General features: G+C 45.8%; 4 protein-coding genes, 1 long non-coding RNA gene and 1 other non-coding gene across 6 annotated transcripts; 4 read left to right on the top strand and 2 right to left on the bottom strand.

The window, feature by feature from the left end:
* Positions 1-1,860: 1,860 nt before the first annotated feature.
* LOC125508050 (rubredoxin) lies at positions 1,861-2,833 on the top strand. Its single transcript, XM_048672611.1, has one exon. The coding sequence runs from the start codon at positions 1,955-1,957 to the stop codon at positions 2,573-2,575; it is 621 nt and encodes a 206-aa protein (XP_048528568.1). The 5' UTR covers positions 1,861-1,954; the 3' UTR covers positions 2,576-2,833.
* Positions 2,834-6,412: 3,579 nt separating this feature from the next.
* Positions 6,413-8,737, top strand: LOC125555724. Its single transcript, XM_048718584.1, has 2 exons — positions 6,413-6,823; positions 8,186-8,737. Exons 1-2 carry the CDS (start codon positions 6,453-6,455, stop codon positions 8,190-8,192), a joined length of 378 nt encoding a protein of 125 aa, XP_048574541.1. The 5' UTR covers positions 6,413-6,452; the 3' UTR covers positions 8,193-8,737.
* Positions 8,738-48,467: 39,730 nt separating this feature from the next.
* On the top strand, positions 48,468-51,877 carry LOC125508049 (ubiquitin-related modifier 1 homolog). Its single transcript, XM_048672610.1, has 5 exons — positions 48,468-48,821; positions 49,508-49,797; positions 49,889-49,967; positions 50,069-50,151; positions 51,491-51,877. The coding sequence occupies exons 2-5, from the start codon at positions 49,775-49,777 to the stop codon at positions 51,606-51,608; spliced, it is 303 nt and encodes a 100-aa protein (XP_048528567.1). The 5' UTR covers positions 48,468-48,821; positions 49,508-49,774; the 3' UTR covers positions 51,609-51,877.
* A 978-nt stretch (positions 51,878-52,855) lies between these two features.
* Positions 52,856-52,928, top strand: TRNAA-CGC. The gene has a single exon. It is a non-coding gene; the product is annotated as a tRNA-Ala (tRNA).
* Positions 52,929-53,411: 483 nt separating this feature from the next.
* Positions 53,412-54,341, bottom strand: LOC125555723 (osmotin-like protein). Its single transcript, XM_048718583.1, has one exon. The coding sequence runs from the start codon at positions 54,269-54,271 to the stop codon at positions 53,564-53,566; it is 708 nt and encodes a 235-aa protein (XP_048574540.1). The 5' UTR covers positions 54,272-54,341; the 3' UTR covers positions 53,412-53,563.
* Positions 54,342-56,825: 2,484 nt separating this feature from the next.
* LOC125508048 lies at positions 56,826-62,498 on the bottom strand. The gene is made up of 3 exons (XR_007283188.1): positions 59,658-62,498; positions 57,251-58,102; positions 56,826-57,148 (listed from the first exon to the last, which is right to left on the bottom strand). It is a non-coding gene; the product is annotated as an uncharacterized LOC125508048 (long non-coding RNA).
* Between the last annotated feature and the right edge of the window lie 9,591 nt (positions 62,499-72,089).

Here is a 72,089-nt window from a genome sequence, read left to right as displayed (position 1 = left end):
TACTACGTTCCCCAACACTACGCTGACCGCCCCCTCCTCCCCTCCAAACCTATATATACGCTGACGCCTCCTACAGTTCTTCTAGTTCTAGTTCTAGTTGATCCTAGTTGACTAATTAGAACTTGACCTAGTTTCTCTAATCCTCATAATTAGAAGTCCACTGTGGTTCTAATCGCCTCTCTCTAATTCTCCGGTGATGATTAGCTCTAGGCGGCGAAGCGCTGCCGAATCATGAAGACCGTATGCTTGCAACCAAGTAGAGAGGTCGTGCTTTCGATCTTCTGTTCGAGGGATCGTTCGAGGGGTCGTTCGAGGGCAGTTCGCGAGATCGTCATCATCAACGGGTCGAGTTTCCTTGTGTGTTTTGGCTTGTTTTGTTGCTTTCTATTGGTCTTTTTGGACGACTCGCCCTGTTGACTGCTTGTTCAAAATGTCCGCCCTACTGCAGCATTGGAGTCCTCTCGTTTAAGCTGGAAATCTCGACATCGTCTCCATGATCATCTCCATGACTCATGCTTTTGCCATCGCACTAAGTCTTGCCCCTACTCCATCTGCACTTCCTAGACCATAGCTTATTCTTCCTTGGATGTCATTTTGGTGGTTGTTGTGCCTTTTGGCCAGACCTTTGTGGTCTGTACTTGGCATGTGCCAGATTTTAAGTTGCTATCTCTAATGCCTGTATGTGGTTGACTTATCGTGATGATTGCATTTATAAAGATGGGCTCCAGGGGAAATACCCTTTGGTTCCTAGGTGTGTATACACCCAGAAATTGGAAAAAAATAGTAATTACAAAAAATTCAAAAAGTTCATAAGTTTTCCTAGAATAAACTTGACTTTTTTGCACTAGTATGTAATTTTCCGCCAACCAAAACCCAACATTGACTTCAGGGCGAAGAAAACAAAAAATTTGGTCAAAATAGTGTGGATAGTGTCTTGTATATAGCAATATTTTTTGTTTTATGTTTTTGCATGGAAGTCAACATTAGGTTTTGGTTGATGAAAAATTACATACTGGTGTAAAAGAAAGTCAAGTTTATTTCAAAAATACTTTTGAACATTTTTGTCTTTTCTTGTATTTTTTCCAATTCTTAGGGGTATATACACCTAGGGACCAAATATCCGCACCCCGAGGGTCAGTTTGGATGTACGGTGTGTTCGTATTTGGTCAACATCCTGTCTCCCCCTTCTCAGTTTTTAAGACTACCAATAGTGAGGGGTAACTTAGATTAGTAATATGCATATGTTAATAGTCTATGTTACTACCTCTATAGTGGGGAGTAACATATGTTGGTGTCATGCAACACTTAATTTATTAGCTTGTAGACTTATCTTATCTTGATATGTGTGATGTTACCCATAGTATGAGTAACTAGCTATGTTACTCAAATCATCTTTTTCATTAAATCATTGCTACATCAACAAATTTGCTGAGCTGGACTCTATGTTAATACTGAAGTTAGTCCTACTATGGGCAGTCTAAAAAAGAGGTCTGGACTTTTTTTAATACTATAAGCGTACTATTTTTTTCGAACGGATGCCATGTTTATAATATAATTCTAAAATTTTAACCAGAGCCAAACACCTCAAAAATATTTGGAACCATAGTTTTTCAAGAATACCACAGTATCCTGAAAAACTTAAGAAAATACATGGCAAACAAACACACCCTTAGGGGTGTTTAATTTGAAATTCACGGGAATATTGGTCGGTTGGCCCAGCTTGTAACTTATTTCAGTCTAGCAATTTTGAGGGCAGTCCCGAAATGTTTCTCCAAAGTGCATGTGACGGGTCCAGCCCTGGTGCACACATACCTTATCCTCCCACTCCCCGCTTTGCCTTAGCATCAACACACCAAAGCATATCCTCCGGGATGGATTCCCTCCCCTCACCTCCATTACCTTGGACCGGAGAGAGAGAGAGAGAGAGGAAAGAGAAAATAAGGGGTTAGCTAAAATGGCAATGGCCACAGCAAGGCTAATCCACCCATGCATGGTGGTGTCCAAGAGCCCAAGAACGCCACCAGCACCCTTCCTCCTCCACACCAATAAGCCGCTGACCACCGCACTGAGCTCATCGTTTCACTTCACGCTCCACTCCGTCGACGTCTCCAAGGACGACAAGCCGCTGGACGCGGCGCTCGAGACCAAACAAGAAGATGCAACCGCCGCCGCCGCCGGCGACCTGGCGACGCCACTGCCGGGGGAGTTGGACGCGGAGGAGGACAGGCCGAAGCTTGACCCCCGCCGGTTTGAGGAGCAGTTCGCGGTGCTGAACACGGGGGTGCACGAGTGCCGGTCCTGCGGCTACCTGTACGACCAGGCGAAGGGAGACCCGTCCTACCCGGTGCCCTCGGGGCTGCCGTTCAACAAGCTGCCGGACGACTGGCGGTGCCCGACGTGCGGCGCGGCGCAGTCCTTCTTCGACAGCAAGAGCGTCGAGATCGCCGGGTTCGCGCAGAACCAGCAGTTCGGGCTCGGCGGCAACTCGCTCACATCTGGCCAGAAGACGCTACTCATCTACGGAAGCCTCCTTGTCGGCTTCGCCTTCTTCCTCTCCGGCTACTTCTTGCAATGATTACCGAGCTAGGCGCCATCCTTTGATCCATTCCAGGAGGCTTCTTGCAATTAGTGAAGAGGAGAAACTAAGTAAGGCTGTTACCGGGTTAATCTTGATAAGTACTGTCCTAAATTTGTGTGTATAGATACCTATTGCTTCTGCTACCAAGCGCCCAGCGAGGGGCGATGTATAGCAGAGGGGAAATGGGACATTTGTTTTGAGGTGCTGGCTATAATTTTCTTGTGAATGCAGTTCGCGGACAAATTTGGACTAGAATTGCTTCGAGTGGTTAGGCCTGAATCCCCTCTCGCAAGGCCACTGTTGAATATTTGAGCATTTTTTCATAAAGTTTAATTCAGAAAAATGGTAAATAAAACATGATAATCAAAACACAGATGATAATCGAATCAAGAAACAGATTCATGGAACTAGTCTTGCAATCGAAAACCAAAAGAATAAATATCATATCCACATCGATTCTGCTAGTAAAAAGCAAACCCTAAAACAAACGGATAAAAAAGCATACGGATCAGGTCCCGCGTCGCCCCCCGCTCGGGCGACTCGAATGGCTCTCCAACCCTAGCCGCCGCCGGGGCCTAGCCCATCTTTCTCCCCTCCTCCCGCCGCCGCCGGAGGCAGCCGCCGGCTTGCGCCCAGAGGCCGACGGCGGTGGCGGGGGCTCTTCCCCCCTTCCGCGACTCAGGGGTGGCGGGGCCCCAACATGCGTGGAGGTGCGGCCGATCTAGAAGCGACGGCGTTGGATTCGACGGCGGCGGCGGTCGGCCCTGCCTCGGACCACGGGCGGCTGCTGCGGTGGCGGGCCTGGATCAGGCGGCGGCGCGATGCGGTTTTCGGCGGCATGTCAATTGGCTTTAGATCGGCGGCGGCGTCGAGGGCCTGGTGGACTGCTTGGCGGCACCCATGGCAGATCTGTTCTGGCCGGTGTAGCCAGTAGTGGTGGCCATCTTCTTCGTCGGCGGTGGCCGGCCAGAAGCTTGGTGATTGGATTTCGAGATCCATCATCTAGTCTCGGCTGCGAGTTGGGGAGACATGGTTGCCGGTGAAAACCGAGCCGATGGTAGGCGATGGCGGCGTTCTACGTCGTTACCTTGATGAAGGCATCGCCCTGTAACTACTGTCGACCCACTCGTGCTGCTCCGGGGGAAACCCTAGAATCTGGTGTTTCAGATCGGAAGATGGCGGCACTACGGTGTCGTTTCTCTCTTGGGAGCATCGTTTGTGGAGTAGCGTTGGAAGTCAGAGGCGGAAGGTGGAGCGGCTTCGTCTTGCATGGAGCTTCGGTGGAGATGTCAAGTCATGCCTGACTGACAGGTGCTACGCTTTGTCATGCCTGGTCGCCAGGTGCTACGCACGACAGATCTTCCAAGGACTTCAAGTTGTGTCGGCTGGTGGTACTTGGCAGCATGGCGCTGATGTGTATCAGTGATGACCGATGTTTGCGCGCAGGGAGGGGTGCCGTTGGGCGCCGTGGTGGCGTCGACGATAGCTAGACCGAGCAAGGTTGATGCATTAGTACAATTCTGAAGGTGGAGCGGTGGCAGTTGGCAGCGGCGGCCTCTGAGAGCACGCCGGACCAGTGTGTGCCCCAGCTCCGGCAAGTGGCTAGGTTGGGGTCTCAAGTCTTAGATGTTAGGCTTGGCTGCGATATCTGTTTGGTATTAGGCCCAGGCTATCTGCGCCCCTTCATCAACTGGATAGGTGTAGCGACAGTTTGTTGCTTAGACGACGACCTTAATCTTACTGTTGTATCACTTTGTAAGATCTTGTAAAAATAATTAATAAAGTGACTATATGCATCGTCCAGATGCAGAGAATGGGGCCATCCTCCTTTTCTTAAAAAGAATACGGTGCAACAGAGGAAGTGTTTGTTTCACAGCGTCATGTTGTGAAGAAGATCATCAACGTCGGGAAGAAATCATTGTTGGGAAACTCGTCGTCCATTGCCACGGTGAAGAAAGTCCAGCAGTTATACGGAGGTGCTCCCCAAAAATTGATCGCCACTCTCATGTAACGGACCACAATAGGTGGGATTTAGAAGGCCTACTATCTCACTCCTCGATGCACGCCGAAAAGTAAAATGGGAGAACGTTAGGCGGCGCAAGGCTTGAAATCGGAAGGCACTCACGTTGGGAGAGACGAAGTAACATATTACTTCTATAAAGAATGGTGGAGTATCCATCTTCTTGGGCTCGTCGAGGGCGAAGAGAGCCTTCCAGCGTCCATTGTCAGGTGGCTTGCGGCCGGAGGCTCTAGGGGCCAGTGCGAGCCGTCCAATCTCCCCGGACGGCTCGTGCCCTAGCGACCCGACTCGTAGGTTGATGACGGGTGGATCGAGGGTGCGTGATCGCTACAGCCGGCCAGTAGGTTGACGACGTGTGAAGCGAGAGCGCGCAATCGCTACAGTCGGTACATGTCCATGACGGGTGGACTAAGATCGTCATGCGGTGGACCCGCCTTCATGGGTGGTGGCCTAAAAGTGCACATGATTTAATTGTAGCTTTTTTAAAATAAGAGTATCGATCCACAGGGAGCACATGAAATGGTATTTTATCTCTCGTAGTGACTTATGAAATTGTACCTGCAAGTAATTGTAGACTCAAAGCAAAGTAAAGGCAGAGAATGAATATTGGTTTTGGTGAAGTGTGGACTTTGACTTTAAGTCAGTAATATAAACAAAAAAAATAGTAGAAAAAGTGACATGTGAACTGAAAGATGTGTAAGGCGTTCTCAGGGTGTCGGAAATTTTTATTGGTATGTTTCTAGCGCTATCTATACAATAATATAGTATTTATAATACCTAAATAGTTCATCCCCACTACTATATTTTTCTTGACATACAAGCTATCCACCTCATTAATCTGCCACATCAGCTTTTTTCAATCAAATTATTAATAGACCGGCCTCTCATGCATTCACATCATCGTTTTCCCTGCTACTGAGGCTAGCGCACTTGATCAGTTGTGGACCTTAATGAAGGGCATGTCTTAATCTTTCTTAAAAAAATCTCTACAGTAAAGGCACCCACGAGTTGGAATTCCGAAGCACGGCCAAAGGCTGGCCTCCTCCGCTTCCCCTTCCTGTATAACTATCTTTGTTTCATGCCTTCTCCCCTTCAGTTCTCGACCCACTTCCTTTTCATATGTATATATGTTCACCTCATCTGCACATCGCTCCCTCGCCTCCTCTCACACCTGGTCATTGCCTCCTGATCATGATTCTTATGATTGATGACGCCTCAACCTGATTGTAGGGATGTCGGGGATCTTGCTCTCCTTTGAGCGTTGGCACTCGATGCCTGTAACACCCCGGGTGTCATGCTACAATGAACTCCTGTTAATGGTGCCATGTCATCATAATTAAAATTTGCTAATCCTCACGTTGTTCCAAACCGACCTCAAATTCAAATTTCAAATAACAAGTCAAATTCTTATTTCTTCAAACTGTCAAATAAAAATGTTCTAGGGTTTGCAAATATTCACTAAGTATTTAACATGTAGGAACCAACCTTAAATGGATTTTTAAATTGCCCTAGGCATAATTTAATTGGACAAGCAACACTTATTATGCCCATTTAAATATAAACCTATTTTCAAACATTTCCAAATAACCTCAATTTTCTTGGACAACACCAAAATATCAGCAGGTAATTATGTGGGAAGTTTAGACTGTAACTAAAACCATTTAATATCTAAACTAAATACAAAACAATAGCTATAAAAGAAAACAGTAAACAAAATGTAAAATATAAAAAAACTAAGCTACTGGGCACTTGGCCCATCTGGCAAAATGGGCAGTGCAGCCCAGCCCAGCAAAACCCCCCAGTTCTCTCCTTCCTACTGCTCACAGGAGCGTGGTGGACACCTGTGCGTCGTCCATGGCGCGGCTACCGCACGCGTCGCCTATCCCGCATGCCGCCAAGCTGTATAAGACCCTCCCCACCCCGTACTCGAACCCTAGCTCCATTCCCCTCGCTCTCTCGCTCACCATCTTCGATTTGGACGCGCCCGATTACCCAACCGCCATGGTCGTCGTCTTAGCCATGGCCACCGTGGTCCCCGCCGGCTTGGAGCTTGTGCGGCAGCTCCATCGTGGTCGTCTGCATATTCTACTCTACCGGATCAAGGCCGGGGAGCATCATCCGCGACGCTCGCGCCTTCTTCCTCCGCCATGGCCGTCCGACGCCGTCGTTCGATCCGCATCATCCCGGCAACCTCCGGTCTCCCCGAGCTCTCCATCGGTCTCACAGTGAGCTCCTCTTTGGATTCCCCCGCTTTCCCCCCTTCCTCCCGTTGTTGTTTGCCGCCGTGCACCGTCGCCACCCCGGCTTGTGTGAGTTCGCGCTCACCGTGGCTGCACCCACCTCCACGCGTGCGCCCGCGAGCCCCTAGCAGCGCTCGTCTAGGCGTGATGCGCTTCCACGCGCGCCCGGGCCACGCCCCTGCGCCGCGCGCATCTGCCGCCGTTCGCTGGCGCGGTGCTGCGTCGGCGCCTGCCTGCTGCTCGCTGACCTCTGCTGCCCTCTGCTCCGCTGTAGCTGCTGCCTGACTGTTGCGCTGCCGTAGCCGCTACCGACGCCGCTGCCCTGCTCCCCAACGCGCGTCCGCGTGCTCCGGCCACGCCCGAGCCCCGTCCTACTCGCCGCCTACGCCTACTGCCGTGGCTGCCACGCCCGGCGCTGCTCCCGCTTGCCTGCACGTTATTGCAGCTGCGATACTGCTTGCTACGCCCGACCGCCCACGCTCGGCTCTTTCCATCGCTGCTCTGCCTATACTGCTAGGTACTGTAGCTGCTAGTTAGCTTTACTGATATTACACGGACTAGAACTCTAAACAGCCCCTAAACAGCGTTAAGACAAGTCCTAACATAGGTAAAAATAATAAGAACGTTAAGACAAGTCCTAACATGGGTAAAAATAATAAGAACGGAAAGTAGATGTAACAAGCTTCATTTTATTCCATTGAACCTGCTTCAGATAATGCGTGGATTAATTCCTACAAAAATCACAAAGTTCAATGTTTTATTAATAGAAAAACCGAAAAACAGCTTTATTTTCATAGCTGCTTTAGAGTTGTTGATGATCAAGCAAATGAACTCTAATATGGATGTAATTGGTACTAACATATAAATCACAGAAAAATGCTCAAAATTGATATAAGACACAAAATCATAGGAGGTACAGATCCATAGTTGTAGCCTTCTGGAAACAGCTAAAAGATGTTTAAAACTGACGAATTCTCAGACTTTGTAAAATTTCAGGGATTTTTAGAATATTGTTTAAACTTTGAAAAAATCATATAAAATTATACATAGCTCGGATGAAAATGTTTTCTACATGAAAATTGCTCAAAAAGATGAGACGAATCCGAATACGCGGTCCGTTCGTCCGCCACACGTCCCTAGCATAGCGAACTTGCAACCGTCCTTCTCCGGTCCGTCTGTCAAAAACACTGAACACCGGAAATATTTTCTCGAATGTTTTCCCCCTTCGTCGGTATCACCTATCCTTGCGATAGATCACCCCTAGCACCGCATATTGCCATGTTACACTTTGTGATGCTTTGTTTACTTTGTATTTACTATTTCTTCCCCCCTCTTTTTCTTCGGTAGACCCTGAGACCGGCGCTGATGCCATCGAGTTCGACTACGTTGTTGACGACCCCTCCTTGCCAGAGCAACCAGGCAAGCCCCCCCCCTTTGATCAATCAGATATCTCCCACTCTCTTCTCTCTTATTCTTGCATTAGGTTTGCTACTGTTGTTGATTCGGTAGCTCCTATTAAGTTGCATAGCCTGTCATTGTTGCTAGAATTGTTGATACCTTTACCTGCTATCCTAATGCTTAGTATAGGATGCTAGTATTCCATCAGTGGCCCTTCATTCTTGTCCGTCTGCTATGCTATATTATCGGGTCATGGTCACTTCGGGAGGTGATCATGAGTATATACATACTACACTATTATACATGATACATGGTGGTGACTAAAGTCGGTTCGGCTCGTAGAGTGCCCACAAGTGATTCCGATGTGGGGGCTGAAAAGACAGGTGGCTTGTAACGCCCTCGATGCAGCTATATATCCCACATGTCGAAGCACGACTTAGAGGCATAACCGCATTGAAAGCAATGTGACAAATGAGGTAATCTTCAGAACAACCCATATAATACATTAAGGGGAAAGATACATAGTTGGCTTACAATCGCCACTTCACACAATGCATGAATAAAGCATTACATCAACCAGATACAATCAAGGTCCGACTACGGAACCCAAAATAAAAGAAGACTACCCCAAAAGCTACACAGATCCCCGATCGACCCCAACTGGGCTCCACTACTGATCAACTAGAACGAAACAACACAAAGGACAAGATCTTCATCGAGCTCCTCCTTGAGCTTGGTTGCGCCACCTGCTCGGTAACATCGGCACCTGCAAACTGATTTTGGAAGTAAACTGTGAGTCACGGGGACTCAGCAATCTCACACTCTCGCGATCAAGATTATTTAAGCTTATAGGAAGGGTAAAAGGTATGAGGTGGAGCTGCAGCAAGCGACTAGCATATATGGTGGCTAACATACGCAAAAAGAGAGCGAGAAGAGGAGGCAAAGCACGGTCGAACAACTATGATCAAGAAGTGATCCTAGAACAACCTACGTCAAGCATTACTCCAACACCGTGTTCACTTCCTGGACTCCGCCGGAAAGAGACCATCACGGCTACACATGCAGTTGATGTATTTTAATTAAGATAAACTTCAGGTTTTCTACAACCGGACATTAACAAATTCCCATCTGCCCATAACCGTGGGCACGACTTTCGAAAGTTCAAATCCCTGCAGGGTGTCCCAACTTAGCCCATCACAAGCTCTCACGGTCAACGAAGGATATTCCTTCTCCCAAGACAATCCGATCAGACTCGGCATCCCGGTTACAAGACATCCTCGACAATGGTAAAACAAGTCCAGCAAAGCCGCCCGAATGTGCCGACAAATCTCGATAGGAGCTGCACATATCTCGTTCTCAGGGCACACTCAGATAGGTCAAGCTACGAGTAAAACCAGCCCTTGAGTTTCCCCGAGGTGGCCCCGCAGAATGCCCGGTTCAGACCAACACTTAGACAAGCACTGGCCCGGGGGGTTAAAATAAAGATGACCCTCGAGAGAGCGACTCCCAAGGGAAAAGTAGGTGGTGGTGAGGCAAATGGTAAAACCAAGGTTGGGCCTTGCTGGAGGAGTTTTATTCAAAGCGAACTGTCAAGGGGTTCCCATTATAACCCAACCGTGTAAGGAACGCAAAATCCGGGAACATAACACCGATATGACGGAAACTAGGGCGGCAAGAGTGGAACAGAACACCAGGCATAAGGCCGACCCTTCCACCCTTTACCAAGTATATAGATGCATTAATTAAATAAGAGATATTGTGATATCCCAACAAAATATCCATGCTCCAACAAGAAACAAACTCCAATCTTCACCTGCAACTAACAACGCTATAAGAGGGGCTGAGCAAAGCGGTAACATAGCCAAACAATGGTTTGCTAGGACAAGGTGGGTTAGAGGCTTGGCTTAACAATATGGGAGGCATGATAAGCAAGCGGTAGGTATCGCAGCATAGGCATAGTAAAAGAGCGAGCAACTAGCAAGCAAAGATAGAAGTGATTTCGAGGGTATGGTCATCTTGCCTGAAATCCCACAAGGAAGAAGAACGAGTCCATGAAGAAGACAAACGGATGTAGACGAACGGGTCCTCACAAACGCGACGTTATCGGAACTAACCCGAAGAAGCATCACCGGAAAGAAGCAAACAACATAGTAAACAACCATCACATAAACATGACATGATGCACAACCAATTATGATGCATGTCCGGTTTAATGAAGCATGGCATGGCAAAATGCACAAACAATCCTACAAATTAAGTGGAGCTCAACATGCAACTCCGTTGCATATTGACGAAACACCACATTCAAGTTATTTAGTTCGATCTCGTTTATGTACCCAACAATATTAAATGTTGTTAAGCATGTCAAGAGGTGAAACAAAACAAAACTACACCATCTAAACAATTTAAATGGGGCCGGATATAACAAATAACGAATCCGGTAAATCCCCATATGCATTAGTAATTTATAGCAACAACAATTTAAACATTTTAATTGTTGTTATCATGATGCGGATGACATGAACAAGTTTATACAAGGTTTATTAAAGTTAACAAGAGCATTAAGAAGCATTTGTCACCGTGATGGAAAGAAAAGGTGCCACGGCGACGAATCCGAAAATGATGCCACGACAACATATCGGTTCCGGTAGATCACGGAGATACCGGTGTAAAGGAAGGGTGGCGGGAGCGGGCAAAAGATGGTAGGGTGATCCCGGTTACCGGGTTCCCACGGATGGACGGCATGGCAATGAGGAGGACCGAGCAAGTGACAACTCGGACACGGTGCAAACATAGGGTGCAACTCATACAACACATGCAAACGTTCTCGGACGGTCGTCTCGGGGTTATACCTTCGAAGCGTGCGTTATCGGAGGGGTTCGAGTTCGATGCGGTGTAGGGGAAGTAGATGTTCTCGGGACGTTCGTAGTGGAAGAAGTCATACACGGGCGCAGTGGGTAGTAGTGGTACTATCGATCCTCGGCGACGAAAGTGGAAGTAGGGGTACACGGCGACGGTAGTTGTACACGGTTCTTCGGCCACGGTCATAGTCGTACAACATTTTCGTAGATGTTCAGGGTCATGACGAGAAACTTGACGTCCATAGAGGCTTCGAGGGTCGACGGTAGTGGAACGCGTTTTCGTAGGGGTTCAAGTCATCGGTAGCGGTACTTGATGAATCCCGAACCAGTCTTGGCGTCTTTGCGCGTAGGGGTACTTGATGATGGTTCTTGGCGATTTCGAAGACGGCGGAAAATGAACTTGGCGATCTGAAGGGGTACTTGACGACGGTACTCGAGGTCCTCGTACATTTTGACGACTCTGGAAGATGAATTTTGCACCCACGGGTTGACGGCAACAGTGTTAGGCAGCGGAGATCGCGCACAACATTGCACGGGAGAAGATGTGCACGACAGCTGGAGGTCATCCAAAGGAGGCAGGGGCCATGGCGCCAAGGGTGAGCGGCGACGGAGCTTGAGCAGGGATGGCGAGACGGCGGCGACGGACTTGACTGAAAAGGACGACGCGGCGCGAGCTTGCAGGACACCGGGAGGGTTCAGCAGGGGCGCGGGGTAGCTCGCAGAAGCTCCGGCGAGGGCACCGATGGCCGGTGACGGGCGAAGCGATGCCGGGGGGGCGGGGTGCAGAAGATGGCGACGAGGAGAAGCCAGAGGAGAGGCGGCGCGGGAGGTCCGGCGCGGCGTCCTTGCGAGGCAACGGTGTGGAGGAGGCGAGGTCGGGTCGAGGCGCAGGGGTCGAAGGCCGGAGGAGGGCGATGGGGATCGAGTAGGGGAAGTCGGGGAGAGGGCCGCGCATGCGTGCGTGTACTCTGGCGGCGCAGGAGGAGAACGAAGGGAGAGGGAGATGGGATCGAGGGAGAGAAGGGATGGGGATCGAGCAGGAGTCTGGCGGCGCAAGGGAAAGAGAGGGGATCGAGGGAACGGGCTCCCTGGCGGCTAGGGTTAGGAGGGCATAAGGCTGGGCCATGGTGATGGATGGGCCGACCGGTCTTAGGCTGTAGAGAGGCCAAGGTTGGGCCTGTTCGGCGAGAGGAAGCCCAGGGAAGGACTGGCACTAGTGGGCTGCTGCTCTACTCGCTGCTGCTTTCTTTTCTTTTCTATTTCTTTAGACAGAAATACAAAAAGGAAAGAGCAGGGGAAATAGGAGAGGAGCTAGAGAAATATAAAAATATACTCATGATCCCAAAAATGTGCTCTATTTAACAAAATTGGTTTGGAGATTTTTAAAGGAAGTAGAAATAATTCAAGTTTGAATTAAATTCAAACTTGAACCATTTTAAACCCTAACCAAAACAATTCCAATTAAGAAGAAATTTGACAGAGAGGCTAGGTACATGGTGTTAGAATATTGGAGAAGAGATGAACATCAAAAGAGAAGGGAAAATGGCACTTGCACAAATGGAAGAAAGGGAAGGAAAGAGGAGTGATGGTGCAAGAGCCACACATGGAGCATGCAACAACACAACATGCATGAATATGACAATGCACATGATAATTATGAGAATGCAAACAGACAAAAGCACAAATGCAATATGACAAGGCAACAACAACGAATAACTGGAGGACACCTGGCACATCGGTCTCGGGGCGCTACATGGCTCCATCCAGGTAGTGGTGGGCCTGAGTTTCCGACGGCCCCCGACTGTTACTTTGTGTGGAGGGACATGGCAGGTTGAGACCACCTAGGAGAGAGGTGGGCCTGGCCCTGGCCGCGTCTGCGAATACTTCAATTAAGACGCTTAACGAGATCTTGGTATTTGATCTGAGTCTGGCCACTGGCCTATACGCACTAACCAACTACGCGGGAACAGTTACGGGCACTCGACGTCGTGGTATCAGCCGAAGCCTTCTTAACGTCAGCGACTGAGCGACGCGCGTCGGGTTGGACCGCGTAACGCAACTTCCTTTGTAATGGAGGTTGCTAGGTCTGCTCACCGGCCGCCCTCGCAACGTGCAGGTGTGCAATGGGCGATGGACCCAGACCCCTGCGCGCATAGGATTTAGACTGGCATGCTGACCTCTCTGTTTTGCTTAGGTAGGGCTGCAACGTGTTGATCTTCCAAGGCCGGGCATGACCCAGGAAAGTGTGTCCGGCCAAAGGGGATTGAGGGTGTTGGAAAATGTGGTGCACCCCTGCAGGGAAGTTTATCTATTCGAATAGCCGTGTCCCTCGGTAAAAGGACGACTCGGAGTTGTACCTTGACCTTATGACAACTAGAACCGGATACTTAATAAAACACACCCTTTCAAGTGCCAGATACAATCGGGTGATCGTTCTCTAACAGGGTGACGAGGAGAGGATCGCCGGGTAGGATTATGCTATGCGATGATACTTGGTGAACTTACCATCTACTCTCTTCTACATGCTTCAAGATGGAGGCGGCCAGAAGCGTAGTCTTCGATAGGACTAGCTACCCCCCTCTTATTCTGGCATGCTGCAGTTCAGTCCACAGATACTACCCATTTCATTGATACCGATGCATATGTAGTGTAGCTCCTTGCTTGTGAGTACTTTGGATGAGTACTCACGGTTGCTTTTCTCCCTCTTTTCCCCCTTTCCATTCTTCTCGGTTGTCGCAACCAGATGTTGGAGCCCAGGAGTCAGACGCCACCTTCGACGACTCCTACTACGCCGAGGGTGCCTACTACGTGCAGGTCGCCGCCGACGACCAGGAGTAGTTTAGGAGGATCCCAGGCAGGAGGCATGCGCCTCTTTCGATCTGTATCCCAATTTGTGCTAGCCATCTTATGGCAACTTGTTTAACTTATGTCTGTACTCAGATATTTTTGCCTCCGCTGACTCGTCTATGATCAAGCAATTGTATTCGAGCCCTCGAGGTCCCTGGCTTGTATTATGATGCTTGTATGACTTATTTATGTTTTTAGAGTTCTATTGTGATATCTTCCCGTGAGTCCCTGATCTTGGTCGTACACGTTTGTGTGCATGATTAGTGTATAATTGAATTAGGGGCGTCACAAGTTGGTATCAGAGCCGACTGCCTATAGGAATCCCCCTTCCAAACTCGTTGGCCGAAGTCGAGTCTATACATTGCAAAACTTTTACTAACATGGCTGTGCGGCTCGGGCCCATGTCGCCATTGGGTGGCATTAGGATCTTTTATTACTCGCCTATACTCTGGGACTCTGATCTCTCTTCTATTCGGGTTAAATGATTTTACTAACTCTGACTCTAGGTTCTCATAACTACTTCCTCCCGGAGAGCCCCTCGCTCTAGGTGATTACTTCGTGCACCAGAAGATTCCAAAGATACTCTCCGATGTTCTCTCGAGACTTTGTGCCCATCGCTTTTGCTATCCCGACCATCGATAAATCCTTATGGATAACTATTTACACTTGTCGTTCATACCTTCGTTCCCAGTTGCCCTTGTTATTACTTCATACCCTGAAAATTTCTCCGATATTCCGAGAATCCTTTGTGCCTACTACTTTTGCAGCTCTTTTCCGCATTAACATCCACACGAACAATTCCTCGCACTTACCGGGTATCCGCCCATCCCCATTTGTCCAGGTGCTTCACAAAATTCTTCGAAATACTATCCAATCTTTCGAGAATCCTCTGCATCCTATGGCTCTTGAAATTCTTGCCTTCCTGCATTATGGTTAATTCCATATGACATGTAACCTTCGTTGACAACATTTGTCATTGACATTCTGACCCTATTAATTCATCATGTGTGCGAACACACTCAATCAACAGTTGATACCTAGAATTTGTTCTTCCGGCCTCAGACGTCACTCCGAACATGAGTTGGTTCTCGAAAAATCAAACCTTGATTGATTGTCGATCTATGACTATTCAACTTACTTATCTTTTGATTAGAACCTCTGCTTATGATTCCCCGATTTGGAAATAATAATTCCTTTGTATCTAAGCATTGAAATTATCCAGATATTTCTATAATCTAATGCCCTTGCATTACTTCTTGTGGTTGAGCATTGATACTCACGTCAGATCCCTTCTGGACCACCAGATCCTTTGTTGGATTATTATCCGATAGTGCACTCATATGTAATCACCTTGTGAGTTCTTCCCTAATACATAATGCCTTTAGTAAATTGTATCCTCTCCTTTTGTCAACCATGTTCTACCTTCGAGCTTGTGTTATTTACTCTTTAAGTTTGTGGTATATGTTCCTATGATGCCCCTATGGGTTGAACCTATGCCTTCCCTAATCCGTGTGAACCCGAGAGTTTTCACGAGTCATACTATTCTGGTGTTTTGCCAGATATAATTTCAACACTACAACTTCATTGAAAGCAAGAAGTGAATGGAAGGTTATGCATTGAAGAAGTGGGAGTCGACCTTGAACTTTGCGTTCATGCCCATGGACACGATGTAGATCTTATCATGGAAGCTTCTCTTAAATAATTAATTATCCCCTTGTTATAAGTTCATTTGGTATCTATGTTTGGTCCTTTGCAACCGTGGTTCCAACCATGATTGTTCTCCTTTGATTCCATTTCTCGGACAAGTTAAAGTACTTGTCTTCTGCAGATCATTTCACTTGTCCGACCTCTACTCTGCTCTACCTTCGAGTTTTACCCTCTGGTATCTCGAGAATATCACAAAACTACATCTCCCCTTATGAGTTCTTCATCACTTGTTATTTCTCACCGATTCCAATTTTCCCCCAAGTTATGAGTTATTATTCACTCGAGAACACCGATAAGTGAATCAATTCCACACTCCGATTCCATAACTCTAAGTATTTTTTGTTGCTTACGAGTTTAATAATCCTTCTAGTCATTCCTAGGCCGATCGGCTATATCATTATCATGCTGATTTTAACTGTGCTACCTTGTCCTTATTCTCGGAGCACAATTTTCGACGATGAGCTAAGCTTACGTCGATCTTCCTCATCTTATCGTTCACCTCGAACAGCAAGCTTGATTCCGAGTTGATGTCATATCCATGGTTCCAATAATCTTCCGCTACATCAGTCCTTTTGCTTGATGCAGTCGCTATTCGATTGCTTCTTCATGGAGCCTCTCGACAAAATCTGTCGTGATCATCATCAACGTTTTGACTCCTTCTAGAATATCGATCGAATTCATGATGATAAGTGCCATCCTCGTCCCTTGTTAATTTGAGGTACCATCGACAACATCCTTACCTTCCTTTCATCACAAACTTGTTCTTGTTATGGATGCAACTTGCTATCCAGTTTGTATTATGATCTACCCTGAAGTATTACTGCCTTTTTGTCAAGGATGTTGTGAGGATTTCACCACCTCTTGAGAATTCTTGATATAAGTGATACTTCACCATCACCATTCTTTTCTTGGTCCCATGTTGTTCCTAACAGGAATACCGACAGATGGACTAGTAATTTTAGAACTTCTAGCAACCTTATTGCTTTGAAGTTAATGGTCGACATTTCATTCTTAGACCATTGGTTATCGAATCATCATTCTAACATTGATTATGCTACCTAAGTCCGTATTTCGGGTGCACCGTCAACCAATGTTTAATCGTGTATGTTTTCCTCGAGCATACCTCATTATATCATTTGATGTGACAAAATCTATTTCCTTGTTCACATAATTGTGGAAATCCATCTTTTCGAAATCTCGATGAATTGTCGCTGAGTTCACCAGCCACCTCCTCGTTCTCTCCTTGATTTAATAATGAACTCATGATTCAAAACTTGCTTCCATAGTTCATTTATCGAGAATCTTACAATGTCGTCTCGTCAATTTGTGTTGCACCTTTTCTTCTCAGGTATCCTGAGTATGAGGTATCCTGACACCAATTAGAACTGAATCTCGGTCAGATATGATGGTTGGGACATTTTCCAAAAGTTGTAACATTGGACTTTGTATAGCCCAGTAAGGTGATGTCATGCCAAGTGCACCGGGCCAGAGGACCCATTGTTATAGTTTTCCTTTTTAGCAAGGTTATCCGTTCTTTCATGAGGAAATTGTAACACTTATTCTATGGGTTGTTCCTAATGGATCCTTTGAGTATCCAAAGTATGACCTTTGCTTAAAGACCATGTCAACGCTATCTCGAAGCATGTATGTGGTACTCCGATTTTCAATAAGAACATTTGAAGCACAATGCTAAATTTTCTTTATTAATTACCCCAAACACCGTTGTATGGGTAATGTCATGATATTTCTCTCCCCTTTCCTAAAGGGTTTTCTACGTTATATCCTGTCATGGATATCATGCTCTGTTTGTCCGTGGGAAGGATATACCCCTAAAATATGTGTTTAAACACATTTTTACTTTCCATTGTTCTGTTTAACCTGATGATCACATTTTCTTTTCCATTGGTTTGTTTGACCTTTCTTGTGATCTATATAATCTAAGCAGTAATAATTCACTGCTTATGTTAACACCTCGGTGTACAACTCTATCAATGAGACCCCGTTTCTACTGTTGATGACATTTCGTTAACTGCGGATGGATGAGAACCTTGCCTGTTGGTCTGCCTCGTTCAACGAGCAAGAGAATGGTTCTCTTCGTCTCCCGCCCTTGGTATCGATGTTGTTGCCGACATAACCGACATGCTATTCTCTGGCATGCATTGCTATCATAACCGTGCAAGATATCACCGCTCCTCCTATTTCTAACCCACATGGTGGGCCCATGACCCACAGTTCCACAGGATCGAAATCTGACTCTCCTGTACACCCTGTTTCCAAACTTATTCCTCATGCGTGGCCTCGTATGTAATTCACGAGCCACCTCCTAGTGATCTATTCTGGTATCAGACGCAATACTTTCTTGTGTTGCTCTATACCCCTTTCACGCCCTGTTTCAGGCATCGAACAATTGCCTACCTGCTTGAAACTTCTTATTTACCTTCTTACTTTGCTCTCGATATTTTCTTAAGTTTCAACTTGAGAGTTACTATCGATCACATTTCCCGATTTATAAACCAGATAGCCACCTTGTAGAGTTTCGTTCTTCCGGAGCTACCCCTTTATTCTTTCGTAAGTACATTGGAGTTTCCGAAGAAAGGATACCGACTTCATCATGATGACATGAAGCAAAGAAATGAAGACATCAACGCAATGGATCGAACTCTCCAAGAAGAGCAACAAAGACCAAGAAGACTCGTTAGAATTTCGTAACCAGAACATCCCCCCTTACACCACCTCTTAAATCTCGAGACGAGATTTCTAGTAGTGGAGGAGATTTGTAACACCCCGGGCGTCATGCTACAATAAACTCCTGTTAATGGTGCCACGTCATCATAATTAAATTTTGCTAATCCTCACGTTGTTCCAAACCGACCTCAAATTCAAATTTCAAATAACAAGTCAAATTCTTATTTCTTCAAATTGTCAAATAAAAATGTTCTAGGGTTTGCAAATATTCACTAAGTATTTAACATGTAGGAACCAACCTTAAATGGATTTTTAAATTGCCCTAGGCATAATTTAATTGGACAAGCAACACTTATTATGCCCATTTAAATATAAACATATTTTCAAACATTTCCAAATAACCTCAAACTTTTTGGACAACACCAAAATATCAGCATGTAATTATGTGGGAAGTTTAGACTGTAACTAAAATCATTTAATATCTAAACTAAATACAAAACAATAGCCATAAAAGTAAACAGTAAACAAAATGTAAAATATAAAAAAACTAAGCTACCGGGCACTTGGCCCATCTGGCAAAATGGGAGTGCAGCCCAGCAAAACCCCCAGTTCTCTCCTTCCTACTACTCACAGGAGCGTGGTGGACGCCTGTGTGTCGTCCATGGCGCGGCTACCACACGCGTCGCCCATCTTGCATGCTGCCACTGTGACGCCCCCGATTTGACCGTACACTAATCATACACGCAAACGTGTACGATCAAGTTCAGGGACTCACGGGAAGATATCACAACACAACTCTACAAATAAAATAAGTCATACAAGCATCATATTACAAGCCAGGGGCCTCGAGGGCTCAAATACAAGAGCTCGATCATAGACGAGTCAGCGGAAGCAACAATATCTGAGTACAGACATAAGTTAAACAAGTTTGCCTTAAGAAGGCTAGCACAAACTGGGATACAGATCGAAAGAGGCGCAGGCCTCCTGCCTGGGATCCTCCTAACTACTCCTGGTCGTCGTCAGCGGGCATCACGTAGTAGTAGGCACCTCCGGTGTAGTAGGAGTCATCGTCGACGGTGGCGTCTGGATCCTGGGCTCCAACATCTGGTTGCGACAACCAGGAAGAAGGAAAGGGGAAAAGGAGGGAGAAAGCAACCGTGAGTACTCATCCAAAGTACTCGCAAGCAAGGAGCTACACTACATATGTATGCATTGGTATCAACTGGAATAAGGCTATTATATGTGGACTAGACTGCAGAAAGCCGGAATAAGAGGGGGATAGCTAGTCCTTTCGAAGACTACGCTTCTGGCAGCCTCCGTCTTGCAGCATGTAGAAGAGAGTAGACTGAAATCCTCCAAGTAGCATCGCATAGCATAATCCTACCCGATGATCCTCCCCTCGTCGCCCTGTGAGAGAGCGATCACCGGTTGTATCTGGCACTTGGAACGGTGTGTTTTATTAAGTATCTGGTTCTAGTTGTCATAAGGTCAAGGTACAACTCCAAATCGTCCTGTTACCGAAGATCACGGCTATTCGAATAGATTAACTTCCCTGCAGGGGTGCACCACATACCCCAACACGCTCGATCCCATTTGGCCGGACACACTTTCCTGGGTCATGCCCGGCCTCGGAAGATCAACACGTCACAGCCCCACCTAGACCAACAGAGAGGCCAGCACGCCGGTCTAAACCTAAGCGCCCAGGGGTCTGGGCCCATCGCCCTTAGCACACCTGCACGTTGCGAACGCGGCCGAAAGCAGACCTAGCCTAGTGGCCTTCCAGTCCAATCCGGCGCGCGCCACTCAGTCGCTGACGTCATGAAGGCTTCGGCTGATACCACGACGCCGGGATACCCATAACTACTCCCGCGTAGATGGTTAGTGCGTATAGACCAAATGGCCAGACTCAGATCAAATACCCAGATCTCGTTAAGCGTGTTAAGTATCCGCGAACGCTGACCAGGGCCAGGCCCACCTCTGTCCTAGGTGGTCGAAACCTGCCCTGCCGCTCCGCCTCAAAACTCCACTCGCGGGTGCTCCTCAAGCCGACCCGTCTTTAGTCACCACATGTATCATGTATAAAGTATATAGTATATACCCGTGATCAACTCCCGAGTGATCACGGCCCGATAGTATAGCATGGCAGACGGACAAGGATGTAGGGCCACTGATGATAAACTAGCATCCTATACTAAGCATTAGGATTGCAGGTAAAGGTAACAACAGTAGTAGCAAGGATAGGCTATGCATCAGTATAGGATTAAGGGGAAGCAGTAACATGCTACACTACTCTAATGCAAGCGGTATAGAGAAGCGTAGGCGATATCTGGTGATCAAAGGGGGGGCTTGCCTGGTTGCTCTGGCAAGAGAGAGGGGTTGTCAACTCCGTAGTCGTATTGGGTAGCAGCGGCGTCGGTCTCGGTGTCTATCGAGAGAAGAGGGGGGAGAAACAATAAATATATAAGCAAGCATAAGCATAGTGATGCATGACATGACAAGTAACGACGTTAGAGGTGCCCTAACGCGGTAGTAGGTGATACCGGTGAAGGGGGGTGACATCCGGGAAAGTATCCCCGGTGTTTCGCGTTTTCGGGCAGAGGAGCCGGAGGTGAAATGTTGCAGGTTCACTATGCTAGGGACGCGTGGCGGGCGAACGGGCTGCGTATCCGAATTCGTCTCGTCGTTCTGAGCAACTTTCATGTACAAAGTTTTTCCATCTGAGCTACGGTTTATTTTCTATTAATTTTAAAAGAATTAAATCATTTTTAGAATTAACAGAATTAATTTAGTTAGAAAATGCAATTATGACATCAGCATGATGTTAGGGTGATGTCAGCAGTCAGCTAGTCAGTTGACCTAGTCAAACTGACATGTGGGTCCCACTGTCATTGACAGACTAACTAACTACCTAATTAACTACATTAATTAGTTAATTAGATTAACTAACAGAGGTTAATTAGGTTAATTATTTGTCCTAATTAGTTATTTAATTAAGTAATCAATTAATTATTATTATTATTATTTTAAATTCCTTTTTTTATCCCTTTTTTTTAACGTTTTGGAGGCGGGGCCCTCTTGTCATTGACCCTAGGGGCCTTTGCGGGTGTGCGGGTTACGGGCACAGCCCGAACGGGCGATGGCCCTCGCGGGTGCACCCGATTGGGCGCGGGTGCCGGCGCGCCGGCGTGAAGCCGCGAGAGCAGGCGAGGGGCGGACCCGGGCGGCGACCAACGAGGGGGGGCCGCGGCCGCGGCGAGGCCGGCCGCCGGTGGCTGGCGCGGGAGGGACGCGAGGAGCGTCGAGCAGCACCAGAGTGGGGCGCGGGGAGCGGCGGGGAGGGGCAGCGCATGCGGGCGGCAGCAGGGGAAACAGGCGGCGAGGCGGAGCAGGGGGAGCGCAGCGTCGCGGGGCAGAGGCCGCGCGGGCACTGAACGGCGGCGAGGCGAGCAGCGGGGCCACGCGAGGCCGCGGTCAGAGAACCATGGGAGAGAGGGAGGGGGCCGGAGCTCACGGCGGGGCATAGGGTCTCGGCCGTGGGATTGAGGTGGTCCGTGACGACGGCGCCGGCGACGAGGAAGGCAACGGTGGCGTCGGGGGGGTCGAGGCGGCGAGGTCCAGGCGGCGGCGCGGGCTCGTGGAGGCCGATCGGGGGGCGGAGGACGAGGACGGCCACGCGACGGGGAGACGAGCGGCTGCGGCGAGGGACGGCTCCGGCGTCGTCGTCGCGCGGCGAGGGCACGTTGGGCTCGGCACGGTCGTGGGTTCGCTTCCCCGATCCAGATCGGGGGAGGGAGCGAGGGGGCGAGCGGGGTGGGGCGGGGGGGGGGGGGGGGGGGGGGGGGGGGGTTGGGGGTGGGGGGGGGGGGATAAGGGGGGGGGGGAAGGCCGGTTGGGCCTGCGCCCGAATGGGCCGGCCAACTGGGCCAGTAGGCCGTGGGAGGGGGTTCCCTCTTTCTTCTCTTTTTTTTGTTAGTTTCTTTCTTTTATTTATTTTCCTTTTCTGTCTTTATTTATTTTAAAATACTTAGGCAGTTTATAAAATTGTGTTTATTACACCATATTGACCTATGTAAAATATGGCATCTCCCGAACAATTTTGTTTTAAATTTTGAAAAACTTTTATTGTTTGCTTTGATTTTGAAATTTGAATTCGAATGGGATTGAATCATCGCGAGGTTTACAACAGTAAGAGTGGTGACGAGGCACTTCGAAGGGGGACATCTTCAGACTAGCTTGATAGCTATTATTATAAGAGAACTCGGCATATGGAAGAGATTCCTCCCATTTCTTGCCGAATGAGATTACACATGCTCGAAGCATGTCTTCGAGAACTTGGTTGACACGTTCAACTTGCCCTTGTGACTGCGGATGAAACGCAGTACTGAAAGATAAGTGAGTCCCCATAGCTTCTTGGAAACTTGCCCAGAATCTTGAAGTGAATAAACTGCCACGGTCTGAACTGATAACCAGTGGGATACCGTGAAGTGAAACAATTCTGGCCATGTAGAGAGTAGCAAGCTGACTAGCCGTGATTGTCTCTTTGATCGCCAGAAAATGGGCAACTTTGGAAAGCCGGTCAATGACGACAAGAATAGCATCATTACCTTTCTGCGATTTGGGAAATCTAGTGACGAAGTCCATTTCAACATGGTCCCATTTCCATTCAGGAATAGAGATAGGTTGCAGAGTTCCAGCAGGCCTTTGATGCTCTGCTTTGATTCGGCGACAAATGTCACACTCAGCAACATAACGAGCAATGTCCTGCTTCATATTAGACCACCAGAATCTTTGACGAATATCCTGATACATCTTTGTACTACCAGGATGGATGGACAGAGGCGTATCATGAGCTTCTTGCATAACCCTTTTAGTCTTATCCAGGTTTTTCTTTGAACATGGTAACACTTTTGTTTTAAATTTTGAAAAACTTTTATTGTTTGCTTTGATTTTGAAATTTGAATTCGAATGGGATTGAATCATCGCGAGGTTTACAACAGTAAGAGTGGTGACGAGGCATCATTAGCAGATGTTACTGTAGCTTGATTATCCGGGCGTTACAGCCACGCTGTATAAGACCCTCCCACCCCGTACACGAACCCTAGCTCCATTCCCCTTGCTCTCTCGCTCACCATCTTCGATTTGGACGCGCCCGATTACCCAACCGCCATGGTCGTCGTCTTAGCCACGGCCACCGCGGTCCCCGCCGGCTTGGAGCTTGTGCGGCAGCTCCATCACAGTCGTCTGCGTCTTCTACTCTACCGGATCAAGGCCGGGGAGCATCATCCGCGACGCTCACGCCTTCTTCCTCCGCCATGGCCGTCCGACACCGTCGTTCAATCCACATCATCCCGGCAACCTCCGGCCTCCTCGAGCTCTCCATCGGCCTCGCAGTGAGCTCCTCTTTGGATTCCAGCGCTTTCCCCCTTCCTCCCGTTGTTGTTTGCCGCCGTGCACTGCCGCCACCCCGGCTTGTGCGAGTTCGCGCTCACCGCGGCTACGCCCACCTCCACACGTGTGCCCGCGAGCCCCTGGCAGCGCCCGTCTAGGCGTGATGCGCTTCCACGCGCACCCGAGCCGCGCCCCTGCGCCGCGCGCATCTGCCGCCGTTCGCTGCCGCGGTGCTGCGTTGGCGCCTGCCTGCTGCTCGCTCACCTCTGCTGCCCTCTGCTCCGCTGTAGCTGCTGCCTGACTGTTGCGCTGTTGTAGCCGCTACCGACGCCGCTGCCCTGCTCCGGAACGCGCGTCCGCGTGCTCCGGCCATGCACGAGCCCTGTCCTACTCGCCGCCTACGCCTACTTGTGACGCCCGGGTAATTAAGCTACATGGACTCTCTGCTAATGATGCCACGCCACTTTGATTACTGTTGCCAATCTTGCATTAGTTCGAAAACGAAACAAATTCAAAATTTAATTAAAGGCAACCAACAAAAGTTTTCAAAAAATAATACTAAAATGTTCGTGAGATAAGAGATAATGCATAGGTAATTATGGTGATGAAACCACAATTTAATAAAAGGTTTAAATGCACTAAAGTAATTAAAACAACATGTAAAACAATTAAATAAATGTCTTTTGTATTTTGTAAAATAACAAACTATTCATTTAGTTGCCAAAAGTTAATGGGGTAGTAGCATAATTATTAGTACTAAATTGTGAACTATTTTTATACTATATAAAACTAAAACAAATTAAAACTAAAAGAAAAATAAGAAAAGGTAAAAGAAGACAAACTAAAAAAAGGAAAACAACCCCATTGGCCAGCCCAGCTGGCCACCGTACCCCTCCCCCCATGGGCCAACCAAGCCACCGGCCCACCTCTCCCTCTCCTTATCCCCTGGTCCCCGTGACCTAAATCGAGTGACACCCCACTCCCCACTCGCTCCTCCCACGTTTCCCTCTCTCCCTCGTCTCCTCCCTCGTTCTGGATTGAGGCGCGGTGCCCCGACCCCGACGCCCGATTCCACCCCCCTCGCCGGAGCCACTGCCGCCGCCGTGCTCCTCCGTCCCCTCGCCTCGTCGCCCACCTCTCATCGTCGCTGCTGCCCGACGCCGCACGTCGCCCGGCCCCGCCGCCGTCGCACCTCGCCCTGGAGCCACCACGCCACCGCCGGAGCCTCCCCACTGGACCTCGTCGTCTCCTCCTCGACCCCCCACTGCCCCGTGCCCTACAGAAACCCCCCGTGAGCCTCGACTTCCTCCCCCACTTCTCTCTGCCGATCGCCATGGCCGAGCGACAGAGCTCACGCTCCGGCCATGCTCGCCGGCGCCTCACCCACGCCATCCCCGCGCGCCCGCACACGCACGCCCCCACACCGCCGCTCCCTTCCACCCGCAGCGCGCGCTCGCCCGCACGCCCCTGCACTCGCCATCCACACTGTGGCCCCGCTCCACCCTCGCTCGCGCACGCGCCTGCTGCTGTCGTCGGGCGCCGCACTCACCGCCCCCCCCCGCACCGCCACTGCTCGCCCTCGCCCGTCGCACCTGCTACACGCACCGGACCGTCTCGTCGTTGCCTCGCCTACGCCACGCCTCCCCGTGTCACTGCCGACCCGGACCACTGCGCTCACGGCCAACTCCGGCACCCCGCTGCACCCGGCGCTCCCGTCCATCGAGCGCCCACGGTCTCGTCCGCCATAGCCGTGCTCGTCGCCGGCGGCCGCGACCCACGACCCGCGACCCCCCTCCGCTCGCCGGCTGGCCTCCTCGCCACGCCCGGCGCCCTCCCCTAGCCGCGCCATGGGCACGGCCCCGCCTGCGCCCTCCGCCGCCTCCTTGCGGGTGCGCGTGCGCCCGCACCCGATAACGGCCAAGCCCGCTATGGCCCCTGTGCCACTGACAGTGGGGGCCCACCCGCAGAACGTATTTAAAAAATAATTAAAAAGATAAAAATAATAATAATAAAATTAAGTTAAATTAATTAATTAGCTAATTGATTAAATTAATCAATCATGTTTAGTTAAACTAATTAAACTTGATTAACCTAAATATCTAATTAAACTAACTAATCTGTTAGTTAGGGCGTTGTGTCAATGACAGATGGGACCCACACGTCAGCTTGACCCATTCAACACCTTTGTTGACTGTTGACGTCATGATGACGTCAGCAATCACTATCCTGGATAATGTTGATTTAAAATAATTAAATAAATCCTAAAAATGATTTAAATCTTTTAGAAATTAATATAAAATAAACCGTAGCTCGGATGGAAAAACTTTGTACATGAAAGTTGCTCAGAACGACGAGATGAATTCGAATACGCATCTCATTCGTCCGCCACACATCCCTAGCATAGCGAACACACAACTTTCCCCCTCCGGTTCATTTGTCCGAAAGCGCAAAACACCGGGGATACTTTCCCGGATGTTTCCCCCCTTCACCGGTATCACAAGTCCCTATGTTAGGTCACCCCTAGCACAACGGAATGCCGCATCTTACTTTTTATTATATTGATTGCTCCGTTATTTATTGTGTTTCCCCTCCGTTACTTATTTCTGGTAGACTTCGAGGCCGCTGTCGAAGTCCGTGTGTTCGACTACATCGAAGATGACCCCTCCTTCTTGCCAAGGCAACTAGGCAAGCCCCCCCTTGATCACCAGATATCGCCTATTCTCTCTCTACTGCTTGCATTAGAGTAGTGTATCATGTTACTGCTTTCCGTTAATCCTATTCTGATGCATACCCTGTCATTGTTGCTACAACTATTGATACCTTACCTGCAATCCTAAATGCTTAGTATAGGATGCTAGATTATCATCAATGACCCTACATTCTTGTCAGTCTGCCATGCTATACTATCGGGCCGTGATCATGTCGGCTGTTGATCACGGCTATATACTATACATACATACTATACATGTTGTGACTAAAGTCGGGTCGGCTCGTTGAGTACCCGCAAGTGATTCCGATGTTGGGGGCTGAAGGGGCAGGTGGTTCCACCCAGGTAGTGGTGGGCTGGGTTCCCGACGGCCCCTGACTGTTACTTTGTGGCGGAGCGACAGGGCAGGTTGAGACCACCTAGGAGAGAGGTGGGCCTGGCCCTGGTCGGCGTTCGCGGTTACTTCAAAATAACACGCTTAACGAGATCTCGGTATTTGATCAGAGTCTAGCCACTGGCCTATACGCACTAACCAACTACGCGGGAATAGTTATGGGCACTCGACGACGTGGTATCAGCCGAAGCCTTTGTGACGTCAGCGACTGATCGGCGCGCCCCGGGTTGGACTGGAACGCCTGCTCTTGTATAAGGGAGGCTAGGTCTGCTCACCGGCCGCGTACGCAACTTGCAGGTGTTCAATGGGCGATGGGCCCAAACCCCCGCGCCATAGGATTTAGACCGGCATGCTGACCTCTCTGTTGTGCCTAGGTAGGGCTGCGACGTGTTGGTCTTCCTAGGCTGGGCATGACCCAGGAAAGTGTGTCCGGACAAAGGGGATCAAGCGTGTTGGGAAATGTGGTGCACCCCTGCAGGGAAGTTTATCTATTCGAATAGCCGCGCCCCTCGGTAAAATGACGACCCGGAGTTTTACCTTGACCTTATGACAACTAGAACCGGATACTTAATAAAACACACCCTTCCAAGTGCCAGATACAACCGGTGATCGCTCTCTCACAGGGCGACGAGGGGAGGATCACCGGGTAGGATTATGCTATGCGATGATACTTGGTGAACTTACCATCTACTCTCTTCTACATGCTGCAATATGGAGGTTGCCAGAATTGTAGTCTTCGATAGGACTAGCTATCCCCTCTTATTCCGGCATTCTGCAGTTCACTCCACATATGCTATCCCTTTTTCATTTGATACCAATGCATGCATATGTTGTGTAGCTCCTTGCTTGCGAGTACTTTGGATGAGTACTCACGGATGCTTTGCTCCCCCTTTTCCCCCTTTCTATACCCGATTGCTGCGACTAGACGATGGAGTCTAGGATCCAGATGCCATTGTCGATGAAGACTTCTACTACTCGGGAGGTGCCTACTACTACGTGCAGGCCGCTGACGGCGACCAGGAGTAGTTTAGGAGGATCCCAAGCAGGAGGCATGCGCCTCTTTCGATATGTATCCCAGTTTGTGCTAGCCTTCTTAAGGCAAACTTGTTTAACTTATGTCTGTACTCAGATATTATTGCTTCCGCTTACTCGTCTATGATTGAGCTCTTGTATTCGAGCCCTCGAGGCCCCTGGCTTGTAATATGATGCTTGTATGACTTATTTTATTTGTAGAGTTGTCTTGTGATATCTTCCCGTGAGTCCCTGATCTTGATCGTACACGTTTGCGTATATGATTAGTGTACGGTCAAATCGGGGGAGTCACAAGTTGGTATCAGAGCCGACTGCCTGTAGGAATCCCCCTTCCACACTCCTTGGCCAAAGTTGAGTCTAGTCATTGCAAAACTTTTACTAACATGGCTGTGTGCCTTACGGGCCCACGTCGCCATTGGGTGGTATTAGGATCTTTTACTCCTCGCCTATACTCTGGGACTCTAATCTCTCTTCTATTCGGGTTAAATGATTTTTCTAAATTCTAACTTTAGGTTCTCGAGAATACTTCTCCCAGAAAGCCCCTTCAGTCCAGATGACCGCCTGCTGCACCAGAAAATTTTGAAGATACTCTCCGATGTTTCCCCGACCCTTGTGCCCTCCGCCGTTGCAATTCCATACCATCGATAAATCCCTATGAAAAACTACATACACTTGTCGTCCATAACTTCATTTCCAATTCGATCTTGTTGTACAAGATACCCTGAAATACTTCGGATATTCCGAGAATCCTTTGTGTCTGCTGCCTTGCAGCTCCTTTTCCTCATGAATACATGTATGAATAATTCCTCACACTTACCAGGGATTCGTTCATCCCCAGTTGTTCAGGTGTTTCGCAAAATTCTTCGAAATGCCATGCACTCTTCCGAAATCCTCAGTAGCTTGTTGCTCTTGATCTTGTTTACCTACTTGCATAATGGTTACCTCCATATGTCTAGCAATATTCATGACAATACTTTATGATCAACATCCTGATCATGTTGATTCAACATGTGTGTGAATGCACACAATCATCAGTTATTCCCTGAAAATTATCCTTCTGGCTCGGACGCATTTTAAACATGAGTTGGATCTTGACCAATCAAATTGCCATCGATTGTACCCCTAAGACTATTCAACTTATCCATCCTTAATCAGAGTGCTTGCTTCTGATCCCTTGATTTGGACATCATAATTCCTTTGCATTTAAGCTTTGAGTTAGTAAGTTGTTTCTATAATATGATCTCCTTGCATTCTTTCTTCCTCTGGTTGAGTACCGATGCTCACATCAGATCCCTTGTCGTCCACTAGATCCTTTGTTGGATTTTATCCGACAGCGTCCTTCATATTCTATAACCTTGTGAGCCTTTCCTCGGATACATAATGCCTTTGGTAAATTGTATCCTCTGCTTTCTCAATCATGCTCTACTATCGAGCTTGTGTTATTTATTCCTGAAAATTGTGGTATATGCTCCTAAGATGCCCCGAGGGGTTGAACCTATGCCTTCCCCAAACTGTATGAACCAGAAATTTTTCTTGAGTCATACTCTTCTGTTGTTTCGCTAGATAAAATTTCTACACTACAGCTTCATCAAAAGCGAGAAGTAAAATGAAAGATTATGCATGGAAGAAGTGGGAGTCGACCTTGAGCCTTTGCGTTCATGCCCATGGACCCGATGTGGAACTTATCATCGAAGCTTCTTGTAAATGATAATGATCCCCTTGTTATAAGTTTGTCCTGTTTCTATGTTTGGTCCTTTGCAATCATGGTTCCGACCATATTTTCTCATTAATACCGTTTATCATACAAGTTGAAGTACTTGTCTTGTGCAGATCATTGCACCTGTCCAACCTTTACTTTGATCTACCGTCGAGTATTACACTATGATATCTGGATAATGTCATGGAACTGCATAACTTCTTATGGGTTCTTCATCAACTGTTAATTTCTCACCGATTCCAATTTTTCTGGGTTCTGGGTTGTCGTCAACCAAGAACACCGATATGTGAAACCGATTCCGCATTCTGGTTCGATAAACCTAATTAATTTTCGTTGCTTATGAGTTTAATAATCCTTCACGTCATTCCTAGCCTGATCGGCTATACCATTATTGGGATAATTTTTAACTGTGCTACCTGGTCCTTCTTCACGGAGCACAAATTTCGACAGTGAGCTAACCTTACGTCGATCTTCCTTGTCATATCATTTCTCCTTGAATAGCAAACTTGATTTCGAGTTTGTTTCATACCCATGGTTCTGATAACTTTCGCTTCACCCTTCCTTTTGCTTGATGTCATCGATGATCGATTATAACCTCATGAAACCCCTCGACAAGTATGTTGTGATCATCATCAACATTCTGAGGTCTTCCAAGATATCGATCGAATTCATGGTGAGAAATACCATCCTTGCCTCGATGATTTGTGTTATCATCGACCATTTTATTGCCTTCCGTTCAACACAAACTTGATCATTCTTTGTGTTATACCTTGAGTTCATTGCTACCCAGCATTTGTTCTTCTTTACCTTGGAATATTACCACCTTTTATGTCAAGAATGTCGTGGAAATTTCACCACCTCTTGAGAGTTCTTGGTATAGGTGATACATCCCTCCATCTACATTCATCTCTTGGTCCCCGTGTTGTTTCCAACCAGAATACCGACGATTGAACTGTGATGGGGTAAATTCAAGATTACTAGCAACCTTATTGCTTGTAAGATAATGAATGATAGTTTCATTCTTGGTGTGTTGGTTATTGAATCACCATTCTAAACATTGATCATGCTACCTAAGACCATATTTTGGGTGAACTTTTCAACCATTGTTTAATTGTGTATGTTTTCCTCGAGCATACATCATTTTATCAATTGATCTGACAAATGTTATCTCCTTGTTCACATAACTATGGAAATCCACCTTTATGGAAATCTCGATGAATTTTCGCTGAGTCCATCAGCCACCTCCTCACCCTCTCCTTGATTTAATGATGTACTCTTGTTTCGGGACTCACTTCCATAGTTCATTTACCGAGAATCTTACAATGTCATCTCATCAATTGTGTTGCACCTCTTATACTCAGGCATCCCAAGTCTGAGGTATCTTGACACCAATCAGATCTAAATCTCGGTCAGATATGATGGCTGGAACATATTTCCAAGAGTTATAACATTGGTCTTTGTATGACCCGGTAAGGTGATGTCACGCCTAGCACTCCTGGCTGGAGGACCTATTGTTATAGTTTCCTTTTTGTCAAGGTTAGTCATTCTTCCGTGAGGAAATTGTAAGACTTATTCTATATGTTGTTCCTGATGAATCCTTTGTGTATCCAAGTTCGACCTTTGCTTGAAGACCATGTCAATGCTATCTCGAAGCATGTCTGTGGTACTCCGATTTTCAACAAGAACATTTGGAGCCCAATGCTAAATGTTTCTTTCTCAATTATCCAAACACCGTTGTATGGGTAATGTCATGAAATTTATCTCCCCTTACCTAAATGGTTTTCTACTTTATATCCTGTCATGGATATCTTGCTCTGCTTGTTGTTGGGGAGGAAATACCCTTGAAATATGTGTTTAAACACATTTTTCCTTTCCATTGTTCTGTTTAATTTGATAATCACATTTTCCTTTCCATTGTTTTGTTTAACCTTCTTGAGGTTTATATGATCTAAGTAGTAATATTCCCCTGCTTATGTAAACATCTCGGTGTACAATCCTGTCAACAAGACCCTGTTACTATTGTTGATGACATTCCAGTAGCCACCGATGGACAAGAACTTTGCCTATTGGTCTGCCTCGTTCAACGAGCAGGAAAATGGTTCTCTTCATCCCTCGCCCTTGGTACCGACGTTGTTGCCAACATAACTAGCAGGCTACCCTCTGACATGCCTTGCTATCATGACCATGCAAGATGTCACCGCTCCTCCTACTTTTAACCCACATGGTGGGCTCATAACCCACAGTTCCACAGGATCGAAACCTGACTCTCCTATACACCACCTGTTTCCAAAGTTGTTTCTCATGCTTGGCTTCATATATAATTCACGAGCCACCTTCCCTGCGATCAACAATTATGGTATTAGACGCAATACTTATTCCCGTTGCCTTGAACCCCTTTCACATTCTGTTTCGGGCAATGAATGATTGTCTATCAACTCGAAAACTTCTCATGATACCTCCTCACTTTGCTCTCGATAATGTCTAAAGTTTCAATTCGAGAGTTACTTTCCGCCACCTTCCCTCATGTTATCTGCTAGATAAGCAAACATTGTAGCGGTCCGTTCTTCCGTAATACCCCCTTATCCTTTCGTAAGTACGATGGAGTTCCCGAAGGAAGACAACTTCATCATGATGCATTGGAATAAAGAATTGAAGACATCAACGAAAGTGTTAACTTCTTCGAGAAGATCCGTTAGAATATCGTAACCAGAACTTTCCCCCTTACTCCCCTCTTAAATCTCGGGACGAGATTTCTTATAGTGGAGGAGAATTGTGACGCGCAGGTAATTAAGCTACAGTAACTCTCTGCTAATGATGCCACGTCACTTTGATTATTGTTGCGAATCTTGCGTTAGTTCGAAAACGAAACAAATCTAAAATTTAATTAAAGGCAAACGACAAAAGTTTTCAAAAATTAACACTAAAATATTCGTGAGATAAGAGATAATGCATAGGTAATTATGGTGATGAAACCACATTTTTATAAAAGGTTTAAATGCACTATAGTAATTAAAACAACAGGTAAAGCAATTAAATAAATGTCTTTTGTATTTTGTAAAATAACAAACTATTCATTTAGTTGCCCAAAAGTTAATGGCGCAGTAGCATAATTATTAGTACTAAATTGTGAACTATTTTTATACTATATAAAACTAAAACAAATTAAAAGAAAAAGAAAAATAAGAAAAGGTAAAAGAAAACAAACTAAAAAAGGGAAAACACCCCCACTGGTCGGCCCAGCTGGCCACCGTACCCCCCCATGGGCCAACCAAGCCGCCGGGCCACCTCTCCCTCTCCTTATCCCCTGGTCCCCGTGATATAAATCGAGTGACACCCTACTCCCCACTCGCTCCTCCCACGTTCCCCTCTCTTCCTTGTCTCCTCCCCCGTTCTGGATTGAGGCGCGGTGCCCCGACCCCGACGCCCGATACCGCCCCCCTCCTCGCCGGAGCCACTGCCGCCGCCGTGCTCCTATGTCCCCTCGCCTCGTCGCCCACCGCTCGTCGCCGCTGCTGCCTGACGCCGCACGTCGCCCGGCCCCGCCACCGTCGCACCTCGCCCTGGAGCCACCACGCCATCTCCGGAGCCTCCCCACCGGACCTCGCCGTCTCCTCCTCGACCCCCACTGCCCCGTGCCCTGCAAAAAAACCCGTGAGCCTCGACTTCCTCCCCCACTTCTCTCTGCCGATCGCCGTGGCCGAGCAACAGAGCTCGCACTCCGGCCACGCTCACCGGCCCCTCACCCACGCCATCCCCGTGCGCCCGCGCGCGCACGCCCCCGCACCCGCCGCTCCCTTCCACCCGCAGTGTGCGCTCTCCTGCGCCCCGTGCACATGCCGTCCACACCGCGGCCCCCGCTCCTCCCTCGCTCGTGCACGCGCCTGCTGCTATCGTCGGGCGCCGTACTCACCCCCCCGCACCGCCACTGCTCGCCCGCGCTCGTCGCCCCCTGCTGCATGCATCGTCCGTCTCGTTGTTGCCTCGCCTATGCCACGCCTCCCCGTGCCGCTGCCGACCCCGGACCACCGCGCCCACGGCCAACTCCGGCACCCCACGGCACCGGACGCTCCCGCCCATCGAGCGTCCATGGCCTCGTCCGCGGCCGCGACCCGCGACCCGCTCTCCCCCTCCGCTCGCTGGCCGGCCTCCTCGCTGCGGCCGGCACCCTCTCCTGGCCACGCCATGGGCACGGCCCCGCCTGCGCCCTCCGTCGCCTTCGTGCGGGTGTGCGTGCGCCCGCACCCGATAACGCCCACGCCCGCTATGGCCTCTGTGCCACTGACAGTGGGGGCCCACCCGCAGAACGTATTTAAAAAAGAAATAAAAGATAATAATAATAATAATAATAAAATTAATTAATCATGTTTAGTTAAACTCATTAAACTTGATTAACCTAAATATCTAATTAAACTAACTAATCTGTTAGTTAGGGCGTTGTGTCAATGACAGATGGGACCCACACGTCAGCTTGACCCAGTCAACACCTCTATTGACTGTTGAAGTCATGCTGATGTCAGCAATCACTATTCTGGATAATGTTGATTTAAAATAATTAAATAAATCCTAACAATGATTTAAATCGTTTAGAAATTAATATAAAATAAACTGTAGCTCGGATGGAAAAACTTTGTACATGAAAGTTTCTCAGAACGACGAGATGAATCCGGATACGCATCCCGTTCGTCCGCCACACATCCCTAGCATAGCGAACACGCAACTTCCCCCCTCCAGTTCATCTATCCGAAAGCGCAAAACACCGAGGATACTTTCCCGGATGTTTCCCCCCTTCACCGGTATCACCTGTCCCTACGTTAGGTCACCCCTAGCACAACGTAATGTCGCATCTTGCTTTTTATTACATTGATTGCTCCGTTATTTATTGTGTTCCCCCTTCGTTACTTATTTCCGGTAGACTCCGAGACCGCTGCCGAAGTTCGTGTGTTCGACTACATCGAAGATGACCCCTCCTTCTTGCCAAGGCAACCAGGCAAGCCCCCCCCCCCTTGATCACCAGATATCGCATGTTCTCTCTCTATTGCTTGCATTAGAGTAGTGTATCATGTTACTGCTTTCCGTTAATCCTATTCTGATGCATACCATGTCATTGTTGCTACAACTATTGATACCTTACCTGCAATCCTAAATTCTTAGTATAGGATGCTAGATTATCATCAATGACCCTACATTCTTGTCAGTCTGCCATGCTATACTATCGGGCCGTGATCATGTCGGCTGTTGATCACTGGTATATACTATACATACATACTATACATGTTGTGACTAAAGTCGGGTCGGCTCGTTGAGTACCCGCAAGTGATTCCGATATTGGGGGCTGAAGGGGCAGGTGGTTCCACCCAGGTAGTGGTGGGCCTGGGTTCCCAACGGCCACTGACTGTTACTTTGTGGCGGAGCGACAGGGCAGGTTGAGACCACCTAGGAGAGAGGTGGGCCTGGCCCTGGTCGGCGTTCGCGGTTACTTCAAAATAACACGCTTAACGAGATCTCGGTATTTGATCTGAGTCTAGCCACTGGCCTATACGCACTAACCAACTACGCGGGAACAGTTATGGGCACTCGACGACGTGGTATCAGCCGAAGCCTTTGTGACGTCAGCGACTGAGCGGCGCGCACCGGGTTGGACTGGAACGCCTACTCTTGTATAAGGGAGGCTAGGTCTGCTCACCGGCCGCGTACGCAATGTGCAGGTGTTCAATGGGCGATGGGCCCAAACCCCTGTGCCATAGGATTTAGACCGGCATGCTGACCTCTCTGTTGTGCCTAGGTAGGGCTGCGACGTGTTGATCTTCCTAGGCTGGGCATGACCCAGGAAAGTGTGTCCGGACAAAGGGGATCAAGCGTGTTGGGAAATGTGGTGCACCCCTGCAGGGAAGTTTATCTATTCGAATAGCCGCACCCCTCGGTAAAATGACGACCCGGAGTTTTACCTTGACCTTATGACAATTAGAACCGGATACTTAATAAAACACACCCTTCCAAGTGCCAGATACAACCGGTGATCGCTCTCTCACAGGGCGACGAGGGGACGATCACCGGGTAGGATTATGCTATGCGATGATACTTGGTGAACTTACCATCTACTCTCTTCTACATGCTGCAATATGGAGGTTGCCAGAATTGTAGTCTTCGATAGGACTAGCTATCCCCCTCTTATTCCGGCATTCTGCAGTTCACTCCACATATGCTATCCCTTTTTCATTTGATACCAATGCATGCATATGTTGTGTAGCTCCTTGCTTGCGAGTACTTTGGATGAGTACTCACAGTTGCTTTGCTCCCCCTTTTCCCCCTTTCTATACCTGATTGCTGCGACCAGACGATGGAGTCCAGGAGCCAGACACCACTGTCGATGACGACTGCTACTACTCGGGAGGTGCCTACTACTACGTGCAGGCCGCTGACGACGACCAGGAGTAGTTTAGGAGGATCCCAGGCAGGAGGCCTGCGCCTCTTTCGATATGTATCCCAGTTTGTGCTAGCCTTCTTAAGGCAAACTTGTTTAACTTATGTCTGTACTCAGATATTATTGCTTCCGCTAACTTGTCTATCATCGAGCTCTTGTATTCGAGCCCTTGAGGCCCCTGGCTTGTAATATGATGCTTGTATGACTTATTTTATTTGTAGAGTTGTCTTGTGATATCTTTCCGTGAGTCCCTGATCTAGATCATACACGTTTGCGTGTATGATTAGTGTACGGTCAAATCGGGGGAGTCACACTACTGCCGTGGCTGCCATGCCCAGCGCTGCTCCCGCTTGCCTGCATGTTGTTGCGGCTGCGCTAGTGCTTGCTACGCCCGACAGCCCACGCTCGGCTCTTTCCATCACTGCTCTGCCTGTACTACTAGGTACTGTAGCTGCTAGTTTGCTTTACTGATATTACATGGACTAGCCCTCTAAACAGCCCCTAAACAGCGTTAAGACAAGTCCTAACATGGGTAAAAATTATATGAAGGGAAGTAGACGTAACAAGCTTCATTTTGTTCCATTGGACCTGCTTCAGATAATGGGTGGATTAATTTCTATGAAAATCACAAAGTTCAATGTTCTGTTAACAGAAAAACCGAAAAACAGCTTTATATTCATAGCTACTTTAGAGTTGTTGATGATCAAGCAAATGAACTCTAATATGGATGTAATTTGTACTAACATGTAGATCACAGAAAAATGCTCAAAATTGATATAAGACACAAAATCATAGGAGGTACAGATCCATAGTTGTAGCCTTTTGAAAACAGCTAAAAGATGTTTAAAACTGACGAATTTTCTCAGACTTGGCAAAATTTCAGGGATTTTTAGAATATTGTTTAAACTTTGAAAAAATCATATAAAATTATACGTAGCTCGGATGAAAATGTTTTCTACATGAAAGTTGCTCAGAAAGACGAGACGAATCCGAATACGCGGTCCGTTCGTCTGCCACACGTTCCTAGCATAGCGAACCTGCAACTGTCCCCCTCCGGTCCGTCTGTCCAAAAACACCGAACACCGGGAATATTTTCCCGGATGTTTCCCCCCTTCGTCGGTATCACCTATCCTTGCGATAGGTCACCCCCTAGCACCGCATATTGCCATGTTACACTTTGTGATGCTTTGTTTACTTTGTATTTACTATTTCTTCCCCCCTCTTCTTCTCCGGTAGACCCCGAGACCGACACTGATGCCATCGAGTTTGACTACGTTGTTGACGACCCCTCCTTGCTAGAGCAACCAAGCAAGCCCCCCTTTGATCAATCAGATATCTCCCACTCTCTTCTCTCTTGTTCTTGCATTAGGTTTGCTACTGTTGTTGATTTGATAGCTCATATTATGTTGCATAGCCTGTCAGTGTTACTACAATTGTTGATACCTTTACCTGCTATCCTAATGCTTAGTATAGGATGCTAGTATTCCATCAGTGGCCCTGCATTCTTGTCCGTCTGCTATGCAATATTATCAGGCTGTGGTCACTTCGAGAGGTGATCACGGGTATATACATACTGAGAGGGCACCATCTGAACCCATGGGCATATGCACCCACTTCTCATAAAATGCATTTTAAGCACGTTTTAAAATGTCAAAAAATCAAAAGAAAAATATCACGCATACATGTTCACAAATGTGTGTACGCGGCACAAAGGTTTATGAAAAAATGTCTTTTTGTTTTGCCTCCATAAAAAAGACAAATTTTAGTGCTTCTAAATAGTGTTTCACGACATAATTTTTTGTCTTTTTTGCACATGCCACAAAAAAAGTTATTTTTCTGTGAAACTTTATGCACGCACATAGAGCATGGAGACGTACCCGTGTAATTTTTTCCAGATTTTTTTAGAATTTAGAAATGTGTTTTTCAAAGTGGGTTCATATGTACCCGGGTTCATCCATGCACTTCTCTATACATACTACACTATTATACATGATACATGGTGGTGACTAAAGTCGGTTCGGCTTGTAGAGTACCCGCAAGTGATTCCGATGTGGGGGCTGAAAAGACAGGTGGCTCCATCCAGGTAGTGGTGGGCCTGAGTTCCCGACGGCCCCCGACTGTTACTTTGTGGTGGAGGGGCAGGGCAGGTTGAGACCACCTAGGAGAGAGGTGGGCCTGGCCCTGGTCGGCGTCCGCAGATACTTCAATTAACACGCTTAACGAGATCTTGGTATTTGATCTGAGTCTGGCCACTGGCCTATACGCACTAACCAACTACGCGGGGACAGTTATGGGCACTCGACGTCGTGGTATCAGCCGAAGCCTTCTTGGTGTCAGCGACTGAGCGGCGCTGTAACACCCTCGATGCGACTATAGCTCCCACGTGTCGAGGCACGACTTAGAGACATAATCGCATTGAAGGCATATGTCGCAAGTTAGGCAATCTTCACAACATCCCATGTAATATGATAATAAAAGGGGAGATAACATAGTTGGCTTACACTCGCCACGTCAATCAAGTACATAAATAACATTACATCATCCAAGCACTCATGGCCCGACTACGGCGCCAAAATAAAGGAGAACCCAACATGCGACACGGTCCCAATCACCCCCAACTGGGCACCACTACTGATCATCGGGAAAGGAAACATAGTAATGTTGAGAGTCTTTGTCGAACTCCCACTTGAGCTCATACGCGTCTCCTGGAGCGGAATCATCAGGCCCTGCATCTGGTGTAATAGTAATCTGTGAGCCACAGGGACTCAGCAATCTCGCACCCTCGCGATCAAGACTATTTAAGCTTATAGGTATGACAAGGTAAATATAAGTGGAGCTGCAGCAAGCGACTAGCAAGTATGGTGGCTAACTTATTTGCAAAGGAGAGCGAGAAGAGGAGGCAAAGCGCGAGCGAGAAACTAGAGAGCAACCTGCGCAAACATTACTCCAACACCGTGTCCACTTCCCGGACTCCGCCGAGAAGAGGCCATCACGGTAATACACTCAGTTGATTCATTTTAATTAAGTTAAGGTTCAAGTTATCTACAACCGGGCATTAACAAATTCCCATCTACCCATAACCGCGGGCACGGCTTTCGAAAGTTCAATCCCTGCAGGGGAGTCCCAACTTAGCCCATGACAAGCTCTCACGGTCAACGAAGGAATAGACCTCCTCCCAAGATGTTCCGATCAGACTCGGTATCTCGGTAATTCAAGACACTTCGACAGGTTAAAACAAGACCAGCAACACCGCCCGAATGTGCCGACAAATCCCGATAGGAGCTGCACATATCTCTTTCTCAGGGCACACTCAGATAAGCAATCCGTACAACTAAAACCAGCCCTCGAGTTTCCCCGAGGTGGCGCTGCAAGGGACTCTAGTTTGGACCAACACTCAGAGGAGCACCGGCCCGGGGGGGTTAAATAAGATGACCCTTGAGTCTGCAGAACCCAAGGGAAAGAAAAGGGCTAGGTGGCAAATGGTAAGACCAATGTTGGGCATTGCTGGAAAAGCTTTAATCAAGGCGAACTATCAAGGGGTTCCCATTATAACCCAACCGCGTAAGGAACGCAAAATCCGGAAACATAACACCGATATGACGGAAACTAGGGCGGCAAGAGTGGAACAAAACACTAGGCGAGAGGCCGAGCCTTCCACCCTTTACCAAGTATATAGATGCATTAAGATAACATAGCAATATAATGATATCCCAACAAGTAAATAAATGTTCCAACAAGGAACGGCCTCCAATCTTCACCTGCAACTAGCAACGCTATAAGAGGGGCTGAGCAAAGCGGTAACATAGCCAATCAACGGTTTGCTAGGAAATGGTGGGTTAGAGGTTTGATATGGAAATTTGGAAGGCTTGAAAGCAAGTGGTAGGCATCGTAGCAATGGCATAGCAAAAGAGCGAGCAAACTAGCATAGCAAAGATAGTAGTGATTTCGAGGGTGTGATCATCTTGCCTGCACAGTTGTCAGAGTTGAATGGATCCTCGAAAGCAAACTCAACGGGCTCCTCGTTAGTGAACTCGTCTCCCGGCTCTACCCAAACAAGACAAACGAGCAACAAGGATACAATCAACCACGTGCAAGGATCAAGCAATATGATGCAATGATGATATGCTATGCGGGATGCGATGCGGGATGCAAAATGCAAGATATGACAGGGAATGCATGAACCTGGCCTCAACTTGGAAAACCAAGTGTGCCACTGGAAAGATGAGATGAAATCGCTTGAAAACGATATAAAGAACACCGGAATCGGAGTTACGGTTTGGAAAGGGCAAGCGATTCAAAAATGACACCGGTCTGCGATTTACAGCAAGTAGGCATCTAAATGCAACGAAATGAACATGCTACAGCACCCAAACATGACAAAAAAATACATGGCAAGGATGCACACAAGATGCTTAACAAAATTCTAGCACTGAGATACGGCCAATTCATCCATTAACGGGTTCAAACAAGCATGGCAAAAATGCATATGGCAAACAGATCTCAGACTTAGTGAAATCAACACTTGTCTGGAATTTCAGATCAGGTAGCCCTCTTCGGAGCAACAAAACTACATGCTACAGGACCTGAACATGGCAAAGTAAAGCATGGCATGGAACTACTCAAAGAGCTTAACAAAAGTCCCTTAGTGACCTTGAGCCAAAAGGGATCATAAAATACAATTGCAAGCATGTGAACATAGCAAAAACATAATCAGTTTTCAGACTTAGTGAAAACTGACACATGCTGAAATATAACTCAAGTAGGCATGTTTACGAGCTCGATGCACTCACTACGGTGCAAGTCATGGCAAGACAAGCATACATCCATCAAGAAGGCACAAAATTCAAGCTAGACATGGCAAGAACAATAGCATAGCATGCACGGATCAACTATAACATCACCGGCAAAATTGCAAACAAGTTGACAATCTGCTCAGATTCACAAAGTAGCAAAAGTAGAGCTCGATTGACTCAAGCTAGGGTGCTCCATAATTGCAAACAAAGGCATGGATGGATAGAGCACTATAATATTAACAAAACATCCTTACTGATCATCCTCAAAAGAGGCACGGATCACTAGGAAACAACAAGAACATATGGCATCATGAGATAAACAACTCCAGGACTTAGTGAAAATACTAAGTCCCTGAAAACAGAATTAGCAAGTGCACCACTTTGCAAGCTTGCACAAGACACCACACACATCCTAAAAATACATGGGTTGCACCTCTGGAAAGATGACAAAACCCTTAACAAAACACATGTAGAACTCACGGGCATAGCATGCACACAATAATCATGGCAAAAATGACAAAAACCTAAATGGAGTAACAGATCTGACAATTAACTCAAGTAGCCCTCTTCCAACAGCATTTCGGGCTTCAAGATGAACTCAAATGAAAATGATGCAATGGAATGAAATGATGTACTCTCTGAGATGAACATTTTAATATGCTATATGCATGAATCGGAGCTACGGATGCAAAGTTACGGAGCCGCGAACATGTGCACATGGACTGAAATTCTCCGGGACTTGGTGAAAAAAAATCAACCTCTAGGGTTACTGTTTACGGATCTGGATCTCGCGCACAGGAACCGAGGTTGGCCGGAATTCTCGCCGGCGATGGAGGAGGAGCTCGCCGGAGACGTCGGGGCGACCGGATCCGAGCGGAGAGGCGAGGCCGGCGACAAGGAGGAGGATGTCGGCGTCGAGACGGCGAACGGCGGCGGCCTGCGGCGTCGGGTGGCGTCGTCGGCGCATCGGCCGGCGCGGCGGCGCGGCGGGGCGATGGCCGGCGTGGGCGAGGTCTCCGCGCGGGAGGAAGATAAGGCGGGCGGCAGCGCTGCGCTCTGGCCCGAGCGGTCGGCGGGGAGGGCCGGCCTCGGGCCCTCGCGGGCCGGCGCGGGAGGCGACGCGGCGAAGTGGGGCGGCGGTGGCGAGCCAGTAGGATGGCGACACGTGGAGGCGTCGGGGGAGGAACCGGACGTGTCCGTCGGTGCCGATCTTGTCCGGCGGCGCGTGAGGGAATTTTTAGGGTTTCGGGGGGAGAGGAAGATCCGGATTTCGGGGGGAGTTTAAATAGGCATGGAGGGAGCTAGGAGAGTCCAAATGAGGTGCGATTTTTGGCCACGCGATCGTGATCGAACGCTCTAGATGATGGAGTAGAGTTAGGTGGGTTTTGGGCCAAATTGGAGGAGTGTTGGGCTGCAACACACACGAGGCCTTTTCGGTCCCTCGGTTAACCGTTGGAGTATCAAACGAAGTCCAAATGATACGAAACTTGACAGGCGGTCTACCGGTAGTAAACCAAGGCCGCTTGGCAAGTCTCGGTCCATTTCGGAAATGTTTAATCCCCACACACGAAAGAAAGCTAGAAATGACCACCGAAGGAGAACGAAGCGCCGGAATGCAAAACGGACAACGGGGAAAATGCTCGAATGCATGAGACGAACACATATGCAAATGCAATGCACATGATGACATGATATGAGAAGCATGACAACGACAACAACACACGGAGACAAAACCCGAACCCGAGGAAATAAATATAACTTAGCGCCGGAAACGGCAAGAGTTGGAGTACACATTGGGAAAGTTACATCCGGGGTGTTACAGGCGCGTGCCGGGTTGGACCGCGTAACGCAACTTCCTTTGTAATGGAGGTTGCTAGGTCTGCTCACCGGCCGCCCTCGCAACGTGCAGGTGTGCAATGGGCGATGGGCCCAGACCCCTGCGTGCATAGGATTTAGACTGGCGTGCTGACCTCTCTGTTTTGCTTAGGTAGGGTTGCGACGTGTTGATCTTCCGAGGCCGATCATGACCCAGGAAAGTGTGTCCGGCCAAAGGGGATCGAGCGTGTTGGGAAATGTGGTGCACCCCTGCAGGGAAGTTTATCTATCCGAATAGTCATGTCCCTCGATAAAAGGACGATCCGGAGTTGTACCTTGACCTTATGACAACTAGAATTGGATACTTAATAAAACATACCCTTTCAAGTGCTAGATACAACCCGGTGATCGTTCTCTAATAGGGCGACGAGGAGAGGATCGCCGGGTAGGATTATGCTATGCGATGATACTTGGTGAACTTACCATCTACTCTCTTCTACATGCTTCAAGATGGAGGCGGCCAGAAGCATAGTCTTCGATAGGACTAGCTATCCCCCTCTTATTCTGGCATTCTGCAGTTCAGTCCACAAATAGTACCCATTCCATTGATACCAATGCATATGTAGTGTAGATCCTTACTTGCGAGTACTTTGGATGAGTACTCACGGTTGCTTTTTTCCCTCTTTTCCCCCTTTCCGTTCTTCTCAGTTGTCGCAACTAGATGCTGGAGCCCAGGAGTCAGACGCCACCTTCGATGACTCCTACTACACCGAGGGTGCCTACTACGTGCAGGCCGCCGCCGACAACCAGGAGTAGTTTAGGAGGATCCCAGGCAGGAGGCATGCGCCTCTTTCGATCTGTATCCCAGTTTGTGCTAGCCATCTTATGGCAACTTGTTTAACTTATGTATGTACTCAGATATTGTTGCTTCCACTGACTCGTCTATGATTGAGCAATTGTATTCGAGCCCTCGAGGCCTCTGGCTTGTATTATGATGCTTGTATGACTTATTTATGTTTTTCTGAATTGTGTTGTGATATCTTCTCGTGAGTCTCTGATCTTGATCGTACACGTTTGCTTGCATGATTAGTGTATGATTGAATTGGGGGCGTCACAATGCCCCCACGCAATCATCATGTATTCATCTACGCTGCTGCAGCAGGATGAACCCCATGTATAATGCCCTCTTCCTCATCCCTCCACCATGCCATCGGGGATGGTTCTTCTCCACCAATATCTGTGTGCAGGACATGTAACTTTTTCTATGCTGTTTTTATGATATTATATTCCATATGCATGTGTGCAGATCGGTCAATAAGGGAAAACTCTTGGCCCTCGGTAAAACTCATCAGCCTGCCCCTCACAGATTTGTTCATTGCATTTTCCGCAATCCCGCTGTTCTCTATACGTGATGACGTGATGGATGCGTGCCTGGTGTTAATACCTGACCTGATGGATGCGTCCATGGTTATGATCAATGTGTTCGTGTTTCTGATCCATGCAATAGATGCAAGCTGTCGTGGCTGAACTAACTCCTCTCCATCTAATGTTGCAAGGGGCGAGCCGAGAGCACAAGGCGCACGGCAGCACTGCCTTTCTCCCCCTCCCTGCTCTCTCTCTTAGGACTGACATGTCCCCTCTCTTCTACATAAAATAGATGGCAACTAGGAGTGCCTGTTAGTTAAACATAGTAGTGTATTTTCTATGCTCGCTATAGAACGAGAAGGTTCCTAATTGAAAAGGTTGGGATTTCATCATACGTGCTTATGATTTCTTCTCTGTCTACTATAGGGATTCTCTCTTCTGTGTGAATGGGCATGGATGGCGCATGGGTGCGCTGGGGACGCAAGCTACCGACGAGGCCGCAACAACAGCTACTTGGATGTACGGGGCGTTCTCTTTTGGAGAGAAGCCGAGGGATTAACTAGCCCCTAATTAATTATCTAACTAGGTGATTAATCTTTTAATTGATGTAGATGGATTCTCTTAAAACTTCTTAGAGAAGGGGGTGTACTGTAAATAGCAACTAATGTATTCTGTTGTAGTACAATTCTTTTTATTCCAAGCTTGCTAGATTGCCTTAGATGCTTGACCAAATGCCTCGACTACTTAACATCTTTCTTCGGAAATAAGATTTCTCCCTTCCCTGCAAACATTTGAATCATATGTAATCACTTATCCATGTTTTATTTTTCATCTCTCATATTTTGAGTCGAGCTACTCTTTTTTTCGAAACAGGCTTTCGCCCCGCTTCAAGAAGAAGAGTAGCTACTCTTCTTCGCTATATGAACATTGACCCAACTACGAATTTCCGCAGCAACGCGTGGGGGAGTTATCTAGTTATCTGAATACTTGAGCCACTCTTGAAGTTTACACTAAGCAGAACCGAGTACAAGACACGTTTTACTCTAGATAGACTCTGTGCCACCCACGCCACCACCATAGTCCCCTGCAGGTTACAACTATGGTAATTAAGGTTTCCTGTGGATGTGGCCACACTAAGGGTTCTCAGGGATGAAGGCCAGTACTGTCACCTCGAATTAGTTTCACTCTGGAATTACAAATGCTTGATTAACATTTTTCAAACACTAATAGTTGATTAATATTTTTAATGCATGGTCAACATTTATTTTTATACACATTTAATAATTTTCAAATGCTTGATTAACATTTTATAAATGCAAGATTAAAAATATTTAATACATGGTCAACATTTTTTCTATATACATTTAACATTTTTCAAATGTATGATTAACAATTTGCAAAGCCAAGTTTAACATTTTTTGAATACAATGCAAGATTAACTACTTTTTTAATACATGATCAACATTTTGTATACACATTTAACATTTTCAAATGCTTGATTAATATTTTTCAAATACACGTTAAATATTTTTGGAATAAATGTTCAATATGTTTTCTGTACATGGTAACATTTTTCAAATGGTTGATTGACATTTTGCAAAAGCTTGTTTAACAATTCTTTTCAAATGCTTGATTAACACTTTTTAAATACATGAGCAATTTTTCACACATAATTTATATATTTCTATACATTTAAGTTTTTTCAAAATCTTGGTTAGCATTTTTTTTCAAATGTTTTATGTAAAATAATTTTTGTAGTGTAGTACATTTATTTAGAATATTTGAAAGTATAAATGAAAGAAAAAGGAGAAAAAACAAAAAGGTAAAAACAACAAAGAAACGAGGTCGTGGCCTCCCTCGCGCCTGAGCCGGCGCATGTGGGGCTTCCTTGACTCAAGGCTTCCCTGCGAAATCACTAATCAAGGATACACAGAAGGATGGGATGAGGACCTTCTAAGCCATATTTTTCTTCTTGTTGATGTTGAAAGAATTCTCAGAATTCCTCTTTCTCCATTGTTGGAAGACTTTGTGGCCTGGAATGGAACCAAATCACATACTTTTTCAGTCAGATCTGCATATTACATTGAGTGGGAGCACCAGTATGGCGCTAGAGTGAGAGGTGAAGCTGCTAGTACGGCAGGAACGAACCCTGTGTGGGACATCTTATGGAAGCTGCAAGTACCAAGCAAGGTTAAAAAATTTGTCTGGCGCGCCCTCCATGGCACTGTCCCGGGCATGTGTATCCTAAGCAACAGACACATAAAGGTTAACCCTCAGTGTCATGTTTGTAAGTCGGGGCCGGAGGACATTCGCCACCTGATCTTCACTTGTACACGTGCAAAAGAGGTGTGGGGAAAACTTGGTCTGTTAGAGGATATTAACTTGGCGCTTTGTGTGGATCGATCGGGCTCGGTGGTGTTAGAAGAACTGCTCACGAACCCGTTAAAGAAGTCCCCAGTCCTCGGTCAGCTAGGACTGCAGGAGACGATCGCCGTGGCAACTTGGTATATCTGGTACGAACGACGGGAAGCGGTGAAGGGGACTCATATAAAGAGCGCGGTACACACTACTTTTGCTATCCAGGCGATTACTATCAATCATGAGAAACCGGCCAAAGTAGTGTTACCCACAGCAAGGTGGGAGAAACCTTCGCCGGGAAACTACAAACTCAACACTGATGCTTCTTTTTTTGAGGATGGGAGTGGAGCAATCGCGGCTGTTCTTAGAAACTGCAAGGGTGAGGCATTATTGGTGTAGCTGAACCCTTCCAGAATGTGATGAATGCACAAACAGCGGAGGCTCTTGCTGTCAAACGAGGTCTCAAGATGCTATTTGATCGAGGCTGCTCTAGAGTTGTTGTGGAATCAGATTGCCTGGAGCTCGTTGAGGCGTTCAAGGGTGAGTCGGACATCTGGAGCTCCTACACGCCTATTCTGATCGATTGCTTTGATTTAGCATATGGAATTCCTTCGATTTCTTTCCAGCATTGCCCGCGGGAAGCCAACAATCTAGCACATTTTTTAGCTAGATATAGCTATGAGCAAGGTAGTAGTTTTGAGTGGGTGGATGAAGCACCAAACTTTTTGTTATCGCATGTACTATCTGATGTAACCTTGCCAACAGATGAATAAAGTGCCATGAGGCTTTCCCTTAAAAAAAAGGATACACGTGGCAAAGGTCACTCCCACCTTTCAGGTTATGACAAGTGGCGCACTGTCGCCACTTGTCGCAATATCACAGTTTTTTTTCTATATTCATTTATTCAAAACATTTTATCTTTTAAACCTTATGTCCAAATCACGAACCGTTTTCACAATTGGATTTGCCACATCGAAAACTTTAAAAATAGATCACATGTTAATAGGTTTTGACAAACCTTTTTCACAAAAAAAATCTAAGATAAAAACCCGAGCCGGAAGCATAAATCCCCCCCCCCCTCTTTTTTCCCTTTTTGAGCGCCTTTCGCGGAAGCAAATCTATGCCTATCATGGAAGAAGAAAACATGTTATTTCATTTTTTCGTGAGGCACAATTATGCCACTCATGGAAGCAAACCTGTGCCTCTCACGAAAGAAAAAAAATACGTTTTTCCCTTTCCAAGACACAACTATGCCTTTCACAGGAGGAACACTGCGTCGCCATGAAAAGCAAATTTGTGCCTTTTTAGAATGAAAAAACACTTTTTTTTCTCTTTCCGAGAGACACAACTCGAGGAAGAAAATATATGCCGTCACGAGAAGAAAAATTGTGCCTTATTTTTCGCGCAACTTTTTGAATTTTGTTTCGTTCAAAACCTAGGAAAACCCAAACAAAAACCGAAAAGCCAAAATAACCCGGAAAAAAAATCCCATGTAAACCCTGAAAATGCATACAAAAAACAAAAAAATCGAGGGAGTGCACAGGACGCGACACGTGATGACGGCTGAGACCGCGCCAAGTGACGCACTCTCAACCCACTAAAAGTGACCCTCGAGAGGCTCTCGCAAGGGGTACCCCTTAGTTAGTTGCTCCGGCGAACTAACATGTGATTGGATGATTAGGAGCACAACGGTATCCCAGCACATTAGGGTTTAAGCCCTTGACTTGACATAGATGCTTGTATTATTCCTGAATTTATTTCAGCTTTTCAGCGATGTTCGTTCAGTGGGAGGAGACGTTTCTATCGACCGCGAGGCGCTTGTGGTGACTTCATAAAATCTCAAGATGCTATGTCGGCTCAGTCTCTCAGAGGTGCTCGTCGGGGTAGAGTGTGCGTGCGTCCGTAGGGGCTTGTGTATGTGAGCAATTTCAATTGTACTATGTTAAAAAAAAAGTTAGTCGCTACCGCTTCCTTACGCTCGCTATAAGCGAGACAAAGATGCGGTCCGGAGCTACACCCCAGGCCCCCAGGGCCCAGGCCCTGGTGCGCCTTTTTCCTTATGGGCCACGGATTAGCCCATGACATAGCCAGGCGCCCACTCAACCACGAGAGCCCACGACTTCTCAGGAAAAAAAAAAGCCACGAGAGCTCACGACGGACGAATGACCTAGGCACCTAGCAGCAGTTGGCCCGCAAGCGAGGGACGGAGGGAGGGCGACCGCGACACCTGCCAGTGCGCCGCGCCGCGGGCTGCCGGCGACTGCCCCCACGCTCCTGCCAGGGACTGCTCCGCCCCCTGTCGCTCGACTTCCCCCCCCCCCCCGGCCCCCCAGTTCCCCGACAGCCGGCAGTCCCCCCCCCCCCCCTCCCCGCTGCTCAGGACAACCGGTGCTGCTCTAGGCGGACGCCGCCGCAGCTCTACAGCCTCTACTCCGGCCTCTCCTCGACTCCCCGTCTCCCAGCGCAACCAGCAGTCCGTCCGTCCAAAGGACAGGGTAATTTTCTCAGATATATAATGCTACGATTTGTCAGCTATGAGACAATTCAAGATTTCAATACCTGCTCTGTTTCTTTGTGTTTAATTGAAACTTGAATCGACTATTCCCCTGATTCGAATTGTAGCAGAAACTCGAACCAACCAAGACTCCAAGAATCAATCTTTCAATGAGCATGTATCTATATATAGCCCCTGTCTATGTATGAAGAAAGTTAAATTGAAACTTGAACCAACCATTCAGTCATCTCACGTTGTAGCAGAAACTTGAACCAACTGTGCCTATATGCTATATGTATTGTTGATTTGTAACTGGAGCATTTTGATGTCAATTCATTTCATGTTGCAAAAATAGAAGATGAAGAGATATTTTTCATTGTCATCGGCAATGGAAGAGTCTACACCTGGGGTTTCAGTTTTATCATGTTTTATCTCTTTTGTTGGATCGTTAAGCACTGAGGTTAAATTCTAGAATTATTGAACAACTGAGATTTATTTTGTATGTTATCACATATGGTCTTTTTTTATATGTCATGATATGTTTTGGGGTAGTTATAAGTGCCAAAGTTATTACATGTTGAAAAAAATTGGGCCCGGGCTTTGCTTTAATCCTGGACCCGCCGCTGTACTAGATAATAATCTAATTTCTCTTGAAAAATAAAGCTACCCTAATCCCAAATCGAACAGGCACTCGAGCACGCCGCCGCCGCCCACACATCGTCATACGCCCCTCCTCCTCCACCGCCGAAGCCCTCCACTACAACACCGCTCTCCGCTGCCAACCACATCCTGCAATCTTGCACGCCTCCGACGCTTCAAACAACTTAACTACCGGCTGCCCTTTTCCGCAACCCTCTCCCCTTCCGCCTTTTTATCTTCACTCTTCTCTTGGCCTGATTCCAACAAGGAAATTTTAAAACCTAATCAATCTGCATCGCTTCTGATCCTTCAGCCATGCATCTCACTCTTGAATTCGGGTAATCCTTCTCTCTTTCATTCGATTGCTTTTCTCTTTGTGTTTATTAGTCTGCCATTTGTCGTTTTTACGAGGTTGATGTGATGTTTCAGGGGCGGTCTGGAGCTTCTCCTAGAGAAATCCACCAAGGTACACAAGGTGGATGTCCAGCCCAGGGACGGTGAAGACAAGGTGCTGCTTGATCAAATGCCTCAGGAGAGACTGCTTATCGTACTTTCAGTTTGGCACCTTATAACCTTACATTGTTGTGTCGAATTTTGGTACTTTTGTAGGCCACTATGAAGGGATTGCTCTCTTGGGTGAAGTCCAATTTGATCAAGGAGCGGCCAGAGATGTTCATCAAGGATGACTCTGTGTATGGTTTCTCTTCTTCTTTTTTCATTTGCTTGTGCAGACGACATGATGATTCAGTTAGTACTGTTGCACAAAGGTGCTGGAGCCTTTCCTTTTGGCAGAAGTGTCTGGAGACCTTGTTGCCGTCCAGGATTTGTGCTATCAGCTTCTCTAGTTGATCACTTCAGCCTGGTGCCTATGTAATAACTAGTGTGAGTCAAGAAGCAGCACAAAGCCTTTTGTCCCAAGCAAGTTGGGGTAGGCTGGAGATGAAATCCAACAGAAAACCGTGAGAACTAATAACTAGTGTGAGTACTTCAAAAAAGAAATGGAAATGAATATATGCCGATAACTAGTGAGTACTTTCATTGGTGGAGATGGAGACTCTTAAGGCTCAGCTTATGGCTGATGACGAGTGTTGTGCTTAACTTAATTAATACAGTACTTTGCTGTGGAAGAATACTAGAATAGCCATGAAAGCAGAGAAATGTTTGTCAGCAAAAAATCTGAAATAGATAGAAATTGTTTGAGAAAGTGAGATTATCGTATTCCACTGTAATGCCTAACACAGCCTAAACCAGCCATGATATCTGGAACCGCAACTTGCACTGCATGTGGTGATTCTAGTTTGTAGGAGCCAAACCGTTGACACCGAAGCCATAATTTGGTGGAAGTTTTGATTCTTTAGGAGGTTTGCAGTGTTTTGGTTGCTCAAGTTTGGTAATACGTAGGAAGTGACCTAAGTTCAACCGGCAATAGCTATCACAAAAAAAAGGTCAAAAATCAAACCAATTGTTAAATTCCTGCTCATTACGAAAACACTATGGTGGTCGTTTTGGGCACAAACCAAACACACGCTGATTCAACTACTTCATGGCAGAAGCTTCAACCATTTCTATGGAGTTGAAAAATATCATGTCCTTTCTGTACTTTTTGATAACATGACTAAGCTATTTATCAATCTAATATTCACGAAAACTGAAACCTTTTTCAACGATGGCGTAGTTATTTTTACTTGCTAATGTTTTGGAAGGGCTATATAGGTTACTTCGACCACCGCTAAAGGGGTTACATGTTACTCCCTCCGTTCCTAAATATAAGGCTTTTTAGAGATTTCAATATGGACTACATACGGAACAAAATGAGTGAATCTACACTCTAAAATACGTCTATATACACCCGTATATAGTTCATATTGAAATCTGTAAAAGGGATTATATTTAGAAATGGAGGGAGTACATCATCACTAAGGAAAATTGGGAATAGGTTGCTTAGTTATTTTTCTTATTGAACAGTGCGTGCTTTGTCGGTGTAATAGCCCGTTTAATTAGATTCACGGTTTGAAACCTTTATGCTTGCAGGAGGCCTGGGGTTCTTGTCCTTATAAATGACTGCGACTGGGAGTTGTGTGGAGGCCTTGATGCAGAGTTGGAAGATAAGGACGTGGTTGTCTTCATCTCCACACTGCACGGTGGTTAATTTTACTTCTACTGTAGGCTACCGATGGTATTGCGATCTGTGGAAAAGAAACTAAATGCACTGTAATTTTCAATGTCACTGTAACCTTCTCCTTGTTTCACTATCTAAGTGAAGGATCAACTGGTTATTATGGACCTACTCATTACTACTATAACCAGGATGCTCCTCCCCCTTTGTGATGGTTTTGGAACAGTTAAGGTACCTGAAGATGTGTAAAATACCATCAGTGGGAAAACTATTTGGACGATGAAACTGATTAGAAAATCTCATATGGGCAAACTGGGGGTACTGTAAAATGGGCAGTACCATTATATTGTCCATCGCAATAGCAAGTTCAGTGCAGTAGTGTGTTTGATACCATCATTATAAGATCTAGGATTCAAGTCGAAATCAATGTTTGCAGTTCGTTACTAAATTACGAATCTTATCTTTCCTCTTACTTATTTTGCCATTGCATTGCATTCCACAACTCTTGAAGATTCTTGAGCAAAGTTTGGTGATGTATGTAAATATCGCTTGAAATTCAGATGAGTGATGCCTATTAATTCAGAGATGAGATTCAGAGCCATGGTCTGTACTGGTCATCCTGTTTCTCAGTTAAATTGGACGATTCTATTTTTCTGCAGAAGTATGTTTTCCATGTTTGTGTCAGTTACGAATATCATGCCAAATTTCGAAGATCAGGATAAGATTTCTGGATGTATCCTTTCATAGAGAAAAAGACTCGCTAGTTCCCTCTGTCCAACAGTATGTGTAAACCTATGTCGGTTGTGTGATACAAATAAATATGATCTGTTTAAGCGCTTGTCAATTGTATCGATTCCGCATCAGATAATCCACATATAATTGGGAAAATTGTTGATTTTGAAAGTTGTGTAGGTGTTGTATTTCTGGTCGAAAGGAGTACGGCACTCTGCATTTTTTCGTCTCGAAATACTAGTATGAAGTGGTCAAACATGCAAAGCACAGGTGGTTAGAACCGCAATAAGGAGCATGATTCAGGCAATCATTTTCTGGAGCAGGAGTCCAGGATAAGTAAAGCGCATCGAGCACCTGAAGCTACTGCTTTACTAAGATGATTCTCATGAAATGCAAATGAGGATCAATTTGGTCAATATCACGAAGAATAATGAAAGATCGTCTATACCCACACACGAATGGAACGCGTTGCTCTTTTCCTCTGCAGCGGCCTTTCAGGGCACATTCCTATTCTTATTAAAATATAAAATATAATTTAAATGCAGAACGGGGACGTAGCTCATATGGTAGAGCGCTCGCTTCGCATGCGAGAGGCACGGGGTTCGATTCCCCGCGTCTCCAGTTACACATTTTTTTGAAAAATTTCTATAGTCACAGTTTTGTTTTTTGGGGAAGAGAAGAAGATATCACATAGGAGTATTTTTTTGAGACAAAGAAATCACATTTGTGAACTTCAAAAAAAAAATCACATTTGTTTTGTCGATCTTAGCAGTGGGCCTGCTGATTAAGCCACCCATCGCGAGGTTGTAGTAGGCCCAGATTTTCGTTGCCATGCCAGCCCAGCATTTCATTACCGTGCAGCCCCCGTGGAGAACGAGCGAACGGACCATGCTTCTCTTTAACTCGATTTTTTTTTCACGCCTCTCTCTCGTTTTTCTTTCTTCCTTTCTTCTGCGGGGCGTCTGTCTTGTTGTACTCGACTCGTTATTCTCAAAGAAAAAAGAAAAACGTATTTCACTCCACATAGTAGCTCGAACGCTCACAAGTGTACAACGGTGGAGCGCAGCGCTACTTGTCCACAAACATGCACGCGAAGAACGGGTGTGTACGATAATAACGGATCATTGACGATTCCATTACGACGATATCATATGCATCTCAGGGGCACACGTCCGGGCGGCACACATGATACGTGCCATCCTTATTTTCACTACACCTTATACGTGTCTCAACATCACTCGTTAATGGCCGGCTACCTAGTTCTCGGCGACGACAACATCCGGATGTGCGGCCGCGTCGGCGTCGACGTCGACCATTGCTGGCTGGCAGAAGACGACCTTGAGCTCGCCGGGCGCGTAGCAGTGCTGCTCCACGGGCTCCCTGTCGACCGGCGTCGTTCGCGTCAGCGGGCACCGCTGCTTGAAGTACCCGGGCGGCCCATTGCACGCGACGACGCGGCCGCCCGCGCCCACCACGCGCTGCGCCGGCGGGCACCCGGCGTTGAGGTCCGCCGCGCACCCCAGGGCCGGGCACGGCCCGTCGCCGCCGATGACCTGCGGGCTCACCACCACCGGGACGTTGAACCCGCCCACCAGGCTCACGCTGTACACCGCCAGGTCCGGCCGCGGCGCGCCCTCGGCCGAGTGCACGGTCAGCTGCACCACGCCCGCGGGCCGCTTGCTCCCCGTCTCGCACCGCGGCGGGGGCGCGCAGCCGGTGCGCGCCACCAACTGCCCGGACCAGAAGGTCGCCGGGGAGGGGAAGGAGACGAGCCCGTGGCCGTTGCCCTCGAGGCGGATGTCGTTGCCGCAGATGGAGGGGAAGCCCGTGTTCGGGGTCACCAGCGGCCACACGGGGTACGGGCACAGGTTGTGCAGGGTCAGCGTGGTGCCCGCCGCCGGTGCCGCCAGGAAGGCGGCGGCCAGCAGGGCGCCGATCACGAGGCGCTCGCCCATGCCAGCCATAGTCTCTGCGCTACTTGTTTCTTGGCTTTTGCACTGCAGGGCGCTACTTTGACGTTCAACGGACGTGCAGGCTAGCTTGTTTATATAGGCGACGTCGTCTGACTCGTCTCGTCGTGAGTGCTGAAGTTGGTCGGCGTTACTTAGCTTTGATGCCTACTGTTCTGTTCCTAAACGAGAAAGCAAAGTGAGTCCACCCACCGCTAATTTCAAAACAGAGGCACCGCACCGTGTCTTTTCATATTGCTCCCGGTTTGCTACCATTAAGCACCTGATCGAACGAACAAGCACACGGTTGAATGCCAAACTCACGGGAAAAGAAAGCATCGGTTCAATTCACCAAGCCTGTCACTTTATCAGCCAGTTGTTTTTGCAGTGAATTTCTGAAACAAAACTCACAATGCTAGTACTGTTCATTCCACTAATCTATCTGAGAGGACTTGTGCGGTTGATTTGGTTGGCATCGGACTCACTGAGTGGAATTGCTTCATTCTGTCCATGAGTTCATAACTGCTGAGAGGCTTCAGTTGCGTACATGCGATGCAGTGTTCCTATTTGCAGTAGCATGACCCGGTGCGAGCTGTCGTATGTGTAATAGAATCACGCAGCTGTTACGCTGCAAGGAAAGAAGAGCCTGAATCACGGTGAGTGGCTTCCATTCTGGAGAATGCGTGCTTCCTTGCCGAGAAGATACATTATCTTCTTCCTGGCGGTTACATTAGCTTCTTTCGGAAGTGGCGTACTGGCGTTCATCACTAACCAAAAATGCAATGGCGTACGAGCCCGGTGCATCTCTGGGCATTGTCAAGTGGACAGTGGATTATTCAGAACTACTACCATATTCTGTACTTTTCCCCTTGGTTCTTTGTTCAAGGTAGAAATTTCAGGAACATGCAATGAATCGATATTAAGTTGGTAGATAAGACAGTTCCATGCCTTATGATGAATATTAATGCATCCTAACAGCATGCATGTGTTAGAAATAATTACTGAGATTATTCAACTGCTAATCAGATCGTACCTAATATGCATGAACACAATTTGATCTGATGCGGAAATTAGGAGCAGTAGATTGATTATACCTCCGTTTGGTGATGCCATCTCGGGTCTAGAGAGGACGAAGAACTCAACAACGTCTCCGGCACCTCGCCGGAGTAATGGAAAGTCTTCACGTCAATGAGCCGTGCTCTCTTGATTGGAAAAGGAGTGATTTTCGGAGTAGACGATGGCTAATGCGATGGACTGATGCGTATGTGCAAGTCTGCTCCTTATATAATGCGTTGGCTTTGACCGTGGGATCTTAACCATATTAGCGTTAATTCAGCCCCCCCCCCCCCAAAATCACGGGCTCGATTTGTTAATTGCCATTTAATTGGTATTAATCCCGAAATTGATTAATGGGCCCATATTAACTTGTGGTAATTAACATTTTGACCATTTGATCACATTATAATTGTAACATTCTCCCACTTGATCGAATGGTTAATCATCATTAGTCCATGTCTCGACAAAATACCATACCAAGGTAATGTATTCATAGTAATCGAATAGTTATTACTAGAACCCCATTATCTATAGCACAATACTCCATCTTGACACGGATAATTATTCATGGTTGGGAGTTTGTATATGCATGCAGGCATACTCCCTACTTATGGTCCTAGTAGTTTGTTTCTTTATTAATCATCATGTGCACTTGTTTAGCGAGACGAACTTTTTTATTGTCCAGATCAAAATTTGAGATCTCATTTATATAATTATCGTGACAATTAGAGGCCTTGAGTTATACTTATGCTAGCAAAATTAGTGGTAAGCCTTTAGTTAGGGGATCAGCTATCATGCACTTAGTACATATATGCTGAATTTTAATATTTGGTCTTCGACAATATATTTCACAACATGATACTCACTTAATTGTTGCTACTAGTGAACTAATGTGTGGATTACTTATCGCACAAAAATATTAGTTATGTAGTGTACCAGTATAAGTCCAGATAAAATTGTTAAGCCACAAGGCTTGCCTGGTTGTATCACAACATAGCTAAAATTCAAAATTGCATTGTCGTCAACTTAGATAGTAGGCTTAGTAGTGGAAAACTAATTTTATATGTATCGTACCATAAAGTACATAACGTGATGTACTAGATCCCACTCATCTTAGCATAAAATGTAATTCCCTTCTTATTTCCTCTATGAAACCAACAACTTTAGTTTTCCATTGCCCTTTTGTATATAGCTCCCACTGGTGCAAACATTCTATAAAAATTAAGAGTGTTTGACAGTGGTGAACAACATCGGGTAACAAATATTGAAAACGTTGTTCTTCTAGAACATGGGCTGATGCAAATAATTAGCGACGAAGGTAATAAAAGAGTAATATAACCAATAGGGAATGGAACTCATTTTGGCGTATTAATTCCAAATCCTAAGTACCGTAAATAACTCATTTATTAGTTTTCTTTACTTATTTACTTTAATATAACCAATAGTGTGGCCTAAATCAGGTAAGGCAAGTAGATGAAGGTGTCTCTTAATGAGAGTATTTAATTCTCCCCTTCGAAATATGGCTTAAATAATAGTGTCATCATTTCGATGAGCACTCATAATATGCATCAAGGATTCACAAGAGATAACACAACCAGAACCATCATGACAACTCTTAATAACACAATATTTGTTCGCAAAATAACAAATCCATCATATCATAGAGAAACAAAATAAGGTCCCTCATGCTAGGAACATAAGAGTATTATTAAGACGGAGGATGAACAATCACCAATACTTAAGGAGAAATACTAATCCTTGTTCATCAGTCTCCTTGCCACTTGGAAATCTAAGGCTTTGATCCATCTTTTTCAGTGTCCTCACGAAATGGAATCCCTGAAATGAGTTCGAAATGTGCAAGTGGCACTTGAGTCAACTCATCTTTATTTAGGGGAAAATAAATAAATTATTCTGAAACTTAGGAAATTTATTCATTACCCTTAGCAACCATGCCTTAAAGCCATCACATTCTTTCATGACATGCCCATCTTCCTTGCAGAAACGACACTTAGGACCCTTAGGCTCTGTAGCGATGTCCTTGGTGCCAGAGTTCCCTAGCTTGCTTGCATCAATATTAGAGAAGTTCATCTTCTTCTTAGTTTTCCCGTCACCCTGAGACTTTCTTTTCCCTAAGTTTATGGAAGTAAGATGAGCATAATCTATCCTTTCAACCTTAAGCCGCTCTTCTTCTTGAACGCACATAGATGTGAGCTCACTCATGGTCCACTTCTCCTTCTGAGTATTATAATTAATCTTGAAGGGACCATACTCCATAGGGAGAGAAGTCATAATGAAGTGAACCAGAAAGCCCTCAGAAATCTCCATGTCCATGCCCTTTAATTTTGCGGCCATATCATTCATAGTCATGATATGTTCTCTCACGCCGCTTTTTACCATCATACTTAGTGGTGAGCATTTTCATGATCAACGTACTAGCGTAGACTTTTGTTGAGCCTTTAAATTGCTCCTCCACCGACGCTAGATAAGTCTTAGCACATTCAGAATCAGGGATTGCTCCCCTGATCCCAAGAGTAATTGTGCTTTTCATGATCATGATAGACAAGCGATTGGAGCGCTCCCACTTCTCCTTATTAGCCTCATAAATCTTAGTTCTCTCAGCAAGGTTTTCATCATCAAAGGACAAAGGAACTGGAGCTTTTTCCCTAAGTGCATAATCAAGGTCCATGACACCAAGGTTAATCAAAATCTGCTCCTTCCAGGTAGGAAAGTTAGTCCCATTGAGGTGCTCAATTGAGTTCAGGAGCCCAGAAATAACTGATGGGTTCAAAGCTGAATAAAACATAAATAACATGGATATCAAAAATACGAATTATGAAAATATCCATATATAAGGAAACTTAATGCATGATATTAATCCTACGTTGGTCTGATTAATAACATGTCAAATTTAATAGAATCCTTATTCGCAACACCGTTGGGCAGTAACGAAAAGGAACAAAATGAAATATCTTTATTGGGAAATTAATTCTAGAAATCATGATCATAATCAACTTTTGTTAGAATATAATCATGTGTTATACAAATTAATTATTGTGATTATCCCAAGATATGTAGTAGCCTTAGATAAAAGGTCGGAAAATAATCATGACCACATACAACGTTGGTCAGTATGTAACCATGCAGTACTAAATTAATCATCACAATTATCGTGAGAATATACAGCGGTGTTAAACCAAAATTTCTCGTTGGTTTCATTCTAATTCAACACTGATGCTCATAAATAATTTCTGAATGCACACACTAAAAACAATCAACCGTGCATTTAATCAGCATATTTAATTATAACAAAAGAATAAACATTGGCTGGTTAAATGGCAGCGTAACTTGTGCAGCGGAGGAGACGTCAGTGTAGCCCATGAATCATGCACTGCTGCCTAACTAAAGCAGTAGCAATTAACTAATGACCAACAGCAAACAGAACTAATTCATGTGCAACCTATCAAAAGTACAGCAGCGCACATGCTAAGGAAGTAATTGTATGAAGCAGCATCCAGGAGGGGAAAAAGTATTCATAAAATATACTGAATCATACAAATAACTAAACACCCACCTACTGTTTCATAAGTAATAAACAGAATTCAAAAAGGCTCTGCACTAAATGAGTTGCGCATACTAGTACAGGGTTACTGGGCTATACTAGTCAACTTTGTCATTTCGCTGCCTACTGCCATCGCCAAGTCGTTAACAGAAATTATGCCCCGTGCGGCCCAGTTATATGCAAAGCCCATGACATACGCATAATACTGAATCCCTAACCGAGTTAGCTTTCCTACAGCGCCGCCGCTACTCGCAGGAGAAAACAGGATCTGATAAGCGGCACTTAAGGGAGTGAGTTATCCATGCGGGAACGGCACTGATGCGCCGGGGTTCGGCGCTAAGGCATCGCGCGCGCGGCGGCGGCGGGAGCTCCACCCCGAGGTGCGCTGCTGCGGGAGCACCGATCTTAGGCGCGCGGCGGCGGCGGGGCCTGAGGTGCGCAGCGGCTCCTGATGCGTGACGGCGCGAGCACGACCTGATGTGCTCAACGACAGCAGCACCACCCTGAGGCACACAGCGGCAGGAGCACCACCCACCACCCTGAGGTGCGCTGGCGATGCCTAAATGCACGATTTTCAGGCAAGTTGACAAGATCAATTCGTTTGCTCAGTAGGATTAGTCTACTGCGGAATATCAAATCGGTTCATGTAATTAGATCCAACCGGCCTCTGATACCAAATGTTAGAAATAATTACTGAGATTATTCAACTGCTAATCGGATCGTACCTAATATGCATTTACACAATTTGATCTGATGCGGAAATTAGGAGCAGTAGATTGATTATACCTCTGTTTGGTGATGCCATCTCGGGTCTAGAGAGGACGAAGAACAACAACGTCTCCGGCACCTCGCCGGAGTAATGGAAAGTCTTCACATCAATGAACCGTGCTCTCCTGATTGGAAAAAGGAATGATTTTCGGAATAGACGATGGCTAATGCGATGGACTGATGCGTATGTGCAAGTCTGCTCCTTATATAATGGGTTGACTTTGACCGTGGGACCTTAACCATATTAGCGTTAATTCAGCCCCCCAATCACGGGCCCGATTTGTTAATTACAATTTAATTGGTATTAATCCCGAAATTGATTAATGGGCCCATTTAACTTGTGGTAATTAACATTTTGACCATTTGATCACATTATAATTGTAACAGCATGATGCTTCATAGATGAATTCATCTTAAAGTTGGATATAAAATTCCCTTTGAACATGGCTGAACGACACTGAACTTGTACACATAATTAATTTGTCTTGTTCAAATACAGCTCAAAGCTAAGAGAACAATTCATTGGTCTATATCTATCTCTACTGCTTAAAAAGAATGTAAAGTTTCATCTTTCACTTTTTTTTTCTTACCATCCATTCGTCCAAGTTCATTTTAATTTACTTACTGAATTTCCATCTACGATAATCAATCACTTTAATTTACTTACTTTCTGAACCAAGTTCACTTTTATTCAATTTTACTTTAATTTACTTATTGAATTTCTCATCAAACTATAAGGTAAATCACGAACAGGATTTGGCAAAAGAAATATTTACACAATCACATTAATATGGACTGATAAATCAAAAGCTAACATAATAGAATATTTTTATCCTGTTGCAATGCCAGTATATTTATGTCCCGTTGCAATGTACGAATATAGTGACCAAAAACACTAAAAGCAATTACAACAAGGGAAGCAACCCATCTATTCTGGAGATTACAAGGAAAGGAGAGCCTGAATCACGGTGAGTGGCTTCTGTTTTGGAGATTGCGTGCTTCCTTGTCGAGCAGATTCATTATCTTCTTCTTCCAGGCGGTTACATTAGCTTCTTTCGGAAGTGGCGTACTAGCGTTCTCACTAACCAAAAATAAAATGGAGTGCATGTTGCATATCTGAGTATGTCAAGTGAACAATGGATTAGTCAGAACCACCATATTATTTCATAATATCATGTTGATCATATTCGTTGCTTTCGCTCTTGGTTCTTTGCTCAAGGGTAGAAATTTTAGGAACATACAATTAATCGATATTGAGTTGGTATAAGACAGTTCCATGGCTTACGACGATTATTAGTGCATCCTAACAGAATGCATGATGCTTCATAGTTGAGTTCATCTTAAAGTTGGAAGCAAAATTCCCCTTTAAAAATGGCTGAAGGACACGGATATTGTACACATAATTAATTTGTTTAGTTCAAATACAGTAATAAGAAGCCAAGTCATTATCTATATCTGTGACAGCAAGAAAAACACCGAAAGCAATTGCGAAGAAGGAAGCAACCCGTCTATAATAGTATATCAATAAATGGCAACCAATTCCACAAAAGATAATAGTTTGGAGGCCCAAACAGATCGCCACGAACTATATAATGCATGGTACCAATTCTAAGAGCAACTCTTGCATCCGGTCAAAAAAAAAAGAGAAATTCTCGCAGAGTTGCCATATTATTTGTAGTCACAACAATGCATATGTGATCCATATGCATTTGGAGACTAGCCGGACGACGCGTAAACTCAGAGTCGCCATCAATTATTATTTTTCTCGTTCAAACACTTCGATTGCCTTCAAATTTAAACATTTAACACATCAAGAAAACATGCACATAAGTTTTAGAAAGTTGCATAAATGAAAGCATTAACCGGCAATATGTACAGATCACATGTTGTCAGCATGTGCACCATCAACTTCTCCGACATGTGCATTGTCCCCTCGTCTAAGGTCCCTACACCGTATGATCGGCATTCACATTTTCTTCCAAAATTCTCACGCCTATGGATCCGTAGAGTTCGCATCCAACATGATGAAACGATTCCCCTGAGTCGTTTAATTGTCGCCCAACGCACTTGAATTTCGAGCCGTGCCTCCATCTCTTCCTGACGTTTGCCTGCTCTCTTGCATAGCATCTCATCTCACTCTCTTATCTTGGATCTTCTTTAGTTCTTCTCCTCCATCTCCATCTTTTATTGCTCCCTCTCTCTATATACTCATTCCTTATCCTCAGCAACACATCAATGTTTTTCTTTCATCGCCTCCACCTCTCCATCTGTCTTTAACTCCTCATTTCCTCTCTCACTCTTGTCGGGCTGACCTGCTAGACGTCGGAGTGGGACTTCTAGGCACCCTTTCCTCTCCATCACCATCATCATCTTCATCGTCGTCCATCTCCGAAGAGGAATGGTTGCACTTCTAATTTTTCTGGACAGCTGCCATCATTCTTCTTCTTGAAGCATGCACATCCTCTCAATGGTCGAGTGTCCCGCTATAGTTGACTCTGGTTCAAAGAAGACATTCGCCTCTATTAGGGAGGCCCACTAGAAGCAATGAAGATGTATGCCCCGATGGCTTCAACATGGCAATGGGTACCCATTGCCCGCGAACCCGACGGGTAAAAACCCTATTAGGATAAGGACTTTGGAAAAATAATTACCCATCGGTTTATAAATGAGAAATAAATATACCCATCGTGAAGTCGGGTACAGGTAAGGGAAGGAAATACCATACCCACGTACCCGCATACCCATATCCTTATTCATTCTAACAAGTAGGCCCCTTATGTCATTCACTAAAAAAATGAAAACCCTAGCGCCGATTTACTAGGATTCGGCGCTTTGAGATGTCAAGGCTCATGAAGTGGAGAGAAGATGAAAGCTAATCAAGTTGCTTTGGACCATTTGGTGTTATTTTGGAGATGTTGAAGTGGCTTTTAGATGTTGAACCTATTTTTGGTCTCAAACTTATATGTTTGAGTGGCTTTTAGATGTTGAACCAATTAGTCATTTGAGTGTTGAATCTATTTGTGGTCTTGAACTTATATGTTTGTTGAACTTATTTGTGTCTCGAACTTTAAGTGGCTAAAATGACTGTGTGAGTGCGCGCGCTGAAATGCTGAAATTTATGTTCAAATGATGAAATGCGACATGTTTATGTGCTCAAATGATGAAACATATGTGTTGAAATGCTGAAATGTTGTTTATATGTGCTGAAATGCTAAAATATATATGTTTAAATGCTGAAATATATGTGCTGAAATGTGGTATATATGTGCTGAAATACTAAATATACATGCTGAAACATTGAAATGTTGTGTTTTACATACTGAAATGTTAAAACTATACATGGCAAAATGTGAATCAAAAGATGATCGAGATGGGTATCACTCCGTTCTTGTTAACTTAATACACTATATGCCTGCTGGATAGTGGTTGATGTGTGGAGTAATAGTAGTAGATGCTGGCAGAAGTCGGTCTACTTGTCTCGGACATGATGCCTATATACATGATCATTGTCTTGGATATCATCATAACTATGCGCTTTTCTATAAATTGCTCAACAATAATTTGTTTACCCAACATATGCTTTCTTTAAAGAGAGAAGCCTCTATTGAAAATTATGGCCCTCAGATCTATCTTTTATCATATTATTTTCAGATCTACAAAATCAAGAACACAAAAATACCTTGCTGCAATTTATTTACTTTTATTTTATTTTGCATTTTTACTTACCTTTTATATCTATCACTATCAGATCTTATCCTTGCAAGTACCGTGAAGGGATTGACAACCCCTTTATCGCGTTGGGTGCAAGTATTTGTTTGTTTGCGCAGGTGTAATTATTGGAGACTTGTGTGTTCCTCCTACTAGATTGATACCTTGGTTCTTAACTGGGGGAAATACTTATCTTTATTTTGCTGCATCACCCTTTCCTCTTCAAGGAAAAAATCAACGCTAGCTAAAGAAGTAGCACCCCGCCACCGCCATCGGCCACCGGAATTAGTCCCGTGGTGTCCTTCGGCGGCGACTAAGGGAGAAGAGGGTGAAGTGGGTGGCCTGACAGCTAGGGTTTGGAGCACCATCCGAGTCGCCCAAGACGGGGGCGACATGGAGGCACCGCTCCTATGTGGCAACGTCAAACCCCACCCATGTCCTGCGTTGCCCATGGAGTAAATTGCTAAAAACCACTACATTTGTGGCTAGTGTACAGCAAAACTACTATTTTTTTGCCAAAAATCATGAAAGACCGCAACTTCCATGGCAAGTAAATAACAAAATGCACTAAACAGGCTCTGAGCCACGACTAAGTGAAAATCTGACATTTTGGGCCCACTTGTCGAAACCACGTGGCCAGGGAAAACGGCCGAGGCCAGGCAGCCGTTACCACTGCTCGTTAAGTCTTCGTCGCAGGCCGGAGGGCATTTCATCCAACCGCTCTCCCCTCTGCCCGTTCCCCTCCCTCTCGCACCGCAGCTGCCGCCATCCGATGCCACGACGGGCTTTGCACTACCGACGGAAGGGAGACACGATGTCTTGGGATAATCTGCCAATGTCATCTAACAATGAATCTATGACAAGTCAGGTTAGCATATGCTCCTTTGAACCAAATCTAGGGTTAGGGTTCTAGGGATAAAGGGGAATTTCTGTTCCCGATCAAAATTGAAGTCGTTTTGCTTATGTTTAGCCACCTACGACCATGGAGTGCACGAAATGGAGCACCCTAGCTCCGAATCATGTTGCTCATTGTGAGCATCGAGCCCCGTGTGAAGAGTTGGTGGCATTTGAATCCACTGATAGCGGCAGGAGGTTTCTAGGCTGTGCGAAGAAGGTAAGTGAGCAGTGCAATTAGTTGTTTTAGTGATTTTCTGATGCTCTGCAATTAGGATGTTAAAAGTACAATGCTCCAGCCATAATTCTTGATATAACAATAGTACCAAATGCATAAGTAGCCGATGGAGTGTATGAGTTGTTAGTTTTTTATGCTCTGGCCATTAGTCTTGATATGAAAGTATTTGCCTATGTCCATAACTCTTCTCTATAAGTATTTTAGCTCTATATTGTTTATCAGTAGTAGCCAATGCAGTCTTCTTTTTGCTTTTATTTATCATTATTGTTGCTGTATATTTTTATCAGTAATGTTGCTCTATATTTTTATATGTCTGATATTACAACAATAGTATTTTAGCTCTATATTATATTTGTACAAGTAGAACATTAGAAGAATTAAATAGGTTAAGTGGTTTTATATTGTTTTTAGTAAATTGGTTCTATATTGGTTTGAATGTTATTTTCTTTTTTCACACATTCATAGGATGGACCCAAGTGCAACTATGTGGAGTGGATTGACCCTGAGTGGCCAATCCCATTGAAGCAATACATCTGGACTATGTATGAGGAGGAGGTGACGATGAGGTTGAGACGGAACATAGTTAATGCCAAAGAAGTCTGCAAGGTCCTACAAAATAAGAGGAAGATGGAAAATAACCTGAGGTTTTTTAAAAGTTGACTTTGCCAAAACGGTGGCTGACAAGGAGCATGCAATTACCCAGTTAGGCAATGCACCACTAGCTCTTTGTGACCTGAAGGAAGATCTTGAGAAAAAGAACTTGGCTGACAAAGCAGACACTAACATCCATCAGGTGCTAAGGGCCAAAGCAGAGAAAGAGAGAGACCAAGAGAAGCAAGAGAAGGTGAAGCTGGTGCAGGAGATGGACCGGATCAAGCATGAGAGGGACATGTTGTTGGAGGAGAGGGAGAACTTCAAGCAAGAGAAAAGGCACCTAGAGTATACCATGGGTGCTCTGTTCAAAGAGAAGGAGGCCACCAAGGAGAAGATCGGGAAGATCAAGGAGATAGTTGATGAATGATTTAATGTTGTTGTAGTACTATCTGCTATTTGTAGCATTAAAATTGGAAGACATTTGTACTGAAATTGTGATTGTGCTGAATTTAATTGTGTTACTGGATTATGCTATTAATGTGCCTTATTTGTGTTTGATGTATTTGTGCCTTATTTGTGTTTGATGAAAGTGCCATATTCTATCATATGAGATCTGTCGTGAATAGTTGAATTATGCCACGCAAAATGTTTCTTTAGGCAAGGCTCATAAGGTTGATATGGTTGGGTTGTTGTCGAAGGGTCGACGATCCCTATTTTGGGTTTGGTAGGTTGGGTTGTTGTCGAGGGGTCGATGACCCCTATGTTGGGGTAGGGTAGGTTGGGTTGCTGTCGAGGGGTCGACGATCCCTATTTTGGGTTTGGTAGGTTGGGTTTTGTCGAGGGGTCGATGACCCTTATGTTGGGGTAGGGTAGGTTGGGTTGTTGTGGAAGGGTCAACGATCCCTATTTTTGGTTTGGTAGGTTGGGTTGTTGTCGAGGGGTCGATGTACCCTATGTTGGGGTAGGGTAGGTTGGGTTGTTGTCAAAGGGTCGGCTATCCCTATTTTTAGTTTGGTAGGTGGTTGTTGTCGAGGGGCGATGACCCCTATGTTGGGGTAGGGTAGGTTGGGTTGTTGTCGAAGGGTCGACGATCCCTATTTTTGGTTTGGTAGGTTGGGTTGTTGTCGAGGGGTCGATGTTCCCTATGTTGGGGTAGGGTAGGTTAGGTTGTTGTCGAAGGGTCGACGATCCCTATTTTTGGTTTGGTAGGTTGGGTTGTTGTCGAGGGTTCGATGACCCCTATGTTGGGGTAGGGTAGGTTGGGTTGTTGTCGAAGGGTCGACGATCCCTATTTTTTGTTTGGTAGGTTGGGTTGTTGTCGAGGGGTCGATGACCCCTATGTTGGGGTAGGGTAGGTTGGGTTTTTGTCGAAGGGTTGATGACCCCTATTTTAGGGTAGGTTGATGACCCCTATTTTTTAGCTTCTAGGCTTGATCATAAATGACAACACTGATCCAACATATGGCAACATATACACAATAATTGAGCTCAGGTGAGAAGCATTTAGGCTTCATCATAAATGACAACACTAAGCCAACATTGGTTCCACATGACTTAAATTAAGCATAGGTTCACATGACTTAAATTCTACATAGACTGTCAGGATTCAAATTCTACATACTTTCCCAGGACTGAAATCAAACACAGGTTCACAGTACTGAAATCAAACACAGGTTCCCAAAAGTCTCAACCATTTCCAGACATCAAATTTCACACATTTCCACTTTCTCTGAAGTAACTCTTCAGTCTTGCATATTCTGAGCTTTCTTCCTTGTACATACTCCAGCAAATTCTCCTCCACCAACTCTTCCACCTCTTAGTGATCTCATTTTTGTAGCAACATCAAAAGTAGATGTAGATGTAGAGGGACCACCAGAAAAATAACTCCCTTCTCCACCTAGAGGCCTTGGTGCTGAGAAAGCAGCCCTAGCTGACTTAGGAGCAGCATCTGCTACAGTAGCATCAGGTGGAATGTAGGCCTCTGCCTTTTTGCCTTCTCTTTTCCTGCAGTTTAAGAAACAAAGACACATTAAAACCTACATAGTCAAATTCAGATAAAATAACGACAAAGCTCAATATGTTACCATGGTTCTATTGTTCCTCAACTAGAGATCAAGCCTCAAAGATTGTCCATAGTTAGTAAACTTATGGACCATTAATTTACAATTGCCACATCTGATTGTAGCCATCCTAGAAGAATCTTTTGGTTTAGGCACTTCAAACCTGCCCTTCTTCCTTTTTTTCTTTTTTTCTTCTACTCTGGTCCTCTTTGTGGAAAATAGAGGCTCAATATTAGGTTTTTGTGTCTTGACCCAAGCATCTTATCCTAGAATTGGATATACTATAGGTTCATATGTCTCCAAGTACATTTCTTTCTTGAAGAATGGATTAACAAAATCCTCAGGTTGCAGCTTGGCTTTGTAAATAGCACTGCAACCATGGTTGCATGACATGTCCCACTTCTTGCATCCACAAGTGTGCTCCAGAAGGTTGACATCATATGTCTTTGGGCCACTTCATAGTTGCCACAAGTTAGGTACTACCCTAATTGATTTACAATCTCTAGTAATTTTCTTGATGAGCTCTAACTTCTCTGCATAAGTTGGAGCTATTTCCATCTGACAGTTTCTCCACCTTCTCTCTATCCATCAAACCTGACCAGCAACTTGTCTTTGATTCCATTTATCATTGTCACAACTGGTTTGTTTCTAGCATCCAGGATATATTTATTGAAGACCTCACTTACGTTGTTAACCATTAGTCTGTTTTGCAGTTTGTGTCCATTTCATGCCTAGACCATGTGTGTACTGGAATACCAGATAACAACCTCTAGGCATCCTCACACTCATTCTTCAAATTGTCCATGGCAACATCAAAACCATGTTTTGTGTTGGAATAACTAGCATTGTCCATGCATTTTTTGAAGTAAATATGCCCTAGAGGCAATAATAAAGTTATTATTTATTTCCTTATTTCATGATAAATGTTTATTATTCATGCTAGAATTGTATTAACCGGAAACATAATACATGTGTGAATACATAGACAAACAGAGTGTCACTAGGATGCCTCTACTTGACTAGCTCGTTAATCAAAGATGGTTATGTTTCCTAACCATAGACAAAGAGTTGTTATTTGATTAATGAGATCACATAATTAGGAGAATGATGTGATTGACTTGACCCATTTCGTTAGCTTAGCACTCGATCGTTTAGTATGTTGCTATTGCTTTCTTCATGACTTATACATGTTCCTATGACTATGAGATTATGCAACTCCCGTTTACCGAAGGAACACTTTGTGTGCTACCAAACGTCACAATGTAACTGGGTGATTATAAAGGAGCTCTACAGGTGTCTCCAAAGGTACATGTTGGGTTGGCGTATTTCGAGATTAGGATTTGTCACTCCGATTGTCGGAGAGGTATCTCTGGGCCCTCTCGGTAATGCACATCACATAAGCCTTGCAAGCATTGCAACTAATGAGTTAGTCGCGAGATGATGTATTACGGAACGAGTAAAGAGACTTGCCGGTAACGAGATTGAACTAGGTATTGAGATACCGACGATCGAATCTCGGGCAAGTAACATACCGATGACAAAGGGAACAACGTATGTTGTTATGCGGTCTGACCGAAAGATCTTCGTAGAATATGTAGGAACCAATATGAGCATCCAGGTTCCTCTATTGGTTATTGACCGGAGACGTGTCTCGGTCATGTCTACATTGTTCTCGAACCGTAGGGTCCGCACGCTTAACGTTACGATGACAGTTTCATTATGAGTTTATGTATTTTGATGTACCGAAGGTTGTTCGGAGTCCCGGATGAGATCGGGGACATGATGAGGAGTCTCGAAATGGTCGAGACATAAAGATCGATATATTGGACGACTATATTCGGACATCGGAAAGGTTCCGAGTGGCTCGGGTATTTTTCGGAGTACCGGAGAGTTACGGGAATACGGGAGAAGAAGTATATGGGCCTTATTGGGCTTTAGGGGAGAGGGAGAGGCAGGCCGCGCGCCCCCAAGGCCTAGTCCGAATTGGACTAGGGGGAGGGGTTGCGCCCCCTCCTTCCTTCTCTTCCCTCTCCCCCTTCCTTGTCTCCTACTCCTACTACATGGAAGGACTCCTAGTTGGACTAGGAAAGGAGGAATCCTACTCCCGGTGGGAGTAGGACTCCCCTAGGGCGCGCCATAGAGAGGGCCGGCCCTCCCCTCCTCCACTCCTTTATATACGGGGGCAGGGGGCACCCCATAGACACACAAGTTGATCTTCGTGATCGTTTCTTAGCCGTGTGCGGTGCCCCCTTCCACCATAATCCTCGATAATATTGCAGCAGTGCTTAGGCGAAGCCCTGCGACGGTAGAATATCAAGATCGTCACCACGCCGTCGTGCTGACGGAACTCTTCCCCGACGCTTTGCTGGGTCGGAGTCCGGGGATCGTCATCGAGCTGAACGTGTGCTAAAACTCGGAGGTGCCGTAGTTTCGGTGCTTGATCGGTCGGGCCGTGAAGACGTACGACTACATCAACCGCGTTGTGCTAACGCTTCCGCTGTCGGTCTACAAGGGTACGTAGATCACACTCTCCCCTCTCGTTGCTATGCATCACCATGATCTTGTGTGTGCGTAGGAATTTTTTTGAAATTACTACGTTCCCCAACAGTGGTATCAGAGCCTAGGTTTTATGTGTAGATGTCATATGCACGAGTAGAACACAAATGAGTTGTGGGCGATATAAGTCATACTGCTTACCAGCATGTCATACTTTGGTTCGGCGGTATTGTTGGATGAAGCGGTCCGGACCGACATTACGCGTACGCTTACGCGAGACTGGTTCTACCGACGTGCTTTGCACACAGGTGGCTGGCGGGTGTCAGTTTCTCCAACTTTAGTTGAACCGAGTGTGGCTACGCCCGGTCCTTGCGAAGGTTAAAACAGCACCAACTTGACAAACTATCGTTGTGGTTTTGATGCGTAGGTAAGATTGGTTCTTGCTTAAGCCCGTAGCAGCCACGTAAAACTTGCAACAACAAAGTAGAGGACGTCTAACTTGTTTTTGCAGGGCATGTTGTGATGTGATATGGTCAAGACATGATGCTAAATTTTATTGTATGAGATGATCATGTTTTGTAACTAAGTTATCGGCAACTGGCAGGAGCCATATGGTTGTCGCTTTATTGTATGCAATGCAACTGCGCTGTAATGCTTTACTTTATCACTAAACGGTAGCGATAGTCGTGGAAGCATAAGATTGGCGAGACGACAACGATGCTAAGATGATGATCAAGGTGTCGCACCGGTGACGATGGTGATCATGACAGTACTTCGGAGATGGAGATCACAAGTACAAGAAGATGATGGCCATATCATATCACTTATATTGATTGCATGTGATGTTTATCTTTTATGCATCTTATCTTGCTTTGATTGACGGTAGCATTATAAGATGATCTCTCACTAATTTTCAAGAAGTGTTCTCCCTGAGTATGCACCGTTGCGAAAGTTCTTCATGCTGAGACACCACGTGATGATCGGGTGTGATAGGCTCTACGTTCAAATACAACGGGTGCAAAACAGTTGCACACGCGGAATACTCAGGTTATACTTGACGAGCCAAGCATATACAGATATGGCCTCGGAACACGGAGACCGAAAGGTCGAGCGTGAATCATATAGTAGATATGATCAACATAGTGATGTTCACCAATGAAACTGCTCCATCTCACGTGATGATCGGACATGGTTTAGTTGATTTGGATCACATGATCACTTAGATGACTAGAGAGATGTCTGTCTAAGTGGGAGTTCTTAAGTAATATGATTAATTGAACTTAAATTTATCATGAACTTAGTCCTGGTAGTATTTTGCAAATCATGTTGTAGATCAATAGCTCGCGTTGTTGCTTCCATGTGTTTATTTTGATATGTTCCTAGAGAAAATTGTGTTGAAAGATGTTAGTAGCAATGATGCGGATTGGATCCGTGATCTGAGGTTTATCCTCATTGCTGCACAGAGGAATTATGTCCTTGATGCACCGCTAGGTGACAGACCTATTGCAGGAGCAGATGTAGACGTTATGAACGTTTGGCTAGCTAAATATGATGACTACTTGATAGTTTAGTGCACCATGCTTAACGGCTTAGAATCGGGACTTCAGAGACGTTTTGAACGTCATGGACCATATGAGATGTTCCAGGAGTTGAAGTTAATATTTCAAGCAAATACCCGAGTTGAGAGATATGAAGTCTCCAACAAGTTCTATAGCTAAAAGTTGGAGGAGAATCGCTCAACTAGTGAGCATGTGCTCAGATTGTCTGGGTACTACAATCGCTTGAATCAAGTGGGAGTTAATCTTCCAGATAAGATAGTGATTGACAGAATTCTCTAGTCACCATCACCAAGTTAGTAGAACTTCGTGATGAATTATAGTATGCAAGGGATGACGAAAAAGAATCCCGAGCTTTTCATGATGATGAAATCGATGAAGGTAGAAATCAAGAAAGAGCATCAAGTGTTGATGGTTGACAAGATCACTAGTTTCAAGAAAAGGGCAAAGGGAAAAAGGGGAACTTCAAGAAAAAACAGCAAGCAAGTTGCTGCTCAAGTGAAGAAGCCCAAGTCTGGTCCTAAGCCTGAGACTAAGTGCTTCTACTGCAAAGGGACTGGTCACTGAAAGCGGAACTACCTCAAGTGATTGGCGGATAAGAAGGATGGCAAAGTGAACATAAGTATATTTGATATACATGTTATTGATGTGTACTTTACTAGTGTTTATAGCAACCCCTCAGTATTTGATACTAGTTCAGTTGCTAAGAGTAGTAACTCGAAACGGGAGTTGCAGAATGAACAGAGACTAGTTAAGGGTGAAGTGACGATGTGTGTTGGAAGTGGTTCCAAGATTGATATGATCATCATCGCACACTCCCTATACTTTCGGGATTAGTGTTGAACCTAAATAAGTGTTATTTGGTGTTTGCGTTGAGCATGAATATGATTTGATCATGTTTATT

The sequence above is a fragment of the Triticum urartu genome, chromosome 5, assembly GCF_003073215.2.
Source record: "Triticum urartu cultivar G1812 chromosome 5, Tu2.1, whole genome shotgun sequence".
In the NCBI taxonomy this organism is placed as follows: domain Eukaryota; kingdom Viridiplantae; phylum Streptophyta; class Magnoliopsida; order Poales; family Poaceae; genus Triticum; species Triticum urartu.
This window is presented reverse-complemented; position numbering and strand designations above follow the sequence as displayed.

What these genes read in the sequence shown, in the direction of transcription:
- LOC125508050 (XM_048672611.1), top strand. Translation starts at nt 1,955, where the DNA reads ATGGCAATGGCCACAGCAAGGCTAATCCACCCATGCATGGTGGTGTCC.
- LOC125555723 (XM_048718583.1), bottom strand. Translation starts at nt 54,271, where the DNA reads ATGGCTGGCATGGGCGAGCGCCTCGTGATCGGCGCCCTGCTGGCCGCC.
- LOC125555724 (XM_048718584.1), top strand. Translation starts at nt 6,453, where the DNA reads ATGGCGCGGCTACCGCACGCGTCGCCTATCCCGCATGCCGCCAAGCTG.
- LOC125508049 (XM_048672610.1), top strand. Translation starts at nt 49,775, where the DNA reads ATGCATCTCACTCTTGAATTCGG. An exon ending in CATCTCACTCTTGAATTCGG is followed by an intron (nt 49,798 to 49,888) that starts GTAATCCTTCTC and finishes GTGATGTTTCAG; the next exon opens with GGGCGGTCTGGAGCTTCTCC. An exon ending in TTCATCAAGGATGACTCTGT is followed by an intron (nt 50,152 to 51,490) that starts GTATGGTTTCTC and finishes TTATGCTTGCAG; the next exon opens with GAGGCCTGGGGTTCTTGTCC.